This window comes from Dipodomys merriami, unplaced genomic scaffold (genome assembly GCF_024711535.1).
Source record: "Dipodomys merriami isolate MVZ:Mamm:240054 unplaced genomic scaffold, mDipMer1.0.p SCAF_122, whole genome shotgun sequence".
NCBI lineage: Eukaryota > Metazoa > Chordata > Mammalia > Rodentia > Heteromyidae > Dipodomys > Dipodomys merriami.
In genome coordinates this window covers 2,541,824-2,612,016 of record NW_027202516.1, presented here as the reverse complement: position 1 = coordinate 2,612,016, position 70,193 = coordinate 2,541,824, and the positions used below count along the sequence as shown (strand labels likewise).

Genomic DNA, 70,193 nt, shown 5'->3' with positions numbered 1-70,193 from the left:
AGCTTGGCAACACAGTGAGACCCTCCTCTCAGTAACACTGGCTCTGTGAGGGAGGGAGGGAGGGAGGAGGGTGACCCATCAGCCCTGGCGCGTTCAGGTGCTTGCAGCTGCGGGGGGGGGGGGGGGGATGTCCCCGGAGAGCCGCTGCAGCTGCGGAGCAGAGAGCCAGGGAGACCCATCTCCACAGACGCCTGGAGGCGTCCGGAGGGAAGGACGCCCACCCCAACGCCGCCCGGGCAGAGCTCCACGCGCTGTGACAAAGAACCCAAGCAAAAGGTCGAGAGACACAGTGCCGATGGCAGAGCTGCCTTCCTGGCAAGGGCCAGCCTAGGCCCGAGTTCCAGGCCCAGTGCCGCCACAAACGGACCCAGCCCCCAGCCCCCAACCCGCAGCCCCTGGCCCCAGCCCCCAGCCCCATGTCTTCCTGGAGCGTGCGCGGGGCCGCCAACCTCGCCCACTCGGCATTCGCAGCACCAGACCCCGCAGGGCCTCATCCCCCCCCAGCTCTGCAGCCCTGCAAGAGAAGAAAAGCGGAGCTGGTTTTAAGAAAGATGGGCGAAGAGCGGGAGAAGGCGGGGGTCGCGGCGGGCGGGGCGGTGGCAGACGCCTGGTATCATAGACTTTGTAGAATGCGAACTTCATGAAAACAAAGAAGAAAAAGGGTGGCCCGAGCTTTTGCAGGGAAGCAATGGAACCAGAGGCTGGGCAGGGCGGTGCGGGCAGGGGCAGGGCGGGCAGGGCGGTAGGCAGGGCGGTGCGGGCAGGGGCAGGGCGGGCAGGGCGGTAGGCAGGGCGGTGCGGGCAGGGGCAGGGCGGGCAGGGCGGTAGGCAGAGCGGCGCGGCTGGGGAAGCAGAGAGCCCACACCCGCAGGCCCCGCCTCCCTGGCCTGCTCTGCTTCAGCCGTCACCAGGTCACCAGGACGTCCATCCGCCCATCCAGGCAGCCGGCCCTGCGCCCAGACCCCCAGCTGCGGGCCAGCAAGAGGGGACGCTGCCCGTTAGATACACCAGTGAGGGCCGGGAGAAAAGAAGATGGAAGGAAAAAAGACATAAGGCCAAAGAGAGAAGCAGCAGCGGTCAGGAAGCGGTGACGAGCGGAGGACGCCAGGGAGGACGCGGGCGGCTCCGTGGGCATGCGCTCTGCACATCCATCTTCCGGGACACTGGCCTCCCCCGGACTGGGGGGGGGGCAGAGGAGGCCCCCCACCCCCAGCGCCTCCGGGCTGCTTCATAACCTTGAAGTCCCAAGGTCGAGCGGAAACTCCTTTTACAACCCTTGAGAGATAACTTCAAACAAACAAACCAGACATCCAGATGGCCATCTCGGGGTGCAGCGGGGGCTCCAGGCTCAGGAGCCAACCTGCCCTCCCGAGAGGCACTGCTGCCCTGGAAGATTACAGCGTGGCCGGACATCGCAGCCAGGCTTAAGTATGGGAGATAAACAGTCTGTGTAAACAGTCCAAGGAACAGTCTACATAAACAGTGGACATGGGGCTGATATGAAAACAGTCTCAGGGGGGCAGACGAAGGAGGGAGGATGAGCAGGTGCAGCAGGTGCTCCGTGCACGCCATGCGGGAACAGCTATGCAACCTGTGGGCAGGGACAGAGGAGGAAACCAGCAGCACATGAAGGAAAAGAAATGCACCATTACCTGACTTGAGAAATGGGGACGGGCTGGGGCTGGGAAGGTGGCTCAGTGGTAGAGCACTTGCCTTGCATGCCTGAGGCCCTGGGTTCAATTCCTCAGCACCACATAAGCAGAAAGAAAAAAGGCTGGAAGTGGTGCTGTGGCTCAAGTGGTAGAGTGCTAGCCTTGAGCTGAAGAGCTGAGGGACAGCGCCCAGGCCCAGAGTTCAGGCCCCACGACCGGACCCCCCCCCCAAAAAATGGTGACGCCTTGGTACCACACCTCAATAATAAAAAAATTATTATTTTAAAGAAATCTAAGAGGAGCTGGGCGCTGGTGGCTCACGCCTATAATCCTTGCAACTCAAGAGGCTAAGATCTGAGAATCCCAGTTCAAAGCTAGCCTGGGTAGGAAAGTCTGAGACTCTTACCTCTAGTGAACTACCAGAAAACAGGCAATGGAGCTGTGACTCAACGTGGTAGAGAGCTAGCCTTGAGAAAGAAGGAAGGGAAAAAACAACTCAGGGACAGTGCCCAGGTCCTGAGTTCAAGCCCCAGGACAAAGGAGAAAGAGGAGGTGGGGGGACAGGGAGGAGGAGGAGGAGGAGGAGGAGGAGGAGGAGGAAGGGGGAGAAGGAGGAGGAGGAGGAGGAAGAAGGGGGAGGAAGGGGGAGGAGAGAGGAGGAGAAGAAAGGGGGAGGAGGGAGGAGGAGGAAGGAGGAGGAGGAGGAGAAGGAAGGGGGAGGAGGGAGGAGGAGGAGGAGGAAGGGGGAGGAGGGAGGAGGAGGAAGGGGGAGGAGGGAGGAGAAGGAGGAAGGGGGAGGAGGGAGGAGAAGGAGGAAGGGGGAGGAGGGAGGAGGAGGAGGAAGGGAGGAGGAGCAGGAGGAGGGAGGAGGAGGAGGAGGAAGGGGGAGGAGAGAGAAGGAGGAGGAAGGGAGGAGGAGGAGGAAGGAGGAAGGGGGAGGAGGAAGGAAGGGGGAGGAGGGAGGAGGAGGAGGAAGGGAGGAGGAGCAGGAGGAGGGAGGAGGAAGAAAAACCAAAGCAAGGAGAAGATTGTAACACAAATGAAATTAGGGCACCCCTGGTTGCCAGCACCTGAGAGCTGCTTCCCCAAGACCCCAAGACCTGGCAAAGGAGCCGGTGGGCGTTGGTTGGGCAGCGTGTTCCTCTGAGGCGTACGTGTCTTCACAAAGCCAACCTCAAAAGCGCACAGCAACGTCCCAGCGACAGCAGCAGCAGCATCCACAGGACCCCCCAGGAGGGGCCGCCGCCTCCTTCCCCAGTGGCTTTGGGATTCGGAATACAATTAGTAACAGGGCAGAAACAGACTGGGGAGGGGGCAGGGGCAAGAGAGTGGCAAACAGCTTCTGGGGTCCCGAAGAGAGGAGGAACTGGTTCCAGGGCAAGCACTCTGGTTCCAGGGCTCCTCCTTGGGTCTGTGGGCGATGGCCCCTCCTTGGGCTTGTCCTCTGTGGGGGGATGGAGGCGGGCAGCCGTGCTGGCCCCTCACAGTGGAGGCTGGCAGCACCGTCTCCTTGGTTGGGACAACCAAAAATGTCCCTGGCATTGTGAACCGCCCCTAGGCAGCAAAGGGACCCCAGCTGACATTCAGGGGTCAAAGGACGAGTGGCAGGCTGGCCGGCAGGAGGAGACCTTGAGCCCCGAGATCCCGCAGGGCTAGAGCGGCCTTCCTGGTGTCCCAGGGCCGGGCCCGAGCAGGCTGCAGGCCGGAGCGGGCTGCAGGGCCGGAGAACTCCAGGCGCATGGGCGCAGGGTTGGGCTCTGAGTGTTCCCTGTTGGTTTCGCAAGCGCAGATTGGAAAGGGCAGACCGCAGGGGCAGGGGGCAGGCTGTGTTTGCAGTGTGAACAGTCCCCTGGCTCCCCCTTCTCCCCTGGCTGCCTGCCTGTCCTCCCGGCCTGCCCCTGGGGTGCTGGGAGGGGACAGAAGGGCAGAGTTAAGTCTGGGAGCAGGCCGGCCGCCTCAGCCGCAAACGCCCCGGGTTGGTGTGTGGACAGAACAGGTGCAGCCTGGGTGAGGAAAGGGAGGTGCCCCCGGGGGGGTGGGGGCAGGGCTGGGACTGCAGAGGGCACCTGACCCCCAGCCCAACTCGGGGTGCAGGGTGGCTCTGAGCACCCGATGCGGGGCCTATGGGCCCCGCAGAGACCCCACCGGGGCACCGATGCATCAAGGTGGCCTCACTGGGTGAGAATTTCAATACAGCACACAGCTAGATAATAAAGGCCTTCCCGCCGGGCGCTGGTGGCTCACGCCTGTCATCCTAGCTACTCAGGAGGCTGAGATCTGAGGATCGCGGTTCAAAGCCAGCCTGGGCAGGAGAGACCATGAGACTCCTATCTCCAATAAACCACCAGAAAACCGGAAGTGGCGCTGTAGCTCAAGTGGTAGAGCGCTCGCCTTGAGCTGAAGAGCTGAGGGACAGCACCCAGGCCCAGAGTTCAAGCCCCACGACCGACAAAAAATAAAAAATAAAGGCCTTCGTGTGTGAGGAGCTTGGTGAATGTTATGGGGGGGCATGGCTCCCACCTAGGTGACAAAGCTGGGCTTGGCTAGTGAGGGCCGACCTCTAAGAGTCCCCCCCCACAGGTCCCACACCGACCGACCCTGCGCCTGGGCTCCATCACCGAGCTCCCTCCCACCACCCCCCAACAGCAGCCACAGACACGGGGGGGGGGGCCTGAACGGGGCCCTTGGGTGCTGAAGCTGAAGTCTGGCCCTCAGCCTGGGCTGCCTTCCTGAATATGTTCATCTACCCAAAGCTCGGGAGACAACCCCAAAACCGACAAACCGGATGACAGCAAGTGAAACAGCTTCTGCTACCAAGAAAATGAAGACTTCGCCCACCTTCAGAATGGGAGAAAATATTGAAAAACGATTCATCCAACAAGCGACCAAGGCTCAGAATACACAAGAAACTCAAACAATCCGCAGCAAAAGATCAAATAAGCCAATTTAAAATCGGACAAGAAGCCAAGCGCAGGCGGCTCAGGCTTCTAACCTAGCTACTCAGGCAGGACAGTGTGAGACTCTTACCTCCAAGTAACTAAAAAGCTGGAAGTTAGAGCACAGAGTGTTAGCCTTGAGCAAAAGCAGCTCAGACTGAAAGAGTGACAGCCTTGAGCAAAAGAAGCAGAGACAGCATCCAAGCCCTGAGCTCAAGGGTGTGTGTGTTGGGAGTGGAGATGCAGACCTGAGGCGGGGGAGGGGTAGAGCGGGGTAAATTGGTGTAGAGGCCTAGGCCCAGCGAGCTCTGAACAAGGGAAGGGAAGGGGAGAGGAAGAGGAAGGAAGGAGAGGGGAAGGGAGGAGGGAGGGGAGGGAAGTCTTAAACTGACATTTCTCAAGATAAGTACATGAGAAAATGTTCCTCATCACTGACTGTCAGGAAATGCAGATGGAAACCGTAACAAGGTTTCATTTCACCCCAGGTGAATCACGATTCTCAAGAAGACAAAGCCGGTCCCCGGGCAAGCTCAGCAGCAGGCACCCGCTCAGCATGATCAAGGCCCTGGGTTCAAGCGCCAGCCCCAAACCACCCCCAAAACCCAAATCAAAAGCAAGGAGTGCTGATGAGGACGAGGAGCACTCTGACACACTCTGGTCTGGCCGTGGTTAATGTGGCCGCCTGAGGCGGCGGTGGGAAGGCTTCTCCACAGCTACAAATGGCGCCGCCGTAGGTCCCGGCCATCCCACCAGCCTAGAACCCAGGACATTTAGAAAGGAGTTACAGATTTTATGCCAGACACTGAAGTTGGTTTGCATGCAACTTGTAGCCGTTGTCATGGATACTACCACAACAAGATTTTCTAGCCCATATATATCATGTTCATCATCATGACTCCCAAATCTCCTTAAGAGTCCAGACCCATGCGGTTTTTCTGTAGTTTCTGTCACGCATATGGGTACCAGTTTCTCACTTCTGTAGCAAATACTTAAGAGAAACAGTTTTAAGGAAGGAAAGATTGATTTGTGGCTCAAGTGGTAGAGCACCTATTTAGTAAGCACAAGGCCCTGAGTTCAAATCTCAGAAGGGAGAGACAAAGAGAGACAGAGACAGGGAGAGAGAGCGACAGGATATGAAGACTATGGATATAGAGAATTTCATCAAAACATGGGACAGAGACAGCAATGTGACAGTCACAGGCTACACAGCTACCAAAGGCCAGGAGGAGAGAGGTTCCAACTTTGAAGACAGCAGAGCCTTTTCAGACTTCCAAACTATTGGGTAAGCAGTTTTCTGTTTTGTTTTGGTCCATTGTGGGGCTTGAACTCAGGGCCTGGGCGCTGTCTCTGAGCTTTTGTGCTCAAGGCTAGTGCTCTACCACTTTGAGCACAGCTTCTTTTCCAGGTTTTGAGTGGTTAGTTGTTGGCTTCAAACCGCAGTCCTCAGATCTCAGCCTCCTGAGTAGCTAGGATTATAGGCGTGAGCCACCAGTGCCTGGCTTCTGTGACGGCCATTATTTATGGCAGCCCCAGGAACTGGGGACTGGCTGTGGCCATTACTAACATAAGGAGCAGCTCCTGGGCCTGGGTGCCTGCCTGCCCCACTGCTGTGCCTTTTCACAAACATCATCTCATTTAATTCACACAACAGCCTGGTATTGTGGGTGCACACTCAATCTGATTTCCTAGTAATGAAATTGAGATCCAGGCCCAAGGCGCGTCCAAGACTACATACGGTACGTGCGTGCAGAGTGCCCAGGGAGGATCTGAGCCCAGCCCAGCGAGGTGTTAACGAGGTTTCTGGCCTTCCTTAAACTTTCCTTGATGCTCTGCTGAGAGACCCCCCCAAGTATTTTCCCCTCCTCTCCTCGGACCCTCGGGCCTCTCTCCCACTGCGTGGCCAGCTGGGATCTGGGCAGCCGTTCCTCCTCCTGGGGCAGTGCATCATGGGAACGTGGTTTTCTTGCTGTAGGGGACATTTCCACCCTGTCCCCCCCTCCCCCGCACAGTGGCACTTCTGGGTTTCCGAGCAAATCCTGCCCTGGAATCAGGGAAACCATTTGGACTCAGAGGACAATGGTCGGGATGGCTTTTTGTGGCTTGTTTTTTGTAGATTTGGAATTGGGGTGAAGCCGACCTCATTGTCCCCGGGGAGAAATATCTAGAAATAAAAGCTGGCTTTCTTAAGACACAAAATGTCTTCTCTGAGCTCCCTTAACAAAGTATCAGCTCTGACTCTGGTGACAGCCCAATTTAGAAAGTAAGCATTTTTCTTCTCTGATTTTATCTTGTTTTGGATAAAACAAGACTGGAAGAGCTCGCCCCCAAACATGTCCAAGCTTGTGTGTGTGTGTGTGTGTGTGTGTGTGTGCGCACGCGTGCACACATGTGCGTGCATGTGTGTGTGTCTGGATGAGATGTTGATTTTGTTACTTCTTTCAAACAAAATCTCCACCCCATTTAACAGGCAAAAACAAAATCTGAAGATTTTCTCCACAATAACTCAACCGGAGACACGAATTATAAGTGCTCCGTGCGTCCTTTGAGGAAACGACTCTGCTCAATGAAAGCAAGCGCTGTTGCGTCTGTGCTGAGGCTGGTGTGCAAGCAGCTGTGTCTTCGCTGCTCTAACCAGATGAGAGACCGGGGTTCCTCCAGGCAGACGGCGCAGGGCAGCCCCGCGCCAGCCTCCCGGCCACCACAAAGCTTTGTAGTGAGGATTCCCACGACAGAGCCCGGCCACACCGGTGTCCGGGCGCCGGGCAGGACCAGAGTGACCTTGAGTCTCCCGGTCTCCTTGGGCGTGGGTTTGCAGGGCCGGGAGGAGACATGCTGATAGGTAAGCTCTGCCTGCCCTAGCCAAGCACTGCAAGGACAGTCAAGGTCACAGTCAAGCACGCTCTGGAGGGCTGAGGGCTGAGGCTGGGGGTGGGGTCAGGGATCGTCCCAAGGCAGCCCGGCCAGGAGCCCTGGACTGACCGGGGTGCCAGCCTGAACAAAGCAGGAACTTCACCCTGGTTTTCATTTCAGTGAACCCCTACTTTTTGTCCAAGGCTGCTTTATACAGCCCCGTGGGCCTGCAGAGCTCTCCTCTCTCCTCCCCTCCCCTCGCCACCATAAAACCCGCTCCCGAATGTGCCTGGGTTTGATCCCTGCACAGCGGAGAATGAGCTTATCTGCCATGACATCTGCAGTGGAACCAGCCACCCACCGACACGGGGAGGGGGCGGGTCTGCGGGACCCCACGCGTGGGCCGAGGGCCAGGGACATGGGGAGGGGACAGGTCTGTGGGACCCCACGCATGGGCCGAGGGCCAGGGTCACGGGGAGGGGGCAGGTCTGTGGGACCCACCGTGTGGGCCGAGGGCCAGGGTCACGGGGAGGGGGCAGGTCTGTGGGACCCCACGCATGGGCCGAGGGCCAGGGTCACGGGGAGGGGGCAGGTCTGTGGGACCCACCGTGTGGGCTGAGGGCCAGGGTCAGGCGGAGGGGGCAGGTGTCTGGGACTCCAGGTGTGGGCTGAGAGGATGGGTATGAGGCAGCACTTGCTCCAGGTGGTTAGGCTTGTTTGGTGAGCCAGAAGGCGAGGGGCAGGACAGACATTTTCACAAAGGAAAGGAAGATGGCAGTAACATATTCAGGGATAATAAAGACAGCAGAAGATAAAAAGATAAAGGGAAGAAAACCTCAGAGAAAAAGTTCATGCACTTCTCTGCAAGTGAGATTCAGCATCTGTCCATCCATCCTTATCCACTATCCATCCAGCCATGTACCCACGCATACCCACCATCTACCACCCATCCATCCATCTACTTACCCACTCACCCATTCACCCACCCACCCATCCATCCACAATTAGACCCTCTATACCTTCACCCACCCATCATCCTTCTACCCATATGGAATTGTATTTAATATGCTTAGGTATCAAAGAAATAGCTGGGACTAAAGAAACAGGGTGTCTGTCTGAAATTTCTCTGGGCTAGTAAGCCTGGCTCACCATGAACAAGTAATTTCATGGCTATTAAGTACTCTGAGCAAATAGAGCAGGCAGAAGAGCTGGTGCTGTATTATACACACGCACACACTCATGTGTATCATGTAAATAAACATAATGCGCAGGTGCGCGGCCACTCCAGCCCCTCCCCAGCCTTCCACCTTTCGGCACTGCCAGGTATTCATCTCCGCACGCACTCCAGCGGTCCTGCGCGTCCCAAAGCCGCCTGGGCTGGCTGCTATCCCGGCCGGTGAGTGGCATCGCTCCAAATCAGCGGACTCTCCTCCTCTCCCGTCCCTCTCTTCCTCATTGAATCTCACTTTACCAGCACTGGTCACCAAAACCCAAGAAAGGAGCTCACCATAAATCCTACTAGTGGGTGAATGATCGCTCAAACAAGTTTTGTACAAGTCACGGAGGAGCATGCAGCGCAGGTGGAGGGAGGCTGGGGACAGAGCAGGACGGAGGCTGGGGACAGAGCAGGGGGGAGGCTGGGGACAGAGCAGGGGGGAGGCTGGGGACAGAGCAGGACGGAGGCTGGGGACAGAGCAGGATGGAGGCTGGGGACAGAGCAGGGGGGAGGCTGGGGACAGAGCAGGGGGGAGGCTGGGGACAGAGGACGGAGGCTGGGGACAGAGCAGGATGGAGGCTGGGGACAGAGCAGGATGGAGGCTGGGGACAGAGCAGGACGGAGGCTGAGGACAGAGCAGGGGGGAGGCTGGGGACAGAGCAGGGGGGAGGCTGGGGACAGAGCAGGACAGAGGCTGGGGACAGAGCAGGGGGGAGGCTGGGGACAGAGCAGGATGGAGGCTGGGGACAGAGCAGGATGGAGGCTGGGGACAGAGCAGGGGGGAGGCTGGGGACAGAGCAGGGGGGAGGCTGGGGACAGAGCAGGGGGGAGGCTGGGGACAGAGCAGGATGGAGGCTGGGGACAGAGCAGGACGGAGGCTGGGGACAGAGCAGGACGGAGGCCGGGGACAGAGCAGGACGGAGGCTGGGGACAGAGCAGGATGGAGGCTGGGGACAGAGCAGGGGGGAGGCTGGGGACAGAGCAGGATGGAGGCTGGGGACAGAGCAGGACGGAGGCTGGGGACAGAGCAGGACGGAGGCCGGGGACAGAGCAGGACGGAGGCTGGGGACAGAGCAGGGGGAAGGCTGGGGACAGAGCAGGACGGAGCGCTGCTGGAGCCGGGCCTGCGGCTTGCCTGGAGGCTGGCTGCGTTGGTGGCAGAGCTGAAGCCTGTGCCTCCCATGGCGGAGCCAGGTGACTGGGAAGCCCTCCAGGAAGAAGTTCCTTTGGGGCCAGGCTGTGAGAACAGACCCTTCCAGAGGGCACAGCAGACAAAGCGAGCAGCTAAGGCCCAGACTCCCACATCTGAGCTGTGCAGGCTTGCACCCCAGCCTCAGGCCCTGGAGGACTTCTGCCGCCATTCCCGGCCTGTGCCGCCGTTCCCGGCCTGTGCCGCCATTCCCGGCCTGTGCCGCCGTGGTGGCCGGTGCCTCCCTGCCGAAGCCAGCTGCTGCTCCTCACAGGGATTTAACATTTTTTTTTTTGGGGGGGGTGTCAGTCGTGGGACTTGAACTCTGGGCCTGGGTGCTGCTGTGTTTCAGCTCTTCAGCTCAAGGCAAGCGCTCTACCACTTGAGCCACAGCATCACTCCTGGTTTTCTGGTGGCTTTTATTGGAGATATGAATCTCAGACTTTCCTTCCCCTGGCTGGTTTTGAACCGCCATCCTCAGATCTCAGCTTCCTGAGTAGCTAGGATGACAGGTGTGAGCCACCAGTGCCAAGCTCAGGATTTGGCTTTTGATCCAGCCTCTCTGGCCTTTCAGTGTAAAACTCTTCCCCAAAGAAGTCTTGCCTGCATTCCGGAGCGTGGCCCTCCCTTGCCTTCGCCACCCTTTGCTTTCCTGGTCTGTATTTTTCTGAGTCATCATTTTGTGAGTTTTCAGAAGAGGGGCGCTCAAAGCTTTAATGATCGGGAAATGGGCTCTGAGCTCCAGGAGCAGGAAGTGGCAGGGCCTGAACGCGGGGCTGGGCTGTGTGCTGCTCTAAGGCGCCAGCAATCATCTGCTCAGCGGCCATGCTCAGCTGGAGAATCTACTAGGAGACCGTGCTCTAGGAACCAAGGGCAGTGGCCACAGGGACCGACCTCTTGGACCTCTCATTCTCGGACAAGTGTTCATTTTGGAAGCATTGATTCACTTCCCACAGATCAAGATACGCTAGTACATCATGGCAAAAACCAGGAGAAAGTTTACGAAGGTGAAATAATTGTCCCTTATCTTCTCACCCAGATATAATTAATTGCTGCTACATACTGCATTATACATGTGATACATACATATGCATACACACATATATACACGCATATACACGCATATATGAATTCTAGGCCTAGACAGGCACTCTACAGCTGAGCCAGGCCTCCAGCACGTTTTGTGCTACCTATTTTGAGATAGTCTCACTTTTCCCCCTGGGGCCAATGCCTGGACTGTAATCCTCCTATTTCTCACTTCCTTCGGTAGCTGGCATGACAGGGCATACCACCATGCTCAGCTTCTTGCAGGCTTTTCTGCCTGGAACCACAATGCTCCCAACCCTAGCCTCCTGGTTTCTCGGGACACTGACCTTCAAGTACAGGGGCAGGGCCAGCAGGACAAAGTTCCTGGAGACGCATGTGGTTCTCCTGGACCAGCAGCCAGCGCCATGGCTGGACAGTGGGTGAGGGGCGCAGGGGAGGGAGGAGGCGGCAGCTCTGAGGGGTCAGGGCCAGCCCCAGGAGGCTGTGTAGGCCAAGCACGCGGGGAATCGGAGACTCACTTCACTAGAAGGCCCGAAGCAGAGGGTAGCAGGAGGCTGGGGAAGCGGTCTCACTCTGCTCTACCTCTGCAGCGCCTCTCACTGGTCCTGACCCCAGCGATGATCACGTTGTTTCCTAGTAACAGAAGCATTTAGCGGTGACTTCTGGGTACCACCTCTAGTCCTGGCCTGTGAGGAGCTCTGACACAAACACGCCGTCAGTGTGCTGCCCGCCAGTCTCAGGGGCGGCCGGGTGGACCTGGAGAAGGTGTGACCATCTTCACTTTCCATCTTCAATCCCAGAGACCCTGGCTGAAAGGCAGGTTAGACAGCTAAGGTCACTCGCCCCAAGGCATGGAAATGCAAATGTAATTGACCAGAAAGGCTGTTTCCCCCCAGGCACCAAGTTAAACACTTCAGTTTTATTCATTTGAACAGTAGCTGGGAGTGGCTGGGGATGGCTGTAATCTCGGAAGAGGCAGAGGCCAGAAGGTAGGAACCCAGCCCAGGAACTCCAGGAAAACCAGCTCAAAACAAACACAAAACCCAGGTGCTGGAGTGTGGCTGAAGTGGTAGGTTGTTTACTGGCCTGGTCCAGACCCGGCCCTGTCAACCCTCAGCACTGGGGAAGCAGAGGTGGGGGAAGGCAAAAAAAATTGCTGCCTGGCACATGTGTGTGTGTGTGTGTATGTGTGTGTGTGTGTAACTGCAGCATGCAAGTGGTGTAAGGTTCTGAGTTCAAGGTTAGCCCAGGTTAGGAAGGAAGATCCTTCCTCAAAACACCTTTCACTTACAGATGCACCACCAAGTTGGGTTTTGTCAGAATCACGTGTTAGTACAAGGGCTTTAGAGTGACCATGCACTCTAATAGAAAATTCTCTTAATATTTTGTGACCCACAGAATCAAGATATCTAAATCATTACTTTTGTGTGTGTGAGAAATCTGAGTTCCTTTGTTGTATGTTTGTATTAACTGACCTTCCCCTAAGGACGATGGATGAAACCAAGTCATGCTAAGCAACAGAATTTGAAATCTGATGTAGCACCAGTCCGTGTGGATACACCTCCTTCCTGTTGACTAGCACTTGGGAAAACACCGCACATCTGCCACCACACGAGGCCCCGGCAGGCCCTGCACGGAGCCAGGGCCGGACGCAGCAGGGACCACGGTACCCACGGCCAGGAAACCTGCCCCCTGCAGGCGGGAGTCACAAACCCCGAGGAAATGGGAGGCAGGCCCGAGAAATGACACAGGGGAGGGCGTGAATGATGAAAGTACACTAGGCTTGTTGTGGAAGCGTCCTTCCAACACCACAACTCCGTGCCACTCATTCATACACCGTGCACAAGACTCATGAGGACAAGGAGCACGGGTGTTAGACCCGTGTTTGGGGCAAGCGCAGTGGGTGGTGGTACAATGCTCCTAATTCCCCTTGGAGAACAATCTTCTCCGGATCAGAAGAGAACAATCTGGTTGGGGCTGGAAGCGTGAGCCTTGGGGAGGCAGGCACGGGCCTGTTCGCCGAGTCCCCTGGGAAGCCACCTCGGGCTCTGAAACAAGCTGTGGAGCCCTGGTACTGCAGCCAGAACCCTGGGGAAAACTGAACCGAAGCCACCCTTTCCAAAGGGCAGCAGACCCCAGGAATTCCAGAATGGTGGACTGAACGGTTCAAGACCAGGAACATCAGGGCTGCAGACGGTCGGTGAACACTTGGACTCCAAGTCTGGTTCAGAGTACCAAACCAGATGACTCCCTCCCGTGAGGACAGGCTTGCTAGAGCGCCAGCTGGGGAAATACAAGGCAGCAGCTTAGAGCTGAACGAGATTGCGTTCTCTTCTTCCCTGCGGAGAAGTTTGCTTGGCACCTCTTACACGCCAGGCAAGAGCCCCAGCACTGAGCTACACGCTCAGCTCAAGACCAAAATCCAGCAGCCACGTGTGCCCCCCAAACCACGCATCCCACGCGACTCTCCCCGGCCTGCCCGGTGAGTGGCCAGGCTGCTGCCCAGGAGGGAGAGCGCACGGGCCAGTGCAGGGACAGCGCGGCCCTGCTGCCCACTCGCTCGTGGGGGAGAGAGGCCATTTCTCTCCTGTTGCTCTGAATTCTCATTCTTTTTCCCTTTTCTGTGGACTTACAGGGAAGTCAGGGAAGTGAAAACGACTTTCCTGTGCCTGTTCTAGCAACATACAGGTGCAGTTTTGGGAGACATTTAAGGTGCTGATACCCCCAACCACGTGAGGGCTGGGTGGGTGGCCAGTGGCGGGGGGGGGGGGGGAAGCTGCCCGGCCCTCTGCAGGCAGGTGCTGGCGGCGGGTTCCATTGGACAGGGGAAGCGGGGGTCCAGGGTCTCACACAGAAGAGCTCTGGAGCTCCGGGAGCTGGGAGGGGCTCCTCCCCCGAGCAGAGGTCGGCAACCTGGGGCCCCAGGCCTTCGTCCCGGCCTATGCAGCCGCCACCGTCGGCGTACTGCCCAGCGCATGGCTGACTGCTTTCACTGGAGGGTACAAGGCTCACCAAGCCCCCACGGGTTCCCATCTGGACCCTTACAGGAAAACGTGCAGGTGTGAGGTCTAGACCCAGGAAAGGAACAGCCTGTGTGGGGACCCTCAGGAGGGAGGAGGAGAGCTCTCTGGGCTGGGACCTGGGCCGGAAGCCTGAAGTGGTGGGATGGAAGGGGCCTCAGGGCCTGACGGGCCGGACCTCCCATCCTCCTGCCCTTCGGCGCTGGCAGCTCATCAACGACGTCCAGCACAAGCACTGGTAATCAAAAATGTTTTAATGATTAACGTTCAGACATCACGTAACAGTGTGTCTCCAGACGAGCTAGCACACTTCGCAGCACACCAGTGGGCGTTGGAGTCCCTGCACCGGGGCAAAGACATCGCAAGCTGAGTGCCCACGACTGAAGCCACACTCACAACTGGACAACAGGACGCGCTCTGGCAGATGGAAGCAGATGCCCGACCCCTCCCGCAGAAAACCTCACACTCACCGAGCCGCAGCTCCCCGGGCAGCAATGTGCAAAATGAAAGCACGTAAACTCACAGTTACATCAACATCAAACCCACAGTTAGTTTATATGTTGTCAACGACCATCTCTATGCGTCGCAAGTGGTTCAAAGAGCTGTTTCCAATGCAGAAGGGACAGGGCAGTCAGTACGTCAACAGCGCACACAATGGTCTTTATGACCAGCGGTCTCAGTGTTTGAACAGGTGGTCCCACGGATCTTCAGATCGTAAGCGGAAGAAGTGGCGGAGATGGCAGATTTATGCTCAACAAGAAATCGCTGTCCAATCAGCTGTGCGTATGCTGTTCCTATCCGCTTAATTTTATCCCATGTTTTTAGAGGTTCTTTTCCCTCCCTTATTAATCAATTTTTAGGGGACCAGGCACATTTCAAAGGCGGTTTGGGTCAGACCGGTACAGACACAACTGCAGATGTGGAGTCTGGCCTTCAGCTCCTCCGCTCACCTGCGGCGTCCGCCAAACCAGAAACGCGCCCTGGTCCTGGGAAGGTCCCTCCTCTCCCACACCGCAAAGCAAACGCGGCTTTTTGTTCCCTGCATTAAAAACACTCAGTGCTTCAGAAATTAAAAATGGCCGGCTTGCCCTACACGCGTTCTAGAATCTTGAGGACAAAGACTCTATATTTAAGGTTCATCAAGACTGCTCCGCAGCGCCCCTCCCCCGCTCTCTCGCATTATCAATAGTGGCACTCAAAATAAAAAAATAACATCTGTTAAAAAGTTAAACCAACTGTTCCACCAAGGTTGAGCCTGCTTGGCTGAAAGCTCGGATCACTAAACTGAAGGCGCCGTTCCTGATGACACGTCCGCAGGAATCCGAGCTACTGGCGCACACCGGCTTCCTACCGTCACGGTCTGTGATTTCTTTTTTTCTGAACAGAGCTATTACAAATGAATACAAACTTGAAACCTATCCTAATTGGAACTAGTAAGCTTTGGGCCCTGCTTTTTAAATTGTAAGGCATGTGTGTTTCTCTACTGTAAGGACATTATACAAATTTACATTTACAATCACATGCATGATCAACAGTTTAAAAAAAAAGTTTGGATTACAGTGTTTTTAAATTGTGAACCACAATTCAGCACCTATCATGTTATAACTAATAAGGCAACAGCAGTGTCATACACTACAGTAATTCCCTTCCACAGTCTAGCGCGGGCGGGCGGGCGGGGTCAGTGAGGTCCTGGAAATGTGCGGGATCTGATGCCTACTGGTGTAATCTGCGGAGGAACTCTAGGGGCTTGGAACGGATGAAAAGGTCCTACACGAATCGACTACTGCAGGCCCAAGTCGCAGTGGCTGTCGCTGTCGGCGGGTGTCAGGGCGCCACTCTACTGTGCTTACAGTCACACGTGTGTCTGGCTGTGGGCGTGGCCGCTTCAATCCTTCCGCAGCTTCCGGGGCTTGGCACTGCCGTCCAGGGGGAAGCTGCTGGCATGCCCGTTCGCAGCAGTCACGGACCCGTTCTGGTGGTCTTTCAGGTAGTCTTTCCTCCGAGAGGCCCCCTTCTTGTTGTAAGTCTGAAATGCATAAGGACAGGTGAACCACAGGGGCTCCAGCCACCCGTCCCCCAGAGGACCGGAGCACTGAACAGTGAGCACAGCCCTAGCCAGACCTACCCCTTTAGATCAATGATTATCAAGAAGCTGGGGAAGCAGAACTGTGGCTCAAGCAGCAGTGCTCACCTGAGCTGAAGAGCTGAGGGACAGCGCCCAGGCCCAGAGCTCAGGCCCCACCACCAACAACAACAAAACAGCAGGGGCTGGGAAGGCGGCTCAGTGGTAGAGCACTTGCCTTGCATGCCTGAGGCCCTGGGTTTGATTCTTCAGCACCACATAAGCAGAAAGAAAAAAGCCAGAAGTGGTGCTGTGGCTCAAGTGGTAGAGCGCTAGCCTTAAACTGAAGAGCTGAGGGACAGCGCCCAGGCCCAGAGTTCAGGCCCCACGACCGGACCCAAAAAAACCAAAACAAAAAAACAGAACAGCAGCAGGGCTCCAGGGCCAAGGAGTGTCTGGCTTTGCGCACTTGCTGCAGCAGCCTGAGATCTCCGTCACCACAGGGGCCGTGCCAAGCTGACCACTGCAAACACTGCTCTGCCCACGTGGCGGGGGACAGGGCCCTGTGGGCTGGCTGCTTGTGAGTCCCCCAGAGTACAAATGTGACGCCGGGCGCCAGTGGCTCACGCCTGCAACCCCAGCTACTCAGGAGGCTGAGATCTGAGGATCGCGGTTTGAAGCCAGCCAGGATAGCAAAGTCCATGAGACTCTTTCCTCCAATAAGCTACTCAAGAAAGCTGTGGTTCAAGTGGTAGAGTGCTTGTCTAGAGCAAAAGAAGCTCAGAGACAATGCTAGGCCCAGAGTTCAATCCCCAGGACTGGCAGAAAAAAAAAAAGGAGAAAAGATGCCCAGGGGCACACTGGGGCGCTCCCGGGGACCCAGTGTCCTGTGTCCCCCACACGACGGGCACCAGCCAACAAGGCGCTGCCGCCCGCAGGGCCACAGGCACAACCCTCAGTGTGTGCCACCACGAGCCAGGCTGCCCGCGACAGGCCTCTGCGCGCACCCCGCACGCGGCCCGTGTGCATGCGCCCATCTCCACAGCCAGAGCCGCGAGCACACCAGAGAGAACAGGACGAAGTCACACGCGAGCCATGGGCAGGGCGGCGGGGCGGAAGCCGGGCCACAGGTGGGGGGGGGGAGAAAGCAAGAGCGGGAGCGCGGCTCTGCGTGGGAGAAAGCAAGAGCGGGAGCGCGGCTCTGCGTGGAAGAAAGCAAGAGCGGGAGCGCGGCTCTGCGTGGGACAAAGCAAGAGCGGGAGCGCGGCTCTGCGTGGAAGAAAGCAAGAGCGGGAGCGCGGCTCTGCGTCCCCTCGAGTCCTCGAGTCCTGTTCTCCCCGGCAGCACCTGCCTCGCAGGGGAGAGGGAAGTGCACGGTTTACCTGGATGTAGAAGTTGGTGAAGAGCGCGATCAGGGAGATCATGTACCCGATCTGGAAGTAGAGCCAGCCAAGCGGGAAGGAGCACCGCCACAGCACCCCGCAGCTCGTCTGGATGATGGTCAGCACAAACTGCACCTGGAGAGGCGGAACGCGGCCGAGCTCAGCTCCCCGCGCGCGTCAGCGCTGGAGGGAAGGAGCGCGGCTCGGAAGGCTTTCGCAGTGTAATTTTCAAGTACTGACCAGGAAGGACTGTCCATGTGGCCTGGGAGGGGTGGGGGTGGGGAGAAGGGGGGGAGGACCTCTGGCCACACCCCAGCAGGCGGCTGGGGGCTGTTTCTCAAGGTTCCACCTGCGTGTGAAATCAGGCTCCTGAACAACCCACACAAAACCCTTGCTCTGCCAAGTGTGGGCACTGGCTCAACGTCCACGGCTGTTGTTACAGTCACAGCCCAGGAGCCTGAGGTCTACCGACACTGGGGTGACAAGAAGGACGGACCCCAGCGCCGCACGGGCCGGCCTGTGCCCGGCTCGGCAGACCTGGGCCAAGCTCTGCTCACCAGCAGGTGCTCCAGCCACGGGGGCGGGGCTGCGGGCACGGCTCAGCCAGCACCCTCACCAGCCTCGGCCGCTCACCAACACTGCTGGGCACACGGCCTCCCACTGGATCCTGGACTCATGGCCACAGCATGCGCGCACACACACAGGGGTGTGGATCCGGCTCAGCACACTCAGGTGCTGTGTGTGGACATGCTCAGAGCAAAGCCCGGGACGCCAGGCCAGCCCCCAAGGCACAGCCCCCACCGATGGCTGCCCCCTGCGAGGCGTGCGCGGCGTCCGCGGGGGCTGATGCGGGGGCCACAGGGCCCACCGAGGCGGGAGCCCCAGACACTCACCAGCTGCCCCTGCGTGATGTACTTCTTCCACCAGAGGTAAGGGCGCATGGAGGGCACGGAGGACAGGCCGTAGTACGAGTACATGAGCACGTGGATGAAGCTGTTAAGCGTGGCACCGAAGTAAGCTGGGCAACGGAGAGGACGTGGGAGGAAGATGCGTTAGCGTTTGCTACGAGGGATAACCCAGAGTGGTGCAGACCTGCCTGCTGCGCGTGCTGCGTGGCTGTCTAAGGACCACTTCACCAGGCCACTCCAGCACCCGCGGCTCCGGCTCCCAGACTGAGCCACCTCCCAAGCCAGGGCTTTGCCTTCCAGCCCAGCTGCCGGATGTGCTAGTCTGAAGGCGGGGGTGGGGGGGTGGGGGGGGACAGAGGTGCTGGTCTGAAGGCAGGGTGATCAGCGATGGGCTGGGAGCTGGTGCCTGGCTCCCGCAGCGGGTGCAGTGTGGGCGCTGGGAGGGTGCCTTCCGGTGCTCTCTAGCTGCAGTACCGACACCATGGCTTTTATTAATCAGAGCCCAGAGTCCGGCCCACCTCTCCATGACGGATTTCAGGAGGACCTCTAGCTTTGCTCCGTTTCTCTGCCCTCCCCAGTAAACACAGCCGCCAGGCTGCTGGCCTTTCTGAACGCAGCTCACACACAGGCTGCAGGAGGAGTTGCTATTGCTGCCAGTGGCCCTGAACCCGTCTTGGCTACTCACGGACTGAGCCTCCTCCTTCTGGCCAGGGCAGTCACAGCCATGACCAGTGAGGGAACCGGGGGGTGCGTGCGGGGAGGGGGGGGGAGACCCACCGCCCCAGGGTCTCCACCTCCCCTCACACCCGATGGACTTTCCCCTATCCTCTCATGGCTGTGGACCTGGGCAGACTGAGTGAAGTCAGTCATCCCAGGAAGAAAACAGCCAAGGTTCTCAGTGGGCTGTCAGTGTGGAGAGGACGGCAACTCTGAGATACGGCTCAAACCTCAATCTGAACCTAAAGTGATCAGACTCTGAACCATAAGAGATCCAAACGTCAGACCTGACCTTGGAGACGTGAGCGCATCATAATCCTCGTTATATCTCATGCCACCAGGGTGAGCAGCAGCAGGACTGGTCAGCACGTGCCGCCAGAACCACCTCACCCCCCAGCCACACCTGCCGCCTGGCGCGTCACTGCTCCCATTTCTCAGTATGGGCCAGGCCGCATGGCCCGCACTGGGCCCCATCAGGCCGGGCACTGGCCACACGCGGGCCATACCAGTAGCACCAAAGCAAATGGGGCTCGACCTGGAAGAGCCTTGTGCCCACACCCCGCCCACAGCGACACTTACAGTGACCACAGGGGACCCAGTTCATCACGAACCACCAGATGTTGAGCATGGAGGCGTGGTGGTAGACGTGCAGCACGGTGATCTGATGGTTGTTCTTGCGCAGGATGAAGAAGAAGGTGTCCATGAACTCTATGAGCTTGGAGAAGTAGTACCACCAGAGCACGCGGATGATCTAGGAGTACAGGCGGGGTCAGAGGACAGCCAGAGTCCAGCACCAACCCCGACAAGCTCAAGGCTCCCCTCAGTGAACCGAGGTCAGATTCCACCTCTAACACAACCATTCACAGGGCATGTGCATGAGCGCTTTAAGCTCTTACGGTCTTATATAAATACATTCCCTGAAATTATTATTATTTTCATGGGGCTTGAACTCTGGGCCTGGGCGCTGTCCCCGAGCTCTTCAGCTCAAGGCAAGCGCTCTGCCACTTGAACCACAGCACCACTTCCAGTTTTCTGGTGGTACATTGGAAATAAGAGTCTTACAGGTGTTCCTGCCTGGGCTGGCTTTGAACTGTGATCCTCAGATCTCAGCCTCCTGAGTAGCTAGGATGACAGGTGTGAGCTACCGGCTCCTGGCTTCCCAGAGTGGGAAGCCTGTTTCCTCTTTCATACTCATATAATACTTTCCCATCTTATGAATATAGATAGACTCTGTCAGGGACTAGCTGGGTGGAGAGGTTATGGTCTATTTTGTCTTTTATGTAATTTATTTTCTAAAACCAAAAATCAAAACCCAACCCCACTCCAATAGACGCCTTTTTAGGAGGAGACCTACCTTCATGTCGGATTCACCCGCACTGCGGGTGCCTTGGCAGAAAAAGTTGTATCTTCCTTCCCACACTCCTGTCACTAACTGAGGGAGGGAGAGAGGGGGAGAGAGAGAGAGAGAGAGAGAGAGAGAGAGAGAGAGAGAGAGAGAGAGAGAGCGTCACCACGAGAGCCCCGTGGGCCCTTGCTGGCCAGGCCTCGCTCATGTCCCCAGCTGTGAACAAAGCTGTGGGCTGATGGTATCGTCACTGGTTTTTGGAGGCCTGGACTCAGGATCCCCTGGCCTTGGCCTTGGCGCCCAGCTCCAGAGGAAGTCTGAAATGTGCGGCCTCTAGTTCCAGAAGGGGCAGCAGACTCAGTGGGGCTCAGCGAGTCACCTCCAGTGCCCTCTCGGGAGAATGTGTAGTCCATCATGCCTGAGGTCCTGCCCGAGTGCCCAAACCAATCCAATGACAGGTTGCTATTCAGTCTTGAACTGTGTTCCACCAGACGGCCTTAATACTCTGCCTCGGTCTCCCACGAGTTCTTCGGCGGGGTGGGCTGTGGCTGTGGGGTAGGGATGTTTCCCACCCCAGAGGTCATCCCTACAACCACCTGTGGAAACACTGCCGAGGGCCTGGGGGCGGCGCTGCCCCTCCTCCTTCCTCATTACTCCTGCCATCTTCCCCACACATGCGCCAGACCCCAGGGAACGGGGAGGCTGCACCCACACCTCAAAACTCCCCTGCAGCCAGGGAGGCAGCGGGCCCCAGGGAGAACCACAGGACGGCACAGGCTGGCACCGCGCGGGGCTCGTGGCGCCTGAGACACGCTGCTCGGTTCTGAAACGGTCGCTCACGGCCTGTCGCCTCCTTCCAAAGCCCAGCACCATCGGCAGCGTCTCTGCCGACGGCCTGGGCCGGTGGAGGCACCGGCCTCGGCGCTCCAGTGTGGCCCCGTCCCACGCCATCACACAATGTTGTGAACACCCTAACTCCTCAGGACCCCAAACCCTGGGGCCGAGGGGGCCAGGCCCAGATGCCGAGGACCAGAATTTCCGGGTGGGAAGCCTGCAACCAGTGAGTGAAAACCCTTGTGAGTGACGCTGTGGTCTTCTCGCCCTGGCTGCACAGCAGGACTGCCTGCTTGCTTTGAAGGCTCACCCATGCTGGGTCCTGCCCTAACCAGCACACAGGCTCTTCGGAAACCTCTTAACCCGTGTGACCTGCCTGGGGACAGGGGTTGCTGCGCTTGGAGAAGCGGCGGCGTGCTCCGGGGCGTGGGACGGAAGCAGCCTTTCCACCACTGTGGGAGGGGAGCCAGGGCAGCGGCTGCGGAAGTCACAACAAAAGCCAGACACCTTACGGGCCCGTCGTGCCACGCTCAGACACGCATCAGAATTCACCTATGAGACACAGCTGCATACCCGTGATTTAGGGCCACGCTGGGAAAGCAGCCAGGATGCCCAGCAACTGAGGTGTGGATGTGGAACACGTGGTACACATATAAATGGAGCACACTCAGCCATAAACAAGAATGGGATCATTTTCAGTTCATCATGTTGAGTGAGATGCGTCAGGATCCAAAGACAAATACCACGTTTTCACTCTCACGTGGACTCTAATAAATGTGCCATGCTGGTGACTGGGGAGGGGCCGGGTTGGGGGGGGGGGTCCGGGGTGAAGGGCACTGAGCGCACCACCGTTTGAAAGGGGTGCTCCCTGGAGTCCGCAGCCCGCACCTGCTCCCCTCCACCTGCCACACCACCCCATCTGCTCCTAGCTGCCCTCTAGCCCCGGCAAACACACCTGTCCTACGCGAACACACCTGCCCTACGGTGAACATACCTGTCCTGTGACGAATGACCTGCCCTATGGTGAACGCACTCCAGCCTGACAAGACTCGGAAAGGGACTTTCACACAGGAAGTCTGTTTTCTTTCTTTCTTTTTTTTTTTTTGCCGGTTGTGGGGGTCTGAACTCTGGGCCTGGGTGCTGTCCCTCAGCTCTTCAGCTCAAGGCTAGCACTCTACCACTTGAGCCACAGCACCACTTCTGGCTTTTTCTGCTTATGTGGTGCTGAGGAATTGAACCCAGGGCCTCATGCATGCAAGGCAAGCACTCTACCGCTGAGCCACCTTCCCAGCCCTCTTTCTTTCTTTTTTTTTTTGTCGGTAGTAGGGCCTGAACTCTGGGCCTGGGCACTGTCCCTCAGCTCAAGTCTAGCACTCTACCACTTGAGCCACAGCACCACTTCTGGCCTTTTCTGCTTATGTGCTGCTGAGGAATCGAACCCAGGGCTTCATGCATGCAAGGCAAGCACTCTACCACCGAACCATCTTCCCAGCCCCCGCTCCCCCCAGGAAGTCTGGAACAAAGAAGTTCAAGGCACTGGGTTTATTGCTCCCAAATGTAGGCCAAATGTTTCATCTGCAGAAAAGACAAAAGAACATTTCATGTTTGCTTTGCAAATGAACAAATCAGAATACCAGAAGATACTTCAATGAGGCTTGAAGTTAATGAGGGGCATCTGAATTCTGCTCATGAGAAGGCAAACTCTTTGTCCAGCCCACAGGAGCGCCTGAAGGGAGAACACACCAGTCACCAGCAGACCCCCGGGGCGGGGGGTGGGGGGTGGGGGCGTTGTGAACCCACTGTGCAGTGAGCTGGGGGGGGCAGGGAGCACAGCAGCGCCCTCCCTGGGCACCTGACAATCAGTTCAGGAGGCAGCGCTGCCGCAGCAGGAGCAAACTCCTGCTCACCACCTTCGCAACCTGCATGCTCTGAAGGCCACGCACTCCCCGGAGCCATACTTACAAGGCTTTCCCCAGGGAGTGAGAGACAAGCAGCGCCCTGCAAAACCGTATGCGCAAGCTCCCTCCTGAGCAGAGCCAGCCTCAGTGAGCGCAGGCCTGCCTGTGCCAGCCGCCAGAGCCTGCTTCCCTCTCTAGGAGGAGATCCAATGAGCAACAGCGCCTTGTGCCCAGGCAGGTGAGCTCCCTGCCAGGCCCGGTGACGTCATTCACAGTAAGTCATCTTTAACAGGGAGAGCAGACTTTTCCCACCTCGCATCAGATTTAACCACAAGTGAGCTCAAACCTTTAGTGTGGCACTTTCTGGAATACTACCTAAGTGTCTTAGGAAACGAGGTCATCCGAGACAAAGCCTAGACAGAAAAACACCGGGTCCTTACCGGCCTCCCTCAACCCCGCCCAGGTGTTGGTGCGCCAAGATCGCCACTTCTCAAGCGCCGGCGGCTCTCAGCAGCTGGTGAGCTGGGTGGTGTCACTCTCTAAGCAGAGGTGTAGTGACAGGCAGGGGCACTCTCACGCTGGAATTCAACGGTACCACAGGAGGAGAGACACTTTCCTTTCTTCTGCTTTTATCATTCATGGGGCCTGAACTCTGGGCCTGGGCACTGTCCCTCAGCTCTTCAGCTCAAGGTGAGTGCTCTACCACTTGAGCGACAGCGCCACTTGTGGCTTCTTCTGTGTATGTGGTGCTGAGGAATGGAACCCAGGGCTTCATGCATGCGAGGCAAGCACTCGATCACTGAGCCATACCCCGTGCTAATGTGCACAGGGCTGTTATTTCTTACGGCCTGACTTCTTTCCATGGGTAGGTTATTTTCCCTTCTGGTACTGATGTTTGAATTTAGGGTCTCACGTTTGCTTGCCCAGCGCTCTGTCACTTGAGCCACACCTCCAGCCTGGCGTTTGGCTGGTTATTTTGGTGGTGGGGTCTGACAGACTTCTCTGCCTGGGCTGCCTTCAGCTCTCAGGTGCTGAGTAGCTAGGATCGGGGTGAGTCACTGGACCCCCTCCCAGTGTGGCACAGCTCTGTGGTGAATAAGGAACGGGGGAGGGGAAGTGGTGAGGTGACCCCATGTGGCCCGCCTCCCCCAGGGCCAGGTGGTCACTTCTAACATCATCTGCGGGCTGCACAGCCACACCAACTTGGGCAGCTGACAGACACCATGCCTGTCTGTCCTGTCCCCACCGCGGCTAGCAAGACCACCACAGGGCGCTCTGCACGTGAAGACAGCGCAGGAAGTGATCGCTAGTGGTCGCTTTATCCTCAGCAGATGGCTACTTTAGAAGTTCACCAGCAACGGCTGCAAAGTTAAAAGCAGCTATTCATTTCCTCCGCTTCAGCTGGTCGGTTCTGGCAGCACCACTGTGAACCACAGCCAGGCTACAGCATGTGGCTTCAGATGCCCGGAGCATGAGGAGGTCATGGAGGTAGCTGCACCTGACGCCCTGCAGACCATTCGCTATGGTGAAGCCATAAGAACAGAACCGGTCGGAAGACTTGAGAAGGCCTCGGGCCAGCCTCCAGGGCCGCCTGGCATACTGTGCCCACGCGGAGGTGCCAGCCGCAGGCTTCCTGGAGCCTCTCTGAAGGAAGGTGCTGCCACAGCCCTGACCGTCCAGCAAGGACGCACAGTTCCTGGATTCTAGTCAAATGTCTGACCCCTGTGCTTCCTGCTCCTGCAGGTCCAGAACAAGGGTGGAAGTGAGCTTCCCAGAGGAGACATCCTGGGCCTCAGCGGCTCACACCCAGGGACCGGACTGCAAGGCCGGCCCCGGCCTGTGTTGGTGGGGAGGGTGGCAACAGGCTGCTGGCAGACCCCGCTAGCAAAGCCTTCCTTCCTTCCCTCCCTCCCTCCCTCCCTCCCTCCCTCCCTCCCTCCCTCCCCTCACAGGCAGGCCAGGAGCTCTCTCTGAGCAGGGGCTCAGCGGGGGAAGGGCACACCACTAGGAGCGACCAGGGCTGTTAGGCCACAACAAGGTCTTCCCACCAGATGCTTCTATAGCTCTCTAAACAGAAAACAAAAGAGCAAGAAGGACTTTTTCCAGTATTTTTTGTAAACATAATATATTGTCAAACCGATCAATTGAAAGGTTGTTTGAATGTTTTTCCTATGATAACATCTATTTTAGCAAAGCTTGAAGGGGAAGAAAAAGAAGCCAGCTTCAAAGCAACTGCTCTGTGGCTCCATCCAGGACTCTGAGCCTGGGCCCCAGGGCCCCTGGGTGTCTGGGGAGCTGTCTTAGCACCCCACGATGACCCGGGGTTAGGAAGCAAGGCAAAACATCTAGCTCACCACTCATTCAATTTCTTTCACCTTTTCAATAAAGCAGCCTCTGAAACCTCTAAGTTCTGGTTATGACGTCATGATGACGTGAAGAGTAGTAGAACCAAGTCCTCCATAGCAGACCCTCGGGCCGCGGAGGCCACCAAAAGGCCCCACCACAGAGGCTTACCACAGGGTGAGCCTTTTTTGTTTCCCTACCTCCCTGTTTGTTTGTTGTTCTGAAAACTGTGGTGTCACCACATCCACTCAGGTGGGACACCCCCAAACCAGTCCTGATACTCTTGCCCATGGAGGGACAGGTCAGCACCACAAGGAGAAGACCTGGCCCTGGTGAGCCTGGATTTTTTTATTTTTGAGTCGGCTATAGGGCTTGACCTCAGGCCCCTTAGCTTTTTTTGATGAGACTAGTGCTCTACCACTTGAGCTGTAGCTTCACAGCTGGCTTTATTTTATTTTGTGGGTCATGGGGCCTGAACTCTGGGCCTGGGCGCTGTCCCTCAGCTCTTCAGCTCAAGGCTAGCTCCCTACCATTTGAGCCACAGTGCCATTTCCGGCTTTTTTCTGCTTATGTAGGGCTGCAGAATCAAACCCAGGGCCTCATGCATGCGAGGCAAGCGCTCTACCACTGAGTCACCTTCCCAGCCCCACAGCTGGCTTTTTGTTACTTATTGGAAACAAGAGTCTCACAGACTTTCCTGCCCAGGCTGGTTTCAAGCCTCGATCCTCAGATCTCAACCTCTGGAGTAGCTAGGGTGACAGATTTGAGCCACTGGTGCTTGAATTGCTTTTCATTTTTATTTAGGCTGTAATATCTGCTTGGAGCCATCAAGTCTCATTTCTAACACTGCTGTCTTATAAGTGAGAGAACTGTGCCTGAACGCCCATAAACCACTCAAAACCTACAGGGAGCCAGAACCCAATGGCTCACTCCTGTAATCCCAGCTACCCAGAAGGCTGAGATCTGGGGATCATTGTTCAAAGCCAACTTGGGTAAACAAGTTTGTGAGACTCTTACCTACAACTAACCACCAAAACACCAAAAGTGTAGCTGCTGCTCAAGTGACAAGAGTGCTAGGCTTGTGCGCTCAGGCCCTGAGTTCAAGCTCCAGGACTGACACAAAGAGAAGAAAAAAAACAGGCTCTGAATTTAAACCCCAGCATGCACATGCACACATGCACGCATGCACACAAAATTAAGGGGGGGGGGAGGGAAGGGGACTTCCCATCTACTCCTTTAAAAAACAATTTGTGAGGGCTGGGAAGGCGGCTCAGTGGTAGAGCGCTTGCCTTGCATGCATGAGGCCCTGGGTTCGATTCCTCAGCACCACATAAGCAGAAAAAGTAGGAAGTGGCGCTTTGGCTCAAGTGGTAGAGCTGAAGAGCTGAGGGACAGCGCCCAGGCCCAGAGTTCAGGCCCCATGACCGGACCCCCCCCAAAAAAAAAATTGTGAAAGCTGACAGGTTATTAGGATCAGGACAGGGACAATTGGCCACAGAACCTACCACACCAAATACTACCCAGTTCCCAACCATGTCCACAAGAAAACTCACTTTCATCAAGAGTTAGCGATGCCCGCAGACCTGTTTTCACATTATGTTTATTTTTCCACTCTGTATACTACTCACGTGAAAATACTTCTGGAGCTATTTACTCTAACTGTATCACACGGAACACAAACCCGAGTCAACAGCAAAGGTTTCTGTTTTAGATACTCCAGAAGATGCATACAAAAGCCTCCAGTGTTTTGGAAAATCAATTTCAAAGCGAGTTAAGATGCCCTTCTGTCCCCTCCCCCACCGGCTGCGGCAGCAGGCAGGGAGGCCCGGCGCCGGCCACTCGCCTACCTCGTAGAACATGTAGAGAGACAGCAGGGTGAGGCCCAGGTTGTACAGCACCAGGACGCCACGGCAGGAGAAGGGCTGCCGGTCCCTCATGTACTTTGGTCCCAGCCACACCATCAGTAAGTAAATGACAGAGCAGACGAGCGTGGGGATGTAGCTGTCCAGAAGGAACCAGCCTTTCACTCTGGTGTCTGCAAAGCGACAGAAGAAAAAATTTTCGTGATTGGCTAATAGGACCGAAGCAAAACCAACCACATTTTCTGCAACATTCCAACCAAAGTCTATCAGCTGCAGTACGCAGCTGGTACGCAGTACCAGGCAAGGGTAGGTGGCCCTGGCCCAAAGCACCCGCCCCGCCCCGCCCCACCCGGCCCCGCGCTGTCCTGATGCGGCCGGGCGGAGGAGGAGCAGCCGGAGGCTCAGCGCGTGCTGTGTGGTGCAGTGAAGCTGCAGCCTCCGTTACTCATGGCCTTTGCTAAATGAAATAGCACAAAACAGGCTTTCCAAAAAAACCTGAGAAAAAGAGCAGGGGAGAGCCCCACTGGTGTCCTAGTTGGACGTGCAGAATTCCACACACGTGCTGAAGCCCCTGGCCTGGCAGGGCAGCGGTACGCACACAAGACGTGGTACCTGTGCAGCACCTGTGCGGCTTAGCGACCCCATCTCTGGCTACAAAGGTGGTGTCCACCCCAGAGCAGTGGGGTCCACAGGAGGAGGGCTGAGGTTAAACACAGCGAGCCCTGAGACGTGCTGGGGTGGTGCCGGGGTGGTGCCCGGTCACCTTGTGATCTAAGCTCATATTGAAAGCTGGGCACCGTCCCCATACAAATGTGCTTTTTCAACGGCCATACTCTGAGGTTGCCCTGCCCCAGCCGTGGGGCGTCTGGGTGACACCCACTGCTGACAGACAGGGCTGTACAGACAGGGCAGAACTGGCCAAGGTTCCTGCAGGACAAAGGCTTGGGCACACTGAGCCGGGTCAAAGGGCGGAGTGTTTCAACCCCAGGGGGAGTGCCAGCGGCCCTCAAAGAAGGTGCACCAGTGCCCTGCAGCCCTTTCTAATCACAGAAGGTATCAGACATCAGCTGACCCCGTCACACTGATCATCAAGTTCCTTTCCTTGTTTGCTTTTGCGACGGCCTCGGTTTAAACGCCCCTGCGGCTCCCCTTCCTGTCCTGGCTGGTATCTGGGCTACCTGAGGCGGCCTGGCATCTCATGCAGCAGGTTCAGAGGGAGAGCTCTGGAAGTGGCTGGGTCTGATCTGGCCACCAGGTGGTGAGTAGCTCTACTCTGCCCCGCCCCACACTGCCCACCATGATGCTGGGGGTACCAGAGGCCCAGGGACCATGGACTAGAGCCTCGGACACCTCCAAAACCACAAGCCAAAAGAGACCTTGCCTCCAAGTTGGTTTTCCTCAAGCATTTGATTCTCACAATGAACTCAAACACACTTTCTATGAGCTTGAAGAGGACATGGGCCTGATGCACTTTCTTTCTTTTTTTTTTGGGTCCGGTCGTGGCCCTGAACTCTGGGCCTGGGCTCTATCCCTCAGCTCTTCAGCTCAAGGCTAACACTCTACCAGTTGAGCCACAGTGCCACTTCCGGCTTTTTTCTTTTTGCTTATATGGTGCTGAGGAATCAAACCCAGGGCCTCAGGCATGCAAGGCAAGTGTTCTACCACTGAGCCACCTTCCCAGCCCCTGATTCACTTTCTAAAAGATTAAAATACCAGGGGCTCGGGGCAGACATGGATCACCGACACTACCCCAGGGCATGGGTATGACCTCGTGGGAAGGCCCAGGGTCAGAGCCCCATGGCTACAGCAGCTGTCTGAGTGCCAGGAGCCAGGGCTGGGCATGGCTGGCAGAGCACCTGGCCACGCTCTGTTACCTATGTAGTTTCTAGAACCTCTTTATGCAATATTTGTAAGTGGTGGGGCAGGATGGCAGGGGGCAAAGCCAAAATCACCTTACCTCGGGGACCCAGCCATGCCCTGAAATAGGTGCTCAGTGACGCATCAAAATTTTCCATTTTCAAACCTATTAAGAAAAGACATTGATTAGTCCCTCCTCAAAATGCTTTTTATATAGCATTTTCCCATCAAAGAACAAGAACAAATTGTTTTCCAAGAATATGCAGCAGACAAGGTTAAATTCCTCACATGAAACCAAAGTTAATTCCCCCAAGGGTAATTCCGATGGACTAATTCTAACTTGAAGAGAAAAAGGCTGGGCCAGGGGACAGCACAGAATGTCTCAGACCCACACGCAGGGCTGGGCGGGGGGAGGAAGGGGGGCACTGTCTAGTGTCCCATGAGAAATGACGCTCAGGACAACAGGACAGGATAATCCATCAGAGTGGAGGCTGAGAGAAAAAGTTGGGATGTGTTCACTTGTTACTGTTATTAATGATCATGTTAGCATTCTTCATTGGCTACAGTAAAAACCAAGGCAAACCCCCATCAACGCCCTCCAGCCGCAGCCAGGGGAAACTAACAGATGAGTATACTATCGCAGACATTTCTCTTCTGAGCTCAGAGAGGTCAGAGGTCATGCTCATGGGGGCAGCAACCCCATTAGTAGATGGCCACGCGAGTCAACGCAGCATTAAAAACAAAACACAGATCACAATAGCAAACCAAAGTGCGAGAATTAATAAACGTCATTCCACCAAGCTTCACTGTTACTATGTCAGCTCTGTGATGAACAGTTACCACCCCGGACTGTGTGAGCTTCTCAGCAGGCTCTGCTGGCATTCCAGCCGAGTATCCGCCGGTCTTGGTCCCCATGAGCCCCCGGTCCCCGCCATGACTGGTCAGGTCCACGTCTCGGTGACAGGTGCAGGGGCCCTGACTTCGAGGGAGAGGAACTTGTCAGACAGATCTACAGAGCAGATGCGGGGCTCATTAAGTATGCAAACAGCCAGCATTCACTGTATACGAAGGATTGCCAGACAGAGATAAACAGGAAGCTGCAAATAAGAAGTTAGAATGACTCAAGCAACACACTGTCAGCACCCGCAGCAAGGACACTAGTGCAGGATTTACCATCAGCGATGCTCCTAACACAAACAGAACAAGGCCATCACATCGGTGGACGACGTTTGGTGTCTATGTGGAAAAGCTGGAAAGGAGCGGGGAGAGGGCTAAGAACGACAGCTCGCAGATGGGTGGGGATGAGGGGCAGAGGGCAGAGGGCAGGAGCGCGCTGGAGGACCGCAGGACCACGGCCAGGAACTGCTGCAATGCGTTAGGACATCCAAGGACAACCGCACAGGACAGCACGCACAAGGAGAATCTAGGCTGACAGGGCAGAAGCCAGCAGCCTGGTCAAACCCAGGCAGAGTCCAGCCCCACGGTGAGGACGGACAGCAGGCCACCATGGAGGGCTGTGGACTTCTGCACTGGAGACACTGAGAATCCTTTAACATGTCATCTGTCCTGAACAGTGCCAACCAGACCCACGGAAGCGGGGTGCACAGAGCACCCCTCCAGCCCTACTACAAAAACACATGCAGGCCTGACTGCCAGAAACCTCCTCTATGCCAGACTGTGCTGGTTTCAGTGTGAGAATTCTTCTCTTGGGTTTGCAGAACTTTCCACAATCAAAAACCTAATGGTATGTGAAGGATGCCAGACACCAAAGCCATACACTGCATGAGTCAGGTGACAGAGAGCGTCCAAGACAGAGACATGAAGTACCCGCGTGGATGGGTGCCAGGGCTGGGGCAGGGGCAGGAGGGTGGGCGCTGGCATGGGCCTGCAGGCTCTTCTTCAGGTAATTAAGATGCTGTGCAATTACATACACTTAAAATTTTTAAATAAACTTTTTAAAAAGAGTTCAAAATGTTGATATTTTAGCCCAGTTCTGAGGAAATGAAAGCAGACGTGAGTTAATACTTCTCTGAAGATTGCCACTGTGGTATTTACCACTGCAGAAAAACCGGTGGAAGGAGAGTACACAGCTTTCTACTTGGAAATTAGGGTAGAGGCAGACCATTGCCTGCTACACTGGTATTAAACATCTGAAGAAACCATAGCCACATTCACATGAAGACTTCCACTGAAGCTATAAACTACAAGCTCGGAGACGGTGGTAAGAGTGGACAGTTTAACTGCAACACATCCATGGAACATTTTTCGTCAATGAAAAAGAACCAAGAGCCAGGCGCCAGTGCTCACACCTGGAAAGCTAGCTATTTAGGAGGCTGAGATAAGAGGATGGATGTTCCAAGCCAGCCCAAGCAGGAAAGTCCATAAGACTTTTATCCCCAATTAATCACAGATAAACTAGAAGTGGCGCTGTGGTAGAGAGCTAGCCTTGAGCAAAAGGAGCTCAGATACAGCACCCAGGCCTGGGGAGGGGGGCCGAGAGATATCTACACAACTACCTGTCTGAATCTCCAGAGATTAAGCTGAGTCCAGGGTGGGTGGGGGAGGCTGTTTTTATAACTCTGAGTATTTAAAATCAAGGCCAGGACACAGTCCCTTAGCTTTTTCACTCAAGGCTGGTACTCTACCACCGAGCCACAGCTCCACTTCTGGCTTTTCTGGTGGGTAACTGGAGGTAAGAATTGCACAGACTTTCCTGCCTGCGCTGGCTTCAAACTGTGACCCTCAGAGCTCAGCTACCTGAGTAGTTTAGGACTACAGGTGTGAGCCACCAGGGAGGGTCACGTGACAGTGCAAGCACACCTGTGCTCTGGGCACAGGTATTTGTGCCAGAATCCCAGCATGAGAGAGACTGTCACACTTCTGCAAGGAAAGAAGGGTACTTAGGGCCTCTGTGTGATTTCTTACAACTTTGCATGAGCATCTTCAAAACACTTTCCTTCGGAAGCACTCCCCAGAGGAGCAGCGTCTGGGCCCAGTCCTCACAAACCTGGCCCGGAGGCGCGGTCCCCTTCCCCAGCCACTCCCTGATCACGCTACAGCACGCGGGGGCCTCTGCTCTCTCTACTGGATGTCATGCATCTCTGATGCTAGTTTTCAGAATAAGAAAGTCAAGAAATATATAAGTAAAGCATTACATGGTGACTCAGCGGTATTCTGTGACCCTGAAGGAGTTCAGAGGAAGGACAAGTGCTGAATCTGGATGCCGGGGTGGATGGACGGACGGACGGACACACACACACACACACACACACACACACACACACACACACACACACACACACACACACACACACACACACACACACACACACACACACACACACACACGGGATCAGTGCATCTGGCCGCTGGCTCCGACACACACACACACACACACACACACACACACACACACACACACACACACACACACACACACACACACACACGCACACAGTGGTCGATGGAGCACACACAATTACCCATGCTTTTAGGATCTCAGGTTCCAGGTATTTCTGATGATCATGGAAAAATTATACAGGTTTACTGCACTATGAAAAATAACAACTGCTTTCCTTATTTTCTCTGAGACAGAGGGCAGGCCGGCCTGGGCTCTGCCTGGACGTCTGTCCCTGTCCGCGCGCCCGCGGCCCGCTCCGGCACGGGACCCCTCCCTGCGGAGCTGCAGCCGTCTGCAGTCCTCGTGGGGCCTCTGCAGCGTCCGGCTCTCTTCCGGCAGAGCCTTTCAGCTCCTGGCCGAGGGCCGCGGGTCGGCTCCCACGCCACTGGCGTCGAGCTCCCCCGACAACCAGCAAAGGTGCAATGCTGAGAACTGGGCCCGAGCAGGCTGGGAAGACTCCAAGGACGTCAGCAGCAGTCCTTCCCTGGAACGTCCCCTCGTTTCCATTCTCCTGAAGCGCCTCAGCGCCGCACCTCCGCAAGGGCCACTTCACTATGACAAAAGGGAGGAAAGTGACCGTGAAGGCAGTTACAAGCCAGACCACCCAGGCCCCAGCAGAACCCAAGGCCACAGTGAAGGTCAGGAAGAGACCGCTCTGCCTGCACGCGTCCTCGCCACTCTTTCCCGAAGAGGTCAATCAGGTGGGAATTTGAAAACAGCCTCATGCCAGGCCCTCCTGCCCTCCTGCCCGCTGGTGTGTGAGGGGCGGGGGAGCACAGCCAACGTGAGCTTCTCTGGAGTTCAGAAAGTGCCATCGTGGGGTGGGGCGGCACAGGGAGGTACTCCCAGTGCAAAACACACGGCACAAACGCCAGCACTGGAGCCGAGGCGGCGGTGCAGACAGACGTTAATGGCGTCTATCTTACTCTGATTCGAAAAGCTATCCCATGCGACCCTGCAGTGCCGAGTGAATAGCTGAAGGAAAGCGAATGTGACTACAGAAGCGGTGCCGGTTTAAGCTGCGCTGCGCTGCGGGCTCTCAGGGGTGTGCTGTCAGTGCGTTCCAGCTGGGAGGGCAGGAAGTGGCCCCGGCCCCGGGGTGGCGGCCGGGCGGGGGACGCGGGCACAGAGGGCATCGCTCTCAGCTGTCGACCGGAAGGCACCAGCACTGGTCCTGGTGAGGCTCTCGGGCTGGGCGGTCCCTCCATGGCCCTTTCCTTACCAAGGTACTGCTCACTGCACTGGGGCCTCGGCCCTCTGGAGACACTAGACCAGCCCCTCCCAACGCCCCCTTCCCCCACGCCATCCCCTCAGGACGTGGGGCTTCACATCTCAAACCTCCCGTGGTCACCCAAGCCAAACCCCACAGGAAGCTCTCCATTCAAGAAAACCACTTTGAAAATCCTGCCCCGTCATTCGTTCCTGTCACCCCCTTATGAGACGTGTGTCCAGGAGCTACCCGTCCAGCCTCTGGCACCCGCGTTTTCAAGAGGGATAACGGGAAGTGAAGAGCTCTTAACCTTGTGGGCCCCACGCCAACCGTGAAAATGACAGTGCAGGTGGCCGAGTCTGGCCCTGAAGCCTCAGCACCGAGCGAAGAGCCTGCCAGCCGGTGGCTGCTGCACCAGCCCAGAGCCGGGTGAGCCGCAGGCCAGGCCCAGCGCCGTCTCTGTTCTAAGAGGAAATGAAGCCCTGGGACTTCCCGGAAGAAGGGTGGGCAGAACCAGGGCCCACGCAGAGCTCCACAGCCCCAGCTGAGGGGACAGGCACGCACCCAGGGGTGCTGTGCAGATGAAGTGCCAGGCCTTGCCGGCAATGGCATTAGCACCTAGCTTCAGCGTGGAAGGTGGGAGTGGTGCAGCCGAGCAAAGGAGGCCGACTGTGAGCGCTGCTCTGGTTTCAGGTACGCGTCCGCACACGTCCACGCTGGCGATCCCGCAGCCGCTGCCCGCCCAGCCACCACGGCGAGCATCTCCTCTGACATCCCCTGCTCTGTCCTTTCTTATCTCTCCTGAAGCGGCTTCAGACAAAGGTGAAGACAGTCTTCTGTTACAATGCTCAGGTGTTGCTGCAGGCCTCAGAAAGCAAGTCTCTCCCCCGACCCACGCTCGAGCTGGGCTGCCCAAGGGCAGGCCACAAAAAAATGGCATTTCGGGGCTGGGAAGGTGGCCCAGTGGTAGAGTGCTTGCCTTGCATGCATGAGGCCCTGGGTTCGATTCCTCAGCACTGCATAAGCAAAAAGCCGGAAGTGGCACTGAGGCTCAAGTGGTAGAGCGCTAGCCTTGAGCTGAAGAGCTGAGGGACAGCGCCCAGGCCCAGAGTTCAGGTCCCACAACCGGACCCCAAAAAAAAAAAAATGGCATTTCCCTTGCTTGAGAAGGATCACCCGACTCCCCAAGCCTGACCTGGAGCTAACTGCAGGAAATCCTGCGACCAACCCTGTCCCACAGAAGATGCAGAGGCTGGGTGAGGAGTCTGGGCCTCCCCGGGAGGAGAGGCCGGGAAGAGTCTGAGCATAAGGCCTCCAGTCTGTAAGCACTCGCCCGACTCCTCCATGCTTGGCCATGGTTTGGGGGTTCTCCACAGACACCCGGAGCACATGGCAGCAGGTGCCCAGGAACTGCCCACAGCCAGGACAGCTCGCCAGACTCCATGAGGAGGGAGCCCTGCGTTGGGGCCCCTGCCCCAGGCATCTCTGTGTCTGGCTGTTCATCTGGATCTGAGGACAGCTGTGGGGGGTGTGGGGCACGGCCCTCAGCGTGGGAGATCTGACCCTGTGGCCGGGGCCGGGGGCCGGGGGCAGTGTCAGACCACGGAGCGTGTGCACCGCAGGCTTCCTCTGTGGCACAGGCGGTGACCCACGCTTCGGGGGTCACAGAAGCATCTATGATGTGGGCCGTTCTGGGGAGTGGTGATGGGAGCTAGCTGCAGTGGTGGTTTACTTGCTGTGACCATGCAAGCCGGGGCGGTTGACTGACATGGGGAGGCTGATGCTACGGTCCTGAGAACGGATCTAGCCAGGCCCACATGAACAACACAGTTCTACCGCCTCTTCAACAGCGCTGCCGGGGCTGCTGGCGGGGAAGCTTTCCTGGTGCACAGTCCCCGGCACGGCGCGGACATGGCCCGGTGGGGGCAGACACAGGAAGCGGCTCCTGGGGGCAGCAGGAAGGAGCCAGGCAGCGCTGGGTCCCAAAGCCTGCTTCCAGGGCACGTCCCCCCCCTCCCTCCCAGGGCTCCACAGTCCGGCAGACGGGCCTCAAAGAACATTTAGCCAAACCACCCAAACGGGGTGTTTGTGAGCATTCACCAACTGGAGACACATTACTTGTTTCATTTTGAAGTAAAAGTCTAGTACAGCAAGCCTAGTCCAGCGGGCCGCCCCGCCCGCTGGGCATGCGGCCTGTGCAGGACGCCTCTGCGTCCAGCCGGGCCCGCACCTCTCCTGAACGCGCCCCCTCGGGAGGGTCAGCAGGGCACGTAGCAAGGGCCTACGCCATCGTTACTCAATAAAGAACGCGTGATTTGATTTTGCTGTGCTTCAAACACACATTTGTAATCTTAAAATTTAAATCCATAGCAATCATTTTCTTCAGTAACCAAATTTGAGCCAGAGTAACATTTCCATGAATGCCTCTGATAACCCTCAATTATTAGCCATTTAATATTTCCAAGTTTTTCTTATCCTTAAAAAATATTGTGGTAAATATCTTCACAGAAAGCCTTACCCAAGAAATTATTTCCCTGGTGAAGCTCTTAGGAATTGGCCAATTAGGTCAAGGGTTGTATAGTGCAAATCTCTTTGTAAAGAGGGATTTTTTTTTTTTTTTGGTCGGTCGTGGGCCTGGGCCTGGGCGCTGTCCCTCAGCTCTTCAGCTCAAGGCGAGCGCTCTACCACTTGAGCTACAGCGCCACTTCTGGTTTTCTGGTGGTTTATTGGAGATAGGAGTCTAATGGTCTCTCCTGCCCGGGCTGGCTTTGAACTGCGATCCTCAGATCTCAGCCTCCTGAGTAGCTAGGATTACAGGCATGAGCCACCAGCGCCCGGCTTAAAGAGGGATTTCTAACCACAGTCAGAGCACCTTGGTTAGAACTGAGTGATTTTGTGAGAGGAAAACACTTATGCTCTAAGTTAATCTAATATAAAATGCTCTACAGAGGTAAAAAATATCACACAGAAATACTGATGGCTGAACAAAGTAACACTTTATATATATATATTTAAAATAATACAGAGTTCAAGCCCCATGACCAACAAAATAAATAAAGAATCCCACTGAAGAGTACTCCTTTGAGATCTAAATTTGGACTTAGAACTTGAATTTTTTGCATTCCTGAGTATACTTCAGTTCAAGCCAAATTGCAGTAAAAAAAAAATAATAAAATAATATAAATAAGGATCCATTTCTGGCTAGCATGCCAATAATAACAACCTTTGTGTCTTCTACTTTTTAAAGGATTAATTTGGGACTATAAACTGGTATTTGCTAATTGGTTATTTTCTTAACGAGCTTTCCTTTCTCCAGTTGTAATTAAAAAGGAAAATTGTCTGTATTTTGCAAAAGTTCCCCCTGAAACCAAGGAGCTCATCTAGTTATTTTTAAGTCCTCTAAGAGTTATTAAGTCTTACATTAACAACAAGGGTTCCCTAAGAACAGTGCACACTTTATCATGTGTCTACTTTGTCTAAAAATATGAAATATCTTCACCCCCAACCAGAAAGGAGCCCTGGGAAACTGTAAATTCAGTTCAAATGAGAGCTGGTCAAAAACTGCCTTCAAAAATCTAAATCGCTTATGTATTAAGAAGCTGGAGAGCAAATTTGTCAAAAAGAAATGTACTCTTTGGGGCCGGGAAGGTGGCTCAGTGGTAGAGCGCTTGCCTTGCATGCATGAGGCCCTGGGTTCAATTCCTCACCACCACATAAGCAAAAAGAAAAAAGCCGGAAGTGGTGCTGTGACTCAAGTGGTAGAGCGCTAGCCTTGAGCTGAAGAGCTGAGGGACAGCGCCCAGGCCCAGAGTTCAGGCCCCACGACTGACCAGGCCCCCCCCCCCAAAAAAAGTACTCTTTACCTGACTTATGTAATCATAAGCCCTCTATACATCACCTTTATAGTAACAATGAAACATTTTTTTTTTAAAAAGTTGAGTCAGTGGCTCATTCTATAATCCTAGCTGCTAGGAAGGCTGAGATCTGATGGACCATGGTTTGAAGCCAGCCCAGGCAGAAAAGTCCTCAAGACTCCATATCCAAAATCAGCAGCAAAGTGGTGGAGGAGAGGCGTGGCTCAAGTGCCCAGCAAATAGGAGGTCTATTTCAAACTAGTAGAAAAGAAGTAGAACATTCTTCCAGTAGTCTTTTAATTGTGTGCCGAACATGTTGCAGAAGGTAGGCTAGTTTCGCTACTTAGTAGCGGAGTCAGCAGATTCCCATTTATGTCATTAGTAATGCTGTCAATAAAGTAGCATAAAACAGCTTGGTTTTTCCAATCCCATGTGGAGACGGGAAGTGACACAGTAGAAACCCTGGAGAGTCAGCTCCACCACCAAGGCCAGAGTAAGGAAGCAGCTAGGACACCACAGCATCGCTCAGAGTCAACCAACCAGACTGGAAATTCATCCGGGCAAGCACGGCGAGCAGGCGTGCGAGCAGGCCCGTGCAGGGCTTAGGAATTCAGTCTGCCCCAGAATCGGGCGAATCTTTGCGCCTCTGGCGACACCCTCACTAGCCTCCCTCCTGTGGTGACTGGCTTGGGACTGGCGCACGAAGAGCAGGTGTGCAGCGGGACAGCAATCAGGTCCGGCACCCATCTCTGAACACAGAACAGGTGCAGACACTTCATGTACGACTCAGCGTGCTTCACTAATCCAGGAAGACGTTGCTTCCGTTGCTTCCCCTTCAAATTAATGGAGGCTCACAAAACACATCGGAAACACAGCCTGAACCTGGAGGGACCTGGGGGGATCGGGGGTTCAACACCGGCTGTGGGCTAAACAGCCCCAGACTTCACACAAATCAGAAGTTCATCTTAGGGAATGTGGGGAAGGCAATACTCCGGTAACGGCAAAGCTGGGACCGGGAGTGATCTCAGGGTCTGGCACAGACCCAGCTTGTGCCTTGGACAACTCAACACCAAGACAACGATGTGCAGAAGAGAATCTCAGTAGCTCAGTAGCTTCAGGGACACATTTGATTTTGTGTTCCCTCCTCACTCAAATCAATCACCAGACACATTTCAGGGTTCTGAAGCAGCACAGCCAGGACACACCAGTTCCTGGGCCGTGGGCTGGCTCAGAAACGTGTCCAACACAGCTGGAGTCCTGTGTACTGCACAGTTAACATGCCAGCAGATGGCAAAGTCAGAGGCCCGCCCAAGGGGCATAGGCTGCGGCGAGGAGGGCAGCCAGGGCAGCAGGGGCAGGCGGGAGGCAGGGGGGTAGAGGGGGGAACTCCAAGACTTCACAGGCGTGCTCCAAACTCATCCTCCATCTGGCCATGCAGCTGTGTCCCTGACACAAGCACACTCTGCACAGAACCAGAAAACCCAGCAAGATCGAGAGCACGTGAACACACAGGCCCCGCCAGCACGGGCCTGATGAATGAACCAATGAGCCCAACAAAGACCTCGTTCCTGCGGCCTCTGGCCAGGTCAGTGAGAGCTTTCCTAGACAGAGAGCTGAGCGAGAGCACGCTGGATGTCCAGCTGACAGCATGGAGGGAAACAAGGCAGACTGAAGGGGTACCCAACTCCCCAGGACCCAGATCACCCGCTTCTTCCCGTCCGCCATCTTCCCCATCCCAGACAACGCCTCCCACCTGTATTCCAAGCATCCCTCAGCCCTGCCTACCACCCACCCTGACCGACACTGACCGGGACACCAGGCTGGAAGCCCTCTGCTCCCATTGGTGGACAGCCACTCACCCTCACCTGGCTACACCCGCTTCTCCCCATGCTCCAGTGCCCCCAGCTTCCCCCCGACAGCCCAGGAGAGGCGCACAGTAGGCTGGGTCAGGAGACGGGAAAGCAGCCTGAGGACCAAACAGGGAAGAGCTTGAATGCTGGCGGGCCCTGCGGTGGCCTTGCCCGTCCGTCTCCAGTGGGAATGGTGACTCCGCCTTCCCTGCCTCCATACAGGAAGCGGGAATCTTCATCTCCCTTCCCCGAACTGGTGGGATGCCTCAGAGCAGAATCTCCCCCCCACTGGCCTTCTCTGGCAATATGGAGGTCCACCGGCTACTGCCAAAGGAGATTAAGGTGCAGGCCCCAGGAGCCTCAGGGGCCAGGAGCACTGGAGGCCAGCTCACACCAGCCTGAGGCCCCAGCCCCACCCAGGTCTAGCCCATGGGTACTTCCTTGCTCAAGTGGGACCTGGACCGGCACCCCACCCAGAGCCTTAACCCAGGTAAATGCAAAGGGCTCAGCCATGGCTGGGCCAAGACTTAGGAATGAACTTCATTCGTCAGAAGTCACTCTGTGGACAGGCTGAGGGGCGGATGACACTCAAAGCACAGTCCTAAGTGCTAGGAGCCAGGTATGGCATGTCCACAGAGATGGAAGACGGAAGAACGGCGGCCAGGGCCGGGGGAGAGGGGGGAACAGAGGCTGCCTGCTAAGGGGTCATGGAGATTATTCACCGCGACTGAACCAAACACTGTACAGTAACTTATGGCATGCGAACTTCATCCCAGTAAAAATTTAAATAATTTAAAAAGTCCCTACCTTTCTTCTGTTTATTTTTTATATAGTTTACTTTTAACTGGCATGGCACCTATAAAAACTAGCAGGTAGCCGGGCGCCGGTGGCTCACACCTGTAATGCTAGCTATTCAGGAGGCTGAGATCTGAGGATTGCAGTTCAAAGCCAGCGCAAGCAGGAAGGTCCGTGTTATCTCCAATGAACCACTGGAAGTGATGCTGTAGCTCAAGTGGTAAAGTACTAGCCTTGAGCTGAAGAGCTCAGAGACTGCCCAGGCCCAGACTTCAAGCCCCACGACCAACAGAAAAAAAAAAAAAAAAGCTGCCTGGGACAACCAGCTAGTGGGAGAAATATCTAGAAACTATTCATCCTACTCAGCATGTCCAGAATATTAAAAACTCCACTCAGCAACAAAACCAAACCAAACAATATTAAAACAAAAGCAATCTAAACAGGTATTTCTGAAAAGAAATCCCCTACCAACTAGAATACATGACATCACTAATCATGAGGGTGCGATAGTGATGACATCTCACTATTACAAGGCTACAGCTACACAGACGGCAACAAGAAAAAGCTGGTGCAAGCTGTGCGCTGGTGGCTCACGCCTATAATCCTAGCTACTCAGGAGGCTGAGATCTGAGGATCGCAGTTCAAAGCCAGCCCGGGCAGGAGAGACTGTGAGACTCCTATCTCCAATAAACCACCAGAAAACCGGAAGTGGCGCTGTAGCTCAAGTGGTAGAGCGCTCGCCTTGAGCTGAAGAGCTGAGGGACAGCGCCCAGGCCCAGAGTTCAAGCCCCACGACCGACAAAAAAAAAAAAAAAGAAAAAGAAAAAGCTGGTGCAAGTAGAGAGAAGTCTAGTCCATCCATTTGGCGCGGGTGCACAAACGATTAGCACAGCCACTGAGGAACAACTTAAATTAGAACCGGAACTACGGCATGACCGGCAGTCCCACCCTGGGATCCATCATGGGGGCCTGTGTTTGGCACGTGTGAGGCTCTGGGTTCCATGCCCTCCCCCCAAATTTACAAGTCAGTATGTCTGACTTCAGCATCACCCACCAAGACAAACCCCACTGAAGGAGAGAGAGACATGACCACACAACCGAGTACCACGAGAAACCCTTTCACTGGAGGCAGCATGAAAGGACTGACGGAAAACGCTAAGTGCGGCAAGTCAGGCGTGGAGAGCAAAGGCCCAGCTCAGAAGCCTATGGGAAACCACGAAAGCGTCACCCCAAGGAGGAGTGGAGAATAAAATACTGGTCCCGGAGTTGGGAAGGAAGGGACTGGAGGTTCAGGCTGGGGGAGGACTGGAATGGTGGAGGACTGGAGTGGAGGGCTGGAGTGAGGGCTGGAGGTTCAGGCTGTGGAGGGCTGGAGTGAGGGCTGGAGGTTCAGGCTGTGGAGGGCTGGAGTGAGGGCTGGAGGTTCAGGCTGTGGAGGGCTGGAGTGAGGGCTGGGGGTTCAGGCTGTGGAGGACTGGAGTGGAAGGCTGGAGGTTCAGGCTGTGGAGGGCTGGAGGGAGGGCTGGAGGTTCAGGCTGTGGAGGGCTGGAGTGAGGGATGGAGGTTCAGGCTGTGGAGGGCTAGAGTGGAGGACTGGGGGTTCAGGCTGTGGAGGGCTAGAGTGGAGGGCTGGAGGTTCAGGCTGGAGTGAGGGCTGGAGGTTCAGGCTGGAGTGAGGGCTGGAGGTTCAGGCTGGAGTGAGGGCTGGAGGTTCAGGCTGTGGAGGGCTGGAGTGGAGGACTGGGGGTTCAGGCTGTGGAGGGCTAGAGTGGAGGGCTGGAGGTTCAGGCTGGAGTGAGGGCTGGAGGTTCAGGCTGGAGGTTCAGGCTGGAGGTTCAGGCTGGAGTGAGGGCTGGAGGTTCAGGCTGGGGGAGGGCTGGAGGTTCAGGCTGGAGGTTCAGGCTGGGGGAGGGCTGGAGTGGAGGGCTGGGGGTTCAGGCTGTGGAGGACTGGAGTGAGGGCTGGAGGTTCAGGCTGGGGGAGGGCTGGAGTGAGGGCTGGGGGTTCAGGCTGGAGTGGAGGGCTGGGGGTTCAGGCTGGAGTGAGGGCTGGAGTGGAGGGCTGGGGGTTCAGGCTGGGGGAGGCTGGAGTGGAGGGCTGGGGGTTCAGGCTGTGGAGGACTGGAGTGAGGGCTGGGGGTTCAGGCTGGAGTAAGGGCTGGGGGTTCAGGCTGGAGTGAGGGCTGGAGGTTCAGGCTGGGGGAGGGCTGAATCAGAGGTCTGGAGGTTCAGGCTGGGGGAGGGCTGGAGTGGAGTCAGATGAGGAAGAGGGCTTCTGGTGCTCCACTGGGTTTACAGCTCGTGGGATGACTACAGTTTGCAACAATTTCCTGCATATTTCAAACTACCAGAGTGCAAAGGGTCACAGGCTAATCACCTGCATGGGATGCTCACATGTGTGTGTGCGTGTCACAGCTAGCCTGGGGATGTGTACCATTACAATGACATCTGAGCAGAGGCCTTGGCACTGTGCTCTCCAAGATGACCCACATGTGACTATTTAAGTATATTAAAATGAAACAAAACTAAAACTCTGGCACTTCATTTACAACAGCCACTTCTCAAGTGCCCAGTGCCTACTACCCACGGCAAAATAAATCTACAGAAAACCTCAGAATTCAGAAACAGTGGTCTAGTTAGCACATAACCAGGGGCGATAAGTACCTTGAAAGAATTTTCAATAGCTAGCGCTGTATTTACTTACACCCAGAAGAGAACACACAGCTGACATACGAAAAAGCCAGAGGACTCTTCCTGTAACATATGGATGAAGAGTTAGTTACACAACTGAACAAGACAAAAAGGTGCCCCTTGATGCAGCGGATTTTTATCCAAACAAGAGCGTTATCCAACATCAACACTAAGTACTAGACAAAAACCAGGAATGAGCAAAAGAAATCCACTATTTTTAAAATTATTCCACAAGACAGAAGATTGTAAGCCTATATATTAAAAAGATACTAAAGAGTATCTTTAAAGAGAAAGGGTAAATTAAAAAAAATAACATCTACAATGCTACTGATGCTATACTAACCTTAAGTCATTTACTTCTTCTGGCTTTCCACTTTCACTTAAAAGTTGTCCACTACTCACTAGCCTTGAGCTGAAGAGCTGAGGCCCAGCGTTCAGGCCCCGCGTTCAGGCCCCACAACTGGACCCAAAAAAAAAAAAAGTTGTCCACTATTGACCTCACAAAGGCAAGGGCGCTCAAAGTCCTGATACTTTGTGCATTCGTGCGTGGGGGGGTGGGAGGGAAGGGGAGGAAAGGGGTATGAAATAGAGGTTGAACTCAGGGCCTGGACACTCTTTCTGAGATTTTTTGGTCAAGGCTGGCACTCTATCACTCCAGCATGATTCTGCTTCTGGCTTGTTTGGTGGCTAATTGGAAAACAGATTAGTCCCGGACTTTCCTGCCTGGGCCGGTTTTGAATCACAGTTCTCAGATCTCAGCCTTCTGAGTAGCTAGGACCACAGGCATGCACCAGCTGTGTTGGGCACAATTTACTTTTTTTTTTTAATGTGAGAGTGGCTTTATATTTTTACATACTTTCCTTCTGTTGGAGAACCTACCAATACATTCACTGGGTAAGAAGACCAGAAAATCAATGAACCTGATCAGGCTCAAAGGTGAGGGAGTCAGAGGTGAGAAGATGTTACACTCATAAACTAATGTGTTGACACTTCTTTGTACAACTACTTAAAGGTAAGTTTTAATTACACAGAAATAGAAAGCTATGTGCAGCTGCTGGTGGTGGTGTTTTGACAGCTGAGTAGACGGGACAACTCTATTTGTGGAGAAAATGCCCAAGTCCTGTCCAAACACCCCTAGGCTCTGGACCTTTTCTGGGGTTCAGCAAAATAAAACTTTTTTTTTTTTTTTTTTTTGCCAGTCCTGGGGCTTGAACTCAGGGCCTGAGCACTGAACCTCTTTTGCTCAAGGCAAGCACTCTTCCACTTGAGCCACAGCGCCACTTCTAGACTTTTCTGTTGATGTGATGCTGAGGAATCGACCCCAGGGCTTCATGCACGCTAGGCAAGCACTCTACCACTAAGCCACCTTCCCAGCCCAAAGACTATATATTTTTTTAATTATCTTTACATAGTTGTACAAAGAAATTCCCATTCTACAAAAGAGTATATGAATACAAAGTGTCTGACAACATTGGCAAGGACTATATGCTAATCGGTCCTCTACTAATTCAGATTATACACATGGGACTAAAGGAAATTCAACATGGCCAGTAGCACGCTAGCTTTCATTGCCATGTGGGAATAAAAACTAAAACCAAGTTTCTCCAGTGAAGGCATGATGCTCACTGCCATCCCAAATGAGGACGCTCAGGGCAGCTTTCCTGGGGCTAAGTCACACAAGCCAGTGCGGCAAACACAATGCTTGCACTCGTCACCACCAGATGAGCAAGCACTCAAGTGCAAGTGTTTATATCCACACACACAGGGAAAGTGGGGTGGGGGTGGGGATGGGAACAGGAGGCAGGAAGGGAGAAAACTACCCAACACCTTTTCCAAAATAAGAATCTGAGAATGGCATTTCACCTCTCAGAGCACTCCGTGCCGTTCCCACTGCTCTCTTCGGGAGAGAGCGCAATTTTGGTACAAAACAGCAAACTGCAGAACTCTGTGTCATGAGCAAACAAGATGCTTGAGCCAGAGCTCAGAATATCTGTCCTTAGGTTACGGCCACAGAACACATCTGCAGTCTTTGTCCACAAAACGTTTCCTGTTTCCTCCGTTTGGAAAACATTACAGGTGCACGGTCCTAAGAGAAAACAGTGGATATGAAGAAAGGGAGGCAGCGTGTTCTGCAGGGAAGGAGGGCACAGAGACCCCTCCCACACGGCGCTGCACACACACACTGGGCATTCCCTAAGCCCTGTTCCACTCACAAGCTCATAGGTGTGGTCAGAGAGGGTTACTGATGGATGCAAATAACAATTTAGCATATACAAATTCTATTTTAATCAAACCAGAAGGAGAAGAATGAGCAAGAGTGAACAAGAACTCATGATCTCGTTTACCTTTCTGGAGACACCCCACGTGTGGATTATTGGAGTCATTAGTCATATCTTTATAGGATTTAAAATTCTCTAATTGCATCCAGTACAATCTTCACTAACGTCTCTCCACCTGTAGCTCCAAGTTCATGGTGCAAATCCCATTAGCAGAGGTAGAAAGCAGCATGAACTGATGGGGAGAAAAGCAAGGTGATGCCAGGGGAAAAGAATCTCTAATACTACAATACTGTACTGAAAGACCCCAGACTCTCTGGGATACTTTCTCCAACGGGAGGGCACCCCCAAGAACCAAGACTTCAAGCCAGCAGCTGCAATAAGCAAGAGGGGTTTATTTGGCGTTTGCGCAAACGGACTCTCTGTCCCAAGCAGACAGGGAGTCCCGAGCAGAGGTTACAGACATTTTTAAAGGCAAAAACCATAATATCAGCATAAAATGTTTTCCGTGATATAATTGGCTCATGGTTGGTCTATAATTGGTTGACATTTGACCCGGTTCGTGGTCTGGTCAGGTGGTCGTTGTCAAGGTTTGTCCAGGGATGGCTTAATTAATTTGGAACTGAAGAACATATGCTATCTATAACCGCTGTCCTTGTCCTGGGTGGGCTGATATCCGGACATCTGGACCGGCCAATACTTTGAGTTACTGACAATTTTATCTCCCAGGTCAAAGGGGGTCTGAATGCAAGCATATTTACAGAAGCAAAGTCAGCAGTTAGCAAGTTAATAATGGTAATGGTGAAGTGAGGTTCCTAATTTTTAACTCTTCAGTACAGTGCCATAGGTTCCCGCTCTGATTTCTCAGCAAAGATGGTAATTGTCATCACCACAGCCAAGTCAGCTATGAAGAACAAAGGCATTTAAAATCAGACACGAAATGTTACAGCAACCCCACTGGGGCAGCAGCTGCTTCCTTTCCAGTACAAGCAGGTAAGCTGGTTTGCGTTTGTACCCTCCCTAACTAGAGGGCAGGGCCTAGGCCTTGAGGCCCGGTGGGGAGACCGGTGGCCTGACGCCCGGGGACAAGACCCACGGGAAGGCCAGAGATGCGTCATTTTTATTCAGTTTAACTCAGTAATGTAGTATTAATTACAGTCTCACTAAAATAAATTAGGGGCACAGTTTCCACTGCAGCAAAACTAGGAGAAAAGATAGGTGTGGTACATGACATGTTATGTCATGCATGACACAGGGTCAGTCCAGAGAGGAGGGCCAGTGACGCTGGAAAGTTCCATCCCTGATGCTCAGTGCATTGTCCCAGCTGTATGACCAACCTGTGTGCTGTGATGCTAAACAAACTTCTGTCATTATTACCAGGGTGCAGCACACGCCTGTGTACTGCAAACAACACATGGTAGTGTCGGAGGGATGCTACCGGTTTACACAGACCCTCACTGCAGTTCGAGAAGCTGAAGTGTACTGGGAAACTGTGCCAGGTTTTGTGGGCAGAAGCCAGCACAATCCACATTAGCCTGTATTCTGGTGGCCTACACGACGTAGGCCTGCTACGTGCTTCACACAACCATAAGTCCATCTAACCATGGGCTCCGATCATCACCAAGTAACGTGTGCTTGGATTTGGTTTCCTTCATGTTTCTCTGTCATTACTTGCTAAACCCCTACAACAGTGAGGTTAAATCTATTTCCTGGAGCAGCTGCACAGCCACAAAGGTGTAGACAGCTCGGGCGGTGCTGAAGGACTCAGACGCAAGTCTCCCCGACCCACACCTGACCTCCTTGGCTGCCCAAGGGCAGGCCACAGAAAACGGCATTTCTCTTCCTTGAGAAGGGACCCAGAACCTAACCTCACTCATCTCCCCGAGCCTGTCTCGGAGCTAACTGCAGGAAATCCTGCGACCAACCCTGTCTCACAGAAGATGCTGAGACCTGGGTGAGGAGTCTGGCCCTCCCTGAGAGGAGAGGCCGAGAAGAATCTGGCATACCGTGAAGAGAAGCCATCTACCAATCTACTTTGTGTGGGGATCCCTTTACTCAAGCCCCTGTTCAGTGTACTTGCAGCCACAGCTAACGACGACACACACAGCCTCATCTACAGTACAGATTCAAGTACCCACCTCACCCCTCTGGTGGACTGCACCATTCTGGCAGAGATTATAATGGTATTGATATGTGTGTCTGGGGGAGGGCAGCGCAGCACACAGCAATGTCCTGCAGTGACCCTGAGAGCAGTGAACAGCTACATGGCCAATGTATACACACACATACACTCACACACACACACACACACACACAGCGGACTGAGCATATACACTCCTACTCACGTCAGAAAGACACTACAGTCTTGTGCCGAATGATAGCTGGAGCCAGCTTTCCATTTTCTTCCGGGGGGTGGGGGGGGTTCTGCCTTTTAGGGCTTTAACTGATTGGACAGGCCCACCTGTATACTATGGAAGATCATTTAAAAAAAAACTCCAAATCTCCTGATTTACATGTTCATCATATCTTAAAAACATACCTCCACAGTCACATCCATACTGATATTGAAAAAAAAAAAAAAGAAGAAAGACACTACAGCAAGAGTTAGGAGAGAGCATAAGGAGACAGAATGGAGCCAGGGAGAAGCAGGGAAGGAAAGGAAGGGACGGACATGGGAGGGACAGTGGGTGAGTGCATGGGGCCCGCGGCCACAGCCAGTGACACGCAGTCTTCCAGTATTCTGCAACTTTTTTACCTCAGCCCTCTAATATATGCTAACCCATTCCTCAAAAAGATGATGAAGTGAAGCCAGGGCACAATGAAAAACACCCACTGGGACTAGCTGTGGTGGCATGTGCACATACCTATAATCCCCACCGACAGGAGGAAGAGGCGGGAGGATGCAGGGTTGGAGGCTAGTCTGGGTTAAATGTGTTTCAGGCCTACCTGAGCTACTTAATGAGACCATCTCAAAACAACCCTCCCCTCCCCCCTGCGTACCCGCGCATACATGCGTGTGCGTACACACACACACACACACACACACACACACACACACACACACACACACACACACACACACACACACACACACACACACGAGGGAGGAAGGCAACAGCATTAGGCAGCAGACGTGGTTCAGTGGCAGAACACTTGCTAGCATGACTGGGTCCTGGGTTCAACCGTAGGGAGGGTTCAATCCCAGAGGCAGAGGGAGAAGGAAGGAGGGACTGAGATCTCTTTATAGGACTTTGAAGAAGCCACCTTTCTAGCTACCTCTGAGGTTAGGAAACACTCTGATATGGAGGTGAAGATGAGGAACAAGTCTCCAGGCTTCCCCTTCAAGACTCCTTGAAGCTTGCGCCTGTGCCTGCGTTCTCCTTCATTCAGATGCTAACACCTAAACATCTAAACCAACAGATCACAACTGCAAATAGCTGGGAGACAAAGATCTGAGCGATTTTTAAGCAATGTTTTCTTCTAGGAGCAGCTACTTACAATTCTTTTCTGATTGCAGTCTCATGGCTGATTACGTGAATATTCAAAATAAATTATCATGTTCTCTAAGCACTTGTACAAAGTACAAAGTGTACAAAGGCAGTATTACAGCCTTGGCTGAAATTAAAGGAGGGTAGAGAAATAATAATTTTGTTACGTACCCTCTCCCCTACAAGAGAAATGTCACAAAAGATGTAAATTCAAACCTGCGTGGCGATAAGGAATGCAACATGGAAGTCCTAACACCTACATTTTATACCTGCGTGGGCGTCGAGGTGCATGAGGAACAGAGCCAGTGAAAATGTGTGAAAAGGATGGTCTTAAAAGATCAATTTGGATAGCCGAGCCCCTAGTGGCTCACGCCTGTAATCCTAGCTACTCAGGAGGCTGAGATCTGAGGATCGCGGTTCAAAGCCAGCCCGGGCAGGAAAGTTCATTAGACTCTTATCTCCAATAAACCGCTAGTGGTGCTGTGGCACAAGCGGTAGAGCACTCGCCTTGAGCTGAAGAGCACAAGGACAGCGCCCAAACCGAGTTCAAGCCCCACGACCGACCAAAAAAAAAAAAAAAAGATCAATTTGGAAGGCCCCAGATGATATGGCATTTTAAAAAAGCCCCTCAGTGGGTGATGAAGGCTAACAGTGGCTCCCTTACCCAGTCACACTCCGTGTCAGCGCCACTGCGTGACGTTCTCACTTTAGATGGCCGTACTTCCAGCCGGCACAGTCTCGTCAGACCCTGAGACTCAACTCTCACCACAAGAAAACTCAGTTCTGAACAAGTGCAAGGTCCCAGCCTGGGAAGGGAGGTGGGGGGGACCCTGAACGGGGCCTGCCTGTTCACAAGGAGTGCGCTGGGTTTTCAAGCGCTCGGCAGAGGCAGAGGCTCCCGTGGGGACGGGCTCCTTGCTGGCAGCCAACACCGCCAGGTCTTCTGCCTTGCAGATCAAGCCTGGATGGAGCCTAGGCCAGGTGGGGACACCGGTGCTGGACTCCACAGGACAGCCAGTCGGACAATGGCGTCCACCCTCAACTGCCACATGAGCAGTCTGGTGTTTGAACTCTTGGGGTGGTGTTGGGGACCAAACCCAGGGACCCACCCATGCTAGGGAAGAACTCTGCTACCAAGCTGCCTCCCCAAGTCTGCACTGCTGACTGCCCGGAAAAAGGAAGTTTACTTTCAGAGCAAGGAGGAAGGCAAAGGCAATCCTCCCAGGGCTCATCAGAAATGGTGCTCCTCTCAGCTCTCCTAGGACGCCACCTCCAGATCGGGACCATGTGCCTCCTCGGCAGGCCAAACCCAGAGCGGAACCTAGTGCAGTACCCGGCTCAGCAGGCCAAACCCAGAGCGGAACCTAGAGCGGAACCTAGGGCAGTACCCGGCTCGGCGTTCTGAACCCAGAGCGGAACCTAGGGCAGTACCCAGCTCAGCAGGCCAAACCCAGAGCGGAACCCAGAGCGGAACCTAGGGCAGTACCCAGCTCGGCGTTCTGAACCCAGAGCGGAACCAGGGCAGTACCCGGCTCGGCAGGCCAAACCCAGAGCGGAACCTAGGGCAGTACCCAGCTTGGCAGGCCAAACGCAGAGCGGAACCTAGGGCAGTACCCGGCACAGCAGGCCAAACCCAGAGCGGAACCAGGGCAGTACCCAGCTCGGCAGGCCAAACCCAGAGCAGAACCAGGGCAGTACCCAGCTCGGCGTTCTGAACCCAGAGCAGAACCAGGGCAGTACCCGGCTCGGCAGGCCAAACCCAGAGCGGAACCTAGGGCAGTACCCGGCTAGGCGTTCTGAACCCAGAGCGGAACCTAGGGCAGTACCCAGCTCAGCAGTCCAAACCCAGAGCGGAACCCAGAGCGGAACCTAGGGCAGTACCCAGCTCGGCGTTCTGAACCCAGAGCGGAACCAGGGCAGTACCCGGCTCGGCAGGCCAAACCCAGAGCGGAACCTAGGGCAGTACCCAGCTTGGCAGGCCAAACGCAGAGCGGAACCTAGGGCAGTACCCGGCACAGCAGGCCAAACCCAGAGCGGAACCAGGGCAGTACCCAGCTCGGCAGGCCAAACCCAGAGCAGAACCAGGGCAGTACCCAGCTCGGCGTTCTGAACCCAGAGCAGAACCAGGGCAGTACCCGGCTCGGCAGGCCAAACCCAGAGCGGAACCTAGGGCAGTACCCGGCTAGGCGTTCTGAACCCAGAGCGGAACCTAGGGCAGTACCCAGCTCAGCAGTCCAAACCCAGAGCAGTTAACTGGGAAGCAGGTTTAGGTCCGACGGGCTGCCACCCAGCAGGGGCTGTGAGCCCCTGCCCACTCTGCCATCCTGGCTAGAGAAAGCTTTTGGACAAAAGACCCCAGTTTCCTCATCTGTAAAACTAGGGCTGTGACTTCGTGGGGTTTTGTGAGTCAGAAGCGAGTTTATGTTGAGCACTTTAGAAAAGCGCCTGGTGTGCGGTGCTCTCCCCGCACTAAGTGTTCAGAGAATTCTGCTGCCGGCTGTGGACAGGCACTTTCACCGGCACGCGCACACACGCGCACACACACACACAGTGGACAGGCACTTTCACCGGCACGCGTGTGTGCGCACGCACACACACACACACACACACACACACACACACACACACACACACACACACACACACACACACACACACACACACACACACACAGGCTCCCACACCTCCAGGGGGCAGGGCTGCCAATGCCAAGTGCTGGACAGGCCCTGAGGTCCTAGGCTGACTTACCAACACACGGAGCAAGAACCCCCACACAGGTGGGTGGCTTCAATCCGCTCATTTCCTTACGTAAGAGAAGCATAGTGGATATTTTTTTAAGGCACCTCAGATCTATGTAAGTTAACATTCAGAATTTCTATCAGAAGCAAACTCAGATTTTCAGAGGTACTGAAAATTACAAAGCTGATGGAGATATCAAGGTCTGTAAATATTAATTTGTTTCTCCTGCCAAAGACTGAAGCAGAGGTACCCTGAGCACCGCCCGCAGGGACACATACCACTTTGCCAAGTCCCAGGGAAGCAAATGAATGACTGAATTTGGTGTCCTGAGAACCGCTCTCTGGGGAAAGAGAAATGCACAGCCATGGCTCTGTCCTCGCATTTGCCAAGGCAGAGGGGCAGCACTCTGGGGTTCAGAAGCTCCAATAAATTTGTACCTGAGAGGACAATTCTCCAGCGAGACTTTAGTTAACTCTCAGTATGGGCAGATAAGAGATTAGTTCTCACAGGATGAAATTGTTGATGTGGGTACTGGGAAATGGCAAAGTGGAAATTCCCAGCAGGTGCCGGCAGAGCAGTATAAGAATGACAGTTCAACAGTGGGCGCAGGCATGTTTCTGCAAAAACGGCTATTCTTCCAATTAGAAAGAACATACAGTATCGGCTTCAACAACCTTCCACCAAACGACTTAAACAAGAAGACATCAAACAAAAGGTCCAACAGTCTAATCTAAAACATAAGGAACACTAAGACACACTCTATCGCCTGAAGGCAATAACCATTATTTCAGCCAGAGCTAGCAGGGAAAAAGAAGGCTGGGAGTTTAGCCCTTCCAAAAACTTGCCAGGCCCAGGTACTGCATGCTCATGCCTGTAATCCTAGCTATTTGGGAGGCTGAGATCTGAGGACTGTGATTCAAAGCCAAACTGGCAGGAAAAGCTGACGAGACTTTTATCTGTAATTAAGTACCAAAAAGCCAGAAGGGGAGCTGTGGCTCAAGTGGTACAGTGCCAGCCTTGAGCTAAAAAGCTCAAGGACAGTGTCCATGCTCTGGTCTCTGGGCCAGTATAAAAACAAACAAACAAACCAACCACAAAGTTTGGTGGATAACCCTTATTGGTTGAATCAATGCTGAGAGGGTCCTGGTACAGAAACTCAGGTTTAGGTCCCAAGAGTTTCCTCAACCATTTGGTTTGTAAGGCTAGAAAATACCCAGCACTTTCATCTCCAACCTCTGCAAAACAAACCCAGAGGACTGTTTCCTTCTGCCACTGTGATTCCTATTCCCAGGGGTGACATCTACTTGCCCAAGGCATAAGCAACCTCAACCTGGCCAAAAAAAAGAAAAAGAAAGTATGAAATTTTACCCCTTCACCTCATCTTTAAAGAAAGAGACCAGTACACAGTGCAGACTTTCTCCTGTGGTGTTGTTAGACCAAGGACCACGACAGCAAGTCTCTAAACAGGAGTAGCAGGCTCTCTGCAGAAACAGCCACGCCTTCCAGCCTTCACCAACCCGACTTCAGTTGAATAGGCAGGCAGACACGCGCGTGCTTCCTACACCCAGCGGCGCTGTAAAACCTGTTACAGGATGCATCCATGTGAGGCAAACAGCTGGTGGGAGGAGCGAGAAGCCTCTGTTCTTAGTCGGGGCTCTGCCAGCCTCTGGTTATGTGAGGTTCAGAAATACTGGGGACCTTCTCCTTGCCAATGCTTCTTCGTGAAAAGATGCGGGAAGTACCCCAATTTCAGTAGTGTTGGAATGGAGGAAAATGCCTTCAGTGGCTTTGAGATTCACTAAATATAAGCTTCATCTCTACCCGGATGCTATCATAGAAAAAAGAACTACAAATGGATGAGATAGAGGAGAAAAAATGTATTGGCCAAAAGCCAGCCAAAAAAGTGGCCAAGATGGAGGCTGGGCACAGAGGGCAGCTCTGGACATGAAAGGAAGAAAAGGCGTTCCGAATGCTGGCCTCCCGGGGCTCTGCCCCGGGAGCACCCTCTCTGCTAGCACCAGCCCTGGATGCCTTCCATCCCTTGTTGACCCTTGAGTCCTCGCGACCTCAGGTCCTCTCCTCTTTGGCTGTGTTCATGGCTGCGGCTCCACGTCAGGCCTTACCGCTGCACCCCTCTCTGTACTCCAACCCATTCTCCTCGCTCCCTCAAGACGCCGACTTCTGCAGCGGAGCACTCACTGTGCACTCTTTCCAGTTCAAACACTTAAGTTGTATGCTGTTCCCAAGCACCTCAGGCCTACAGCTGCATGCCTTGTGGCCTTACGCAAGGGTGCAAGCTTCTCAGGGCATCCACATCTCCATCCGTAGAGTAAGAACATTCTAGTACCAACTAAGAATAGTTGACCTACGTACTCAGGCAGGGTCAGTGCAAGGTCTGACACGTGGCAGAAATCAGTCATCTGTATTACAGCATCACCTTGCCTTTGGAAGAACTCTTTTTCTGCTTCTTTCTCTACCACTTTCAGCCAACGGGCTACTTGCTTCATGCCCCACAATCCTGTACTTGCTCTCCCCAAACCGCTGGCACAGAAATGCATACCCTCCCATCACTGGCTATCCACGAAGACCCATGCAAAAACAGAAGGTGAAATTAAAATGCTGACTCCGTGTCTTTTAGTCTGGTGCCAGCCTCCCAGAGGGCCTCCCAGAAGACGCTAAGGCTGACTTCCTGGTGTGCGGGCCCTCCGCCAAAGAGCAGCGGCCACCTCTGGGATGACTCCAGGTGATCTGATTTCTACAGTCTGAGTTACCAGGCCAGGTAGGGAGGAAGAGAAGTCCCTGTGAGGTACTTCAGTTCTGGAGTGGGGGTGCCAGTTACAGTCATCTTTCAAAAACTAGCCCAAGGACACAAAGGGTAACTCGGAGGGCTTCAGAGAAATGCAGCAAAAGTCCTGCCTTTAAGACTTTTCAGAGCGGGTTTGAGGTTCAATTTATCTGAACTGGGCTTTCTGTTCCTCATAGCAAAAGCCTCCTGAGCACTTCCGCACTCCAAGGCTCTGATGTGGCAGGAAGTGCCCCCAGAGCAGGCACACATGTGCCCCCAAGTCTGCTTCTTGCTGCCTTCTGCAACATCTGGGTGTGTACAAAGAAATGAGGAAGTCCTCCGAACCAGGAGTCACTCCTCTAGGTGATCACTGCCACATAGCACCCATGCACACGTTAAAACAGGCAACCAGTAGCTAACAGACCACTAAATTAGTAACAAACAGTGGAGTATCAGCTGAAAAAGGAACCGATTTCAGCAGCTTTGAGAGATGATAAACAAACTCATTTGTGGATGGCTTGATGAAGCTCTCAGCACAGGTTAGGGTTTTCAATCGCTAAGTAATACAGTTACAGAAATGGCATGCAGCTGACTGGACAAAAACCCTAGCAGTGCAAGGCCAGGCAGGAGTGGGCACGCTGCAGGAGACACAGGTGAGTGAATCTGGAAATGTCTCTGGCTAGCTCTCGGCTTTAGCTCTCAACTCAGTTTATGAGACGGGAGCTGACACATGGACTCAGTGGTGAGCACTTGCCTACTAAGTGTGAAGCTGTGAGCTCACACCCTGGCTCAAGCAACAACAAAAAGGTGAACGGTATCAGATAAGATGCACGCAGGAAGGGAGTTATGGGAAACTGAGGGGAGGGTTGTGCCAGTGGTAGTGGAGGAGTTGCAATGCACAGAGGAATTCAAAATATTGTGAGATGGCCAGGAGCCAGTGGCTCATACTTCTAATCCTAGCTACTCAGGAGACTGAGATCTTAGGACTGTGGTTCAAATCCAGACCAAGCAAAGAAAGCACCTCAGACTCTAATCACCAGCACAAAGTTGGAAGTCAAGCTGTGGCTCAAGTGGTAGAGTGTTAGTTTTGAGCAAAAAAGCCAAGCAAGAAGAGTGTGAGACCGAGGGTTCCAGACCCACACCAACATGTATGTGTGTGTGTGTGTACACACTAGACCTCTGAGGGAAGTGTGCAGACAGAAGGGAAAGGGACAAAACCATGTAAGCATAGCCTGACTATCTTCCTTAGTTACCTTAAGGGAAAGTAAAAAAGTTTTGTCTTGTTTATGTAATTCCAGTTGGAAATAAGACACCAAGGACTAGTGCTCACCTCTAAAAGCAGGAGAGCAAGCAATAATTACAGTGAGAACAAACAAGTGGAAAAACATCAAACATCCACACATTAGGCTGCACGGTGGGTGCCCGGGAGGCTGGGGTGCAGACCCCGCTCCCTGCCAGCGCGCCACCAAGTCCGCATCATGAATCTGCAGCCCGGAACTCGCAGGATTACAGGCAGGAAGGCAAGGGGCGGCCGGGACAGGGTCTAAGCTGGGCGGTTCTCGGAGACTCTGGCTCATTCGATTGTCACACGCATCTGACAGTCATCGAGCCCACCGGTAACAGTTCCCTTTGGGCCTGGTGAGAAACTGAAGGCGAAACGGAAGGCGAGGTTCGGCACCCACACCAAGTCCCCGGGTCCGAGGGCCCGCGGGGGAAGAGGAGCGCCGCGCCCCGGCGCCGCGGGAGCCAGCGCCGCGGGCCGGGCCGGGCCGGGCGGGCGGGCGGCACCGCCGCTGGGGACCAACAGGTCCCTTCCGCCCCGCGGCCAGGGCGGCGAGCCGCACACCCCGGGAGCCGGGGCGGCTTCCCCGAGCCCCCGTCCGCGGCCCCGGCGGGCGCGACGCCCCCCGCGGTCGGGAGGCTTCCAGCGCCCGCTCGGGATCTGCGCCCGGGGGTCGACGTCCAAAGCGCCGGCGGGACTCCGCGCCGGACGGCCACGGCGCCCCCCCCCGCATCCCCGCCGGGGTTCCCGGGGCCCCAGCGGCCCGGGGTCAACGAGACCTGAGGCGGGCCCGGGGCGCGGGCCCGGGGCGGGGACGGGAAAGTCCGGGGTCCCGCACCGCGCCCGCCGCGAGGCCGCGGGCCGCTCCGCCGGGCAGGTGTGACACGGCGCGGGGGAGCCCGGCCGTCCGGCCCGCGGCCCCCGCTCCCCCCCCCCCGCCTCCCGCCCGGCCCGGGCCCCGGCCCCGGCCGCGCCCGCCGCGCCGCCGCCCGGCTCCCCCGCGGCCGGGCCCGGCACGCAGCGGTCCCCGCGCGGTCCGGTGCGGGCTCGCGGCGCGGTGTCAGGGCCGAGCGGCGGCGCGGCCGGGCCCCCGGGTGGCGGCTCACCTGGGCCCGCGGCGCGGCGGGCGGAGCGGCGGGCGGAGCGGCGGGCGGCGGCGCGGCGGGCGCTGGACTGCGCGGGAGGCGGCGAGGACCGCGGGAAGAGGAAGGCGCCGCCGGCGCGGCCGCGGCGTGGGCGCCGTGACGTCACAATGGCGCCGCCGGCCAATCGCGAGCGGGTCCCGCGCTATGAGGTCATGCGCGGCCCGGCCAATCCCCGCGGGGGACAGCGTCGGTGCCGGTCCGTTCCGGGGGCCGGGGGCGCGGGCCGGGGCCGGGGCCGGGGCCGGGGCCGCGCGGCGATCCCGCGTCCGGGCCGGCTTTCCCCCTGGCTTCCCGCAAGGCCCGCGTGGGGCGCCGTCTGCGCGCTGGCCGCGGTGGCGTTCGCGGTCCTGGGGCGGGAGATCTGCGCGGGGTCCCCCCTCGGGCCCTCACCCCCCTGGGGCCCCCACCCCCTCGGGCCCCCCACCCTCTTCGGGCCCCCCACCCCCCTGGGGACCCTCTACCCCCTCGGCGGCCCCCAGCCCCCTCGGGCCCCCACCTCCTTCGGGCCCCCGGAGGCGCCCCAGCCCCTGGGCGATCGATCATCTAGGCGATTCCCTGAGATCCTGCTCTGGGTGGGGCTGGGTTAAATGGCCTTGGAACGCCAGGAGCCGCTCCAGGAGACCGAGCTGCAGCCGCTGAGGTCACCCCGCGCTCTCCTCCCCCCTGCCTGACCCCCGCGCCCATCGTTGCTCTCACATCTTCGCGATTCTGGTTGTTCACAGGGGTCACAGGTCCACTTCAGAAACTCACTCCTGAAGCTGTAAGCGCAGCTACTCGAGAGGCTGAATCTGAGGATCGCGGTTCAAAGCCAGCCCAGGCAGGAAAGTCCCTGAGGCTCATATCTCAACGAACCACCAAAAAACCGGAAGTGTACCTGTGGCTCAAGCGGTGGAGCGCCAGCCTTGAGTGAAAATCTCACACACAGTGCCCAGGTCTTCAGTTTAGGCCCCAGGACCTCCACACACAACACTGAACGTACGTTTGTTGGATGGATTAAAAAATGGTGAATGGAAAACAAATCAGTAAAACATGCTTTCTTTAGGCATTATTTGAGCATAAGTTAAACCAAAGAGAAAGCATCAGTTCCTGTCACTTTGGAAATCTTATTTTCAGCACAATAATGATCTGAGAAAATTTCACCCTGGGAAGGCTGACTTATCAACTTCTGCAAATGCTAAGCTAAGCTAAAGATAAGGTGTTCATGCAAGACATTCTCTGGGCCTTTTACTTCACTAGTTATCAAAAGACAAATTTTGTTACTGATTTGTTTCATAACATAGGAAAGTGCAAAAGACTTCTAGACAACAGCAGATAACTTTTAGCCCGGAACTGTGCTTAACAATATAGCCTTTGTTTAAAATCATATTTATATTTTAAATCATATAGAAAAGTAAAAGATCCAATAAAAAACTGACATCCTCTACACAGTTTACAGTAGAAAAAATATAGACACATGTGCGCGCGCACACACACACACAGCCTCACAAATATAAAAGATCAAAAATACACAGTGCTGGGCACCAGTGTAGCCTTTGTTTAAGGCGTGTCTTTTGGTTAAGTAACATTTTCTACAGAATGGTCTAGTACAGAATATGTTTTGCCCCAATTCTGTCATTTACAAAACAAGCTGTAAATTAGCCATATGTGATCTAGTCAGGTCATGTGCTCTTTGGGTCCTCTGTATAATGTGTCACTGAAGACCTTACCTTAGTACAACATTAAGCAGGTCCTTACATGTCATCAGCTTGATAGGACAATTTTTCACACCCAAGATGGATGTGCCATCTTAAGAATTAAATGGTATTCTGCATGCTTGTTACATTCTAATTACCTTTTGAAAACCATTGATATTTAGCACTTTTTTTCCAAATACCTTACTGGATCAAGCATCATCTGTGGAAGTGTTTAGATTATTGTTTCATTGACAGCATCTGTGGAAGTGTTTAGATTATTGATTCATTGACAGCATCTGTGGAAGTGTCTTCTATTGATTCATTGACAGCATCTGTGGAAATGTCTTCTATTGATTCATTGACAGCATCTGTGGAAATGTCTTCTATTGATTCATTGACAGCATCTGTGGAAATGTCTTCTATTGATTCATTGACAGCATCTGTGGAAATGTCTTCTATTGATTCATTGACAGCATCTGTGGAAATGTCTTCTATTGATTCATTGACAGCATCTGTGGAAGTGTCTTAGACTATTGAGTCATTGACAGATCTATTTTTTTTTTTTTGCTTACGTAGTGCTGAGGAATCGAACCCAGGGCCTCGAGCATGCAAGGCAAGTGCTCTACCACTGAGCCACCTTCCCAGCTATTGTTGATTTAAGCTGGATGGCTAAATGTCAAGGCACCCTCTACAGGTTTTTTGTCGGTTTTTTGCCAGACCTGGGGCTTGAACTCAGGAACTAGGCACTGTCCTGAGGTGCTTTTTGCTCAAGGCTAGCACTCTATCACTTGAGCCACAGTGCCACTTCAGGCTTGTTCTGTTTGTGGTACTGAGAAATTGAACCCAGGGCTTCATGCATGCTAGGCAAGCACTCTACCACTAAGCTACATTCCCAGCTCTTACAGGTGTATTTCAATACTGAAAATTTTGCCAAACAGCCTCTCAGCATAAATTTGGGAGCAATTTTTAGGCCACTTCAAAGTTTTGGAAATACAAGTCATCCTGTTGCTGCCTAGGGTGACTGTTTTAGTCTCTGCATGTGTAAGATCGCTTCCCCTTTCCTCCCTCCATAACCTGTCCCTTCCTGGAATGTGACCTAGAACAAAAAGTTTCTTTCCTCCCTTCCCCACAGGGCAGGCTTTTATCGTGTGTGTGTGTATATGTGGTGCTACTGTAGATGTTTGCCCAACGTGTCATTCATCCGTGTTCTTCTAGCATGATGGTGTGCCAGGTGGACAGCAGCACACGTGTCTGTCCAGCTCAGAACGCACTTCTCGTTCCAAGAACACTGGCTGTTTCAGCATATGCATGAAAGACTAATGAAGCCTCACATTCTTGTCACTTTATGGTGCCTTGATCACACAGTGGACAGCACCTGGTGTGCCTCCCAATAATCTCTGCCGCCTGAGACTCCTTTGGGGAACATGGTATAAAGAAAAAAAAAAAAAAGGAATCCTACTCTCTAATCAGCACCCTTTCTATAGCTTCTTAGCTTCTAGGTCTTGATAATGCAAAGCAAAGTACTACGCGATAGATACCCAGCATGGAAGGAATTAAGATTGGTTTTCTATCAACACTGAACTCCAGCCTCCGACACCACAGGCCCAGCACAGGCCCGTTTCCATTCTGTCAGTTTCTGCTGCAAAGAATCCACCCAGAGAAACTATTTAATTCCTCCCCTGCAGAAGCTTTGAGATTACAACAACAACAAAAAGTTGCTCAGGCCGGCCAGTTTGAAGATAATTTGTTATAGATAACATCCATTTTTATTGCTAAAATCAAATGTAGAGACAATGACAATACAGTTCACTCTGTCATAGCAGAGTATCCGAGTATGCCCTTTCTGGTTTTTTGGTAACTAGTCAAAAGTCACAAGAATTTTCTTTTCCCCAAATGGTTTTTTCCCCTCGCATTACAGGAAAACACTGGCCTGGGTGGGAACGAGTCCCCCAAGTCCCCAACTCCACGCCCAGCTCCCCAGGCCGGGCTGGGGGCGGGTGAGCGGCTCCTGGGGAGCGGCTTCCCTCCCGGCCTGCCGCGACCCCACTCAGCAGCTCCAGCCTCTGCTTCCTGCGGCTCCGGCTGGGCTGGCCGGAGCGCGCAGGCCTCTGCCTGCACCACCCACGGGCCACGGCCGGAGCCTAACCGGGCCCTGACTGCAGGGAGGTCCAGAACTGGGAGTTAAACAGGCGGGGTAGTGGGGCGCCCCTGGGGTACCCCGCTCCCTGGGGAGCGCGCCTATCCACAAAACGGACAAAGCCTCCGGGAAAGGGCGAGAAAAGGGCGGCGGCCGGTGGGGCCGGCCAGGCCTGGGGGGGTCTCCCCTCCCTCGGGCCCCCTCCCCCCTGGCTCCCCCCTCCCCCTGGCTCCCCCCCGCCGCCCTCCCCCTGGCTCCCCCCCGCCGCCCTCCCCCTGGCTCCCCCCCGCCGCCCTCCCCCCTCCCCCTGGCTCCCCCTCCCCCTGGCTCCCCCCCGCCGCCCTCCCCCCTCCCCCTGGCTCCCCCTCCCCCTGGCTCCCCCTCCCCCTGGCTCCCCCCTCCCCCCTGGCTCCCCCCCGCCGCCCTCCCCCCTCCCCCTGGCTCCCCCTCCCCCTGGCTCCCCCTCCCCCTGGCTCCCCCCCCGGCCGCCCTCCCCCTGGCTCCCCCCCCGGCCGCCCTCCCCCTGGCTCTCCCCTCCCCCTGGTCCCCTTCCCTCCCCTGGGCCGAGGGTCGCCCCGTTTTCACCCGGCTCCTCCTCGGCCCTTCGAGGCCGGCCCGCTGGCTGGCGCCGGGCCCGCACACAAGGCGTGCCTGGAGCTCCTCCGGACGAGGAGCGCGGCCCCTCCGGGGCCCGCTCGGGAACCCCCCACCCTCGAGGACCCCCCCTGGAGGACCCCCCGGAGGACCCCGCTCGGGGACCCCCCTCGGGGACCCCCCCCGGAGGACCCCCCCTCGGGGACCCCCACCCTGGAGGACTCCCCCGGAGATCCACCCCCCCCCGGAGGACCCCCCCTCGGGGACACCCCCCAGGACCCCGCTCGGGGACCCCCACCCTGGAGGACTCCCCCGGACACCCACCCCCCTCGGGGACCCCCCCTCGGAGGACCCCCCTCGGACCCCCCCCCCCGGGGGACCGCGAAGGCCGGGCCCGCCCGCTCCCCGTCCTCCGCCCTCCCCCATCCGACTGCCGCCCTCTGGCCCCGTCCCTTCCGGGCTGCGCGAACCGAGGCCGGGCCGGCCCCACGCCCCCGCCGGCCCTTCCCACGCCTCGCGGGCGCGGGGACCGTTAACCGCCCGCAGCTAGGGCGGGGCCTCCGCTCCCCGCCCGCCCCGCGGCCCTCTCGGCCCCCCCGCGCGGTCACCCCATTCATCCCGCGGCCTCATCCGCCAATCACCGGGCTCCGGGGGCGGCGCCTCCGGCGGGGGCGTGGCCTCCGCGCTCGCCCCGCCCGCACGCGGGGTTACTCCCGGGCGCTGACCGGCCGGGTCCTCGCGACCCAGCGGGGAGAGCGGGGAGGGGGGCCGGGGGTCGGAGCACGGGGCTCATCCCGGAGGATGGCCGGCCGCGGCCCGGACCCCGCGCCCCGCGCCCCCTGGCTCCCAGAGCCCCCGCGGCTGGAGCGTGCGGATCGCCCGGGGCCCCGTGGCGGGGCGGGGTGGGCGGGGGTCTGGGGGCGCCCCCACCGCGGGGTCTGCGAACCCACAAAACGGGGGACGGCGGAAGGTCCTTGCGTGAGTTCTGCCGCTGTCCCCCCTAAGGTTGCCACCCCAAGGGCGCGAGGCCTAGCGGTTCCGGGGCCGCCAGGGGCACCCCTCCCCTCCTCTCCCCTCCCCCTCCCCCTCCCCTCCCCCTCCCCTCCCCCTCCCCTCCCCTCCCCCTCCCCTCCCCCTCCCCTCCCCTCCCTTCCCCCTCCCCTCCCCTTCCCTCCCTTCCTCCTCCCCTCCCTTCCCCCTCCCCTCCCCCTCCCCTCCCCTCCCCCTCCCCTCCCCTCCCCTCCCCTCCCCTCCCTTCCCCCTCCCCTCCCCTCCCCTCCCTTCCTCCTCCCCTCCCTTCCCCCTCCCCTCCCCTCCCCTCCCCCTTCCTTCCTCCCGTTCCCTTCCTCCCCTCCCCCTCCCCTCCCCCTCCCCTCCCCTCCCCCTTCCTTCCTCCCGTTCCCTTCCTCCCCTCCCCCTCCCCCTCCCCTCCCCTCCCCTCCCTTCCCCCTCCCCTACCCTCCCCTCCCCCTTCCTTCCTCCCGTTCCCTTCCTCCCCCTCCTCCCTCCCCTCCCCCTTCCTTCCTCCCGTTCCCTTCCTCCCCCTCCCCTCCCCCTCCCCTCCCTTCCCCCTCCCCTACCCTCCCCTCCCCCTTCCTTCCGCTCCCTTCCTCCCCCTCCTCCCTCCCCTCCCCTCCCCCCTTCCTTCCTCCCGTTCCCTTCCTCCCCCTCCTCCCTCCCCTCCCCTCCTGCTCCCTCTCCCTCCTCCCTCTCCTCCCCTCCTATCCTCCATCCCATCGTCTCCCTCCCCTCTCCTCCCCCTCCCTTCCTTCTTCTCCTCCCCCTCCCTCTCCCTTCTCCTCCCCCTCCTTCCCCCTTCCCCCCCCCCCCCAGACTTAACCGGAAGCGGTTCGATGGCGGCTCCCAGCCTTCTGGCGCCTGGCCCCGGGCTGGTGAGCTGGTCGCAGGCTTTAGAGCCCAGGCCTCTGGGTCGGAAATCTCAGTGAGGCTTGAGAAAGCCGAGCCAGGAACTCAGGGACTGTCAGGACCCAGCTCTCCGCAGGCCTCAGACTCTGCTCCTGACCTTGCTCAAGCCGGGCTGAACTGGGCAAGGATTCCTTCTTCCCCCTGGGGAGGATCTGGTGAAATCACTCCTTTATCACAGAAGTGTTTGGAGAGAAGAAGAAAAAAAGACCATCCAAGGGGTGTCTGATGAAACAGGAAAACTAGACGTTCGGGTCACAAGGACCCGACTTAATAAACTGGTTGGGCCAGACTTGATCTTCCTGAATCCAACTGATAAAGTCAGTGGAACAGTTAGAACAATCGTCCAGACCCAGAGAGGAGCAAGCACCCAAGCATACTCAAGTATGTTCCCTTCCCCCTTTCCCACCATGAACCCCCCAGCTGTTGGAGCACCCAGTAAGCTCTACCAGATGTGCCCACACTCTCTTTGGTGTGACCATTCCTTCCTTGCTCTGCCTTACTTCTTTTCTGGTCTCTACTCCGTGTATCCTAAACTTATTTTTGTGACAATATCACAAACCCCAACTTGGCCTGCAGGGACTTCACATAGGCTCTTCCCGTTTCAGGACCTCCTGGGACCTCAAGTTTCTGCTAACAAAAGGAATTGAATGCTTTTGACATTGTAAGGGAAGAGCTGTGCATCTGGAGGTGGGGCTGTGTTTCTTGAGAACTCTGGCAGCCTCATCGTTTCCACACCAGGACATTGAAGGGTAGCTGAGATCCTTGAGGTTCTTTTTATTTTGGGGGGGTCTGGTCGTGGGGCCTGAACTCCGGGCCTGGGCGCTGTCCCTCAGCTCTTCAGCTCAAGGCTAGCGCTCTACCACTTGAGCCACAGCACCACTTCCGGCTTTTTTCTTTTTGCTTATGTGGTGCTGAGGACTCGAACCCAGGGCCTCAGGCATGCAAGGCAAGCGCTCTACCACTGAGCCACCTTCCCAGCCCCTCCTTGAGGTTCTTAACCACTGAGTCACATGTTATTGGTGATCTTTATCACTCCAGCTTGACCAAAAAGAAAACTTTTGGCTGTTCAGCATTGCCAACCTAGATCCTTGGAGGACTGCCCAGGGCTTTGGTCTTTGTGGCACGCAGAATTCAGAGTAGTTAGATTTGAAGACACAGATAACGGGGTCATAATGAGCATTCAGTTCTCTGAGACAGAGCAGGGAGGCAGGATCAGACTTTTCACCCAATCTGCATTTACCTATGTACATGAACATAATCTGCATCACCTTGCGATCTGAAGATATGTGCTGCATGTTGTATAATCTATGCTGTATGCACACAAAGATGGGAGCCAAATCTCTTCTGCCTGTTGGGTGAGAGGGGTGCCAGTTTACCACGCCTGTGTAGACTAGCAGAGGAAGGCCGCAGACGGAGAGACAATGGACAGATTCGGGAAGGAGAACAGCGCATGCAGCAGGCTGCTTCGACGGAGCAGTGGCGGTTATAACTTGGGGAAGGCCCTGAAGACCCAAGGCTGAGGAACTGGGTTTTCTTCCACAAGCAGAATGCGCTTGAAAAAGTAATAGCAGCCAGGCACCGGTGGCTCACGCCTGTCATCCTAGCTACTCAGGAGGCTGAGATCTGAGGATCGTGGTTCAAAGCCAGCCCAGGCAGGAAAGTATGAGACTCTCAGCTCCAAATAACCACCAGAAAACCAGAAGTGGAGCTGTGGCTCAAAGTGCTAACCTTGAGCAAAAGAGCTCAGGGGCAGCGCCCAGGCCCAGAGTTCAAGACCCACATGACCAACAACAGCAAAAAAGAAATAGCAATAGCACACCCCTACATGGGGGTGGCCAGGGTTTCCCATCACACTTGATGCAAACCCCAGATCCTTCCCTGGTGAAAGATCAGTTGTGAGTGGAGAGCGGCCGTGCGTCCAATGAGGACGGCTGTGGGAGTGGACAGTGGCGGCAGCCGCGTGGTGCTGTGGATGCATTAAGTGCTGCCGAACCACGTGGCTGACACGGAGAATCTGATGTCCCACACATTTTACCATAATAAAAAAATGAAAAATGAATTTCACTTTCTTCTTCTTTTGTAAGTGTAGCAACTAGAAAAACTCAGGCTGCAGAGGTACCCAATCCCAGCGCCCCCGTCTGGGGAAGGAGGTGAGAAGGGCAGGCTTGAAGTGTTGACCAGCCAGACACGTCGTGGAGCTGGGGCTGGCTTCTGGAAATGTGTCATCTCTCAGGCGCCCAGAAGGATCCAGGGATCTGCCCTGTGGTCCCCTCATTTTCTTTCCAACGGGCTGCACTGAGTCAGTCCAAGCGGACCCCTGGGGAGGTGGCTGGGAATGAAGGGCTTTGCCGGCCTCTGTATACCAGTGAGAATCCTCGAAAGTAGGGTGGCAGGGACACAGGTCACAGTGATCCCAGAAGATCAGGAGTTGGTGACAGGTATAACGTGTAACACGGCACATGAGGCAAATCCTGGTAAAAGCTGGGGAGTGTGGCAGGTTGACTCTGAGAAGGAAGTTGTTTGAGGCTTGTAGGGGAATGTGCCAGAGATTTGCTGTTGGCTGTAATGTATCACCCGGCAACTGGCCCAGTGTGAGGTTCCTGATTGGTCGTGAGGTCAAATGAGTTAAGGAGCCTCCGTGGAAGGGCTCTCTCACCTGAGCGGCACAGGCCAGACGTCAGGCAAGTGTAACCAGAGCACCAGGTCTCTGCAGCGTGCTCACAGCAGTGTGTTTCCGCTTTCTAGAAGTAAGCTTCAGCCTTGAGGATTTTCTTCCTGTAAGGCGTACTTCATCTTTTATGCAAAAATGAAGGATCAGCCACCCTGTTCCTCTAAAACTGCACCCTCTCTTGTTTGATGGACGTTGTTTTGGGAGAATGATTAGCTTCAAGTATCCAATACAGTCTGGACATCGATGAAGTTTACGACTGTCCCAATCCAGAAAAGTGCACAGAGACAAGAGGTCACAGTGCTAGACACTCAGGGTTTAACGTTCGAGGTGAGATCAGGGAGGTCTCAGAGCTGGGACTGTGTGTTCTCAGAGGCCGGAGCCTCTGGGACTTGTCACACCCAGATTGGGAATGCTCATTCTACCACCATTTTCTCTCTGGATTGAATGATTTCTGCCTCCCCAGAACTAAAATCCCATTTGAGTTGGGCGGACACTTGATCTGATCCTAGGGCTACAAAGGGAGAAATCTAAAGTTTATTAGAGAAAAATCTGTCTGTTAAGAATATGACCCGTCCAGCAGGCCAGGTAATTTGGTGGGGGATCCGAGGGGGCACCTCCTGAAAGAACCAAGGGGGGCGAGAGAGGATCGAGACCAAGCGCATTAAGAAAGAAAGAGCCACTCTGAGTCGCGTCAAGGTCTACTTTATTAAAGTGAGGCAGGGTTTAAATACCCGAAGGGACAGGGGAAGGGAAAGAAGAAAAGAAAAAAAAAACTTTGCAGAAGCAAGGGTAAGGAGTCCCGGGGTCAGGGATGGGTCGTGCTTATCCTTTGGCCGTTGTGCTCATCTTAAAGGTATCTCCTGTGATTTCTTTTATGGTTAGCCAGGCACCGTTTGCTTAGGGCCGGAGATAAGTTTTATGGCTAGCCAGATGTAGTTTGTTATGGGAAGTTATCTAAATGTGCACCTGGGAATTTCTGAGAACGGCTACTTGTCAATTAGGTGTTTGAAAGAGGCCAGAGCATTCTCAGGCAGGTTTCGGGTCTCCAACAAGAATATGTGTTCAATATGTTATAAGACAATGCTGGGTTACTCCCTGACCAGATGAAATCACAGCACAGGAGAGATGATGACATTTTTACCCAGTAAGTTCTTAATTTTTTTTTTCTGGGGGGTGGGGGGTGGTGCTGGTCATGGGGCTTGAACTCGGCCTGGGTGTTGTCCCTCCGCTCTTCAGCTCAAGGCTAGTGCTTTACCACTTGAGCCACAGCATTGCTTCTGGTTTTCTGGTGGTGTATTGGAGATAGGAGTCTCACGTACTTTCCTGCCTGGGCTGGATTACAACTGTGCTCCTCAGATTTCAGCCTCCTGAGTAGCTAGGATTACAAATATGAACCAGTTGTGAGCCACCTAAGTTCTTAATTTTATCTGCATCGATGTCTGTCTTTATCTCTCCCTCCCTCCCTTCCATCACCTTCACTTCTATTTTTAGTGTAGTTCTTTCTAAAGATCCTCATAAAGCCTAAGGTTATCTGTGAGTCTAACCATCTTAAGAATTGTTAAAGCACCTATCAGTCTACAACATTCTCCCTGGTCTTACCTTGAGGAAGCTATGTATTTAACATTATCTGAATTCCTACATCTTGTACCTAGATGGTTGCTAGTCCTTTGATAATTTGTTCATTTGTTTTTTTCCTCCAAAGAAAATGGCATTCATTTGGGGCTAGCAGAGGTTCTCTATGGGAGAACAGACCATACCACACACACCATAGTCAACTGCCCTATTCAAAGTCTGTTGATGCAAGCGAGAGTTCTTTAAGACAAAGGTGAGGAGAATGAGATTGGATGTTTTGAAACAATAGTATTGAGCCACAATGGCTAAGAACAATTGATGAAACCTGACCTGTTGTTTGTGCTGTGGTGTTGGTTGTTTGTCTGGCTGGCACCTTGCATTGCACTTCTAGATAACAAGTTGTTGCTTCCTTTATGCCAGCTTTGGGAAGAGTGACATTTCTTTTTCTTTTTTTTTTAATTTATGGTTCCAATTTCTGTTTTTAAATTTTAAAATTGTTGTTATAGTGGGGATGTATAGAGAGGTTACAGTTACATAAGTCAGGCAATGAACGTATTTCTTTTTGGACAATGGCACCCCCTTTCTTTGATCTCTTTTGGTTTTCCCATGAGTGCTTTTTCTGTGCTCCATTGTATCTGCAATATTGCATGGTCTAGTTTTTCTCAATAAAGTTAGGAGTTGGTAGTTATCTGAAAAAGAAAGAGAAAGTTCACTTCAGCTTTGGCCTGAGTCTCTTAAGAAGCAATTCATTTAACACTGTGGTAATACTTCTAGTACCTCCCACTTCCAGCTTTATTGGGAAATATGAGCATCACACATGAAGCCCAAGGAAGAAGCTCTTGTATGTTAAATGCCCTAATTGCTCAAGACTAGCTATTAAGATTTGGCTCCAACAGGAGACTATTATAAGTCATCATTTTATAAGTAGTAATCTATTCATATCCTCTTATCTACAGTGCAAAGAATGCACTTTAGCTAAAGGTGCTGAAGTGTTCAACCATATCTAACATTTAATCTAGAAACACCCATGTTAGTTAAATGTCAATGTTCTTTAATATTTAGGATTATGAATAGAGAGTCACACTGCGTGGTAGGTGTGTTATTATATGCTGGCACACACACAAAACTGCCAGGAAGTAAGTGCTTTCTGGGCTTTAAATTCGTGGAAGCAGTTACTGTAGTGTGTGTGTGTGTGTGTGTGTGTGTGTGTGTGTGTGTGTGTGTGTGTATGTGTGTGTGTGTAAGAGAGACAGGAAAGGGAGGAGAAAAGAGAGAGGAGAAGAAGAGAGAAAAAGAGATTATGGTTCTGTATTGAATCTGTCACCTTTGACTATTGATAAATCAATCTAAGTTACTTTCCTAAACCAAGTGAGAACTTACCCACTACTTGTTTGGAAAAAATAAAGCTTTTAAAATTATCTAAGGAATAATATAACTGCTAGACCTCAAAAAGAAGATAGCAACTCATTCTCCACTGGTGGCTCAAGTAGTAGAACACTTGCCTTGAGCTGAAGAGCTCAGGGACAGCGCCCAGGCCCAGAGTTCAAGACCCATGACTGACAAACTCACACACACACCAAAAAAACCCTCTATAAAACTCTTCTGGAAATATCACCTGTGATGCAAGGATGGCCAAGGGGGATGGCCGAGGGCTTGGGCCCCGCAGCTGTTTGACAGCCAGGTTACGGCTCCCTGAGATGTTAGTACCATTGCAATGGGTACCTTTGTGGGCACAATTTTTGTCTTCGTTCAGATGATTGCCAAAGAAGTTGTAACCATGCTATTTTTGTGGTGTCCTATTTCTTTCTAAACAGGAGCAAAAGCACATAGAATATTAATCTTTAACCCCCATGATAATCAACACATATTTCTAACATCGGTAAAGCTCTTGCAGTGAGATTTTATTTGTAGATACAAGACAGTCAACATTTTCAATCTGAGGAAGTTTAAATAAAAGAAAAAAAAGCCCAACCACAGAAAAAGATCCAACTGAGCCACGCCCCTCCGGGTGGGCTGGCGTGGGGGGTGGGGTGCGAGGAGGCTGGGGGACCCTTTCACATTCGTCATGACATGGGATCCTCTTCCTCCTCCGTGCTTACGTCCTGATTATTCCCATGCGGGTTACGAGGTTGACAAGCCATCTGTCCAAAGCAGCTGAGTCGTTGGCTGCTAGGAGCAAGGGTCTTTACCGCAGGGCATATTGTCTACGTATGGGGACATCATTTTTCAATACAATGCCTAGAGGCTTTTAAAAAATTATCTCTAATTTTATTTCTGTTTTAAAAATTAGGCAAGGGCAGTCCCATCTGGTCAGTTAAATGAGCAATGACTCATTACAAGATACAAATGGAATATACTCCAGATGCTGTAGCAAAATGAAGACATGTTGTCTATTCTCTACAGCCATATTCTCCATCACACGGAGAAGGCATAGCCTCAGAGTCTCTAGAAACTTCCATCTGGGACATAGAATCTGTATGCTTAAATCAACACAGGGCCAGGACTGTAGAGAATTTGCAACATCTCCTCCTTTACAGTTGAGTGTTTCTGTCTGGTCTGCTCTCACTGTAAGTTTTTTTGTTTTTTGCTGGTCCTGGGGCTTGAACCCAGGGCCTAGGCATTGTCTCTGAGCTTCTCTGTGCTCAAGGCTAGCGCTCTACCACTTGAGCCACAGTGCCACTTCCGGCTTTTTTCTTTTTGCTCATGTGGTGCTAAGAAACCAAACCCAGGGCTTCACACATGCAAGGCGAGCGCTCTACCACTGAGCCACACTCCCAGCCCTCTCTGTAAGCTTTTAACAGATTTTCTAGGCCTGCTGTTGTCCTCAATGTTCAGGTACAGAGTTGACATATTAAATGAATCTCAACCTCAATTTCTTCTAAATGGAAAATGTCTCAATGCTTTTTTTTTCTTCATGCAACAGGTTTTTAATTCAGTTTCTGTTACAAGGCAAGCACTGTTGTAAACACTTTCAATATTAGGGAACAA

The 70,193-nt window shown here is 54.6% G+C and overlaps 1 protein-coding gene and 1 non-coding gene across 2 annotated transcripts; both read right to left on the bottom strand.

Annotated features, from left to right (window-relative positions):
• Nucleotides 1–15,704: 15,704 nt before the first annotated feature.
• Elovl5 (ELOVL fatty acid elongase 5) lies at nt 15,705–56,696 on the bottom strand. Its single transcript, XM_070017288.1, has 8 exons — nt 56,594–56,696; nt 29,219–29,284; nt 27,247–27,434; nt 20,334–20,411; nt 19,559–19,730; nt 18,248–18,372; nt 17,355–17,489; nt 15,705–15,936 (listed from the first exon to the last, which is right to left on the bottom strand). Exons 2-8 carry the CDS (start codon nt 29,274–29,276, stop codon nt 15,796–15,798), a joined length of 897 nt encoding a protein of 298 aa, XP_069873389.1. The 5' UTR covers nt 29,277–29,284; nt 56,594–56,696; the 3' UTR covers nt 15,705–15,795.
• On the bottom strand, nt 25,613–25,739 carry LOC138823757 (small Cajal body-specific RNA 23). Its single transcript, XR_011370902.1, has one exon. It is a non-coding gene; the product is annotated as a small Cajal body-specific RNA 23 (non-coding RNA).
• Nucleotides 56,697–70,193: the final 13,497 nt, after the last annotated feature.

Excerpts from the sequence above, each read along its gene's own strand:
- Elovl5 (XM_070017288.1), bottom strand. The coding sequence starts at position 29,276 with ATGGAAAATTTTGATGCGTCACTGAGCACCTATTTCAGGGCATGGCTG. Across the intron at positions 19,731-20,333 it reads CGGGTGAATCCGACATGAAG|ATCATCCGCGTGCTCTGGTG; the intron begins GTAGGTCTCCTC and ends CTGTACTCCTAG. Across the intron at positions 17,490-18,247 it reads ACATCACGCAGGGGCAGCTG|GTGCAGTTTGTGCTGACCAT; the intron begins GTGAGTGTCTGG and ends CCGCCTCTCCAG.